The following is a 60,948-nucleotide window of genomic DNA, read 5'->3' as shown; positions in this document are numbered from 1 at the left end:
AAGTTACTGACAAACTGCCAATATAGGTGAAACTGTCTTTGATATTTCCTGCTTCATGGAAAAGTCTGCTGGATACTATGGGGGTCTGTAGGCTGAAGATCGATGCTCCAATGGTACAGAAGAACTTTGGGTAACTGTCCAGGCAGTGAGATGTCTCTGTTAACTGTATAGTTTTAGAAGTTGCTTACAATGTACTTTCTGTTAACTTATGTACTATTATATTTTTCTGGAGTCTTTGATGGAGTTGAAGAATAGTTATAGTTTTCCTTAGTTATAATAAAATATAAAGTAGATATAAATAATATAACTGTAATTCTTGCTTGATACCTGTTTTGTTATATGTACTTTTACTATGTTAAAGTTAAAACTTTGTTTTTTATTTAAAAAGAAAAGGGGAGGTGATGTGGGATTCCTCTCTGTATTCTGTGAATACCATTGGTTAATAAAGAAGCTGTTTTGGGCCTGTGATAGGGTAGAGCAGAACTAGGTAGGGAAAACTAAACTGAACACTGGAAAAAAGAAGGCAGAGCAGAGAGAAGACATGTAGCCTCGCTGGAGACAGATGTTGGAACTTTATTCAGTAAGCCATAGTCTTAAGTTGCTATGGGAGCTCCTTCCACTCCTTCAGCCAATAGTCTTTAAGATACCAGCCCACAGGGTCATGGTCTCTTATACCTTTAAAAAGCAGCAGCTCTCTCTCTCTCTCTCTCTCTCTCTCTCTCTCTCTCTCTCTCTCTTGCTTCCAGCTCTCATCCAGCGACTAGATATTCTGTTTCCTGTTTGCAATGAGAGGATTGTTGTTTGGGATGGTTATCTGTAAGTTTTTCCCCTTAAATAAATAACTGTTTTTTATTATCCATAATTCTTAACTGGTGTGGGATTGTTTTGTGGCTTCACATAGTGATACACAGATTAATGGAGATGGGTTAATTTAAGATATGAGCTAGTCAGAAATATGCTTAAGCTATTGGCCAAACAGTATTGCAAATAACATGGTTTCTGTGTGATTATTTCAGGGCTGAGCAGCTGAAAACAAACAAGCATCTCCTGCAGCAAATACTGATGGTGCCTGTCCCATTTCCACTCACCACACACTCTACTCTCAAAGCCTGCTTAGCAGTCATTTTCTTTAATGGAGAATAAATTTCTGCAAGGTGTGGTACATGTCTGTAATCCCAGTACTTGGGAGGGTCAGGCAGGGGGATTGTGAGTTCAAAGCCAGAGTGGAAAGAGGGAAAGAAGGAGGGGAGGGAGAGAGGAAGGGGGAGGGAATAAGGAAGGAAAGAAGCCAAGGAGGAGAGGAAGGAGGGAAGGAAGAGGCTCTAGGAGGACACAAAATGAATGATAAGTAAGTTTGTTGTGTTGATAGGCATCAATCACTGTTCCTGATGCTGGTGGGAAACTGATCCAGCCCCACCTGGCCTCCTTTAAGATGTGTGCCTTTAGCCCTACTGTGAATTCCAGGTAGACGGTAACAGAATTGAACTTCTGTTTACCTTGACCAACTTAACCCTAACTCACTCTCTGAGTCCAGTGCTTATCTATCCAGAAGTTACTTGGGCTGGTGAATCGGCTTAGCCATTAAAGGCATTGTTCATCCAGCCTGGAAACCTGAGCTTGAGTCCCAGAACCCTATTGATGGAAAAGAAAGAAGCTCCTCCAGGTTGACTTCTAATGGAAAGAAAATCATTATATCATGGTGTGTGTGTGTGTGTGTGTGTGTGTGTGTAGGTGTGTGTGTTTCCATGTGTGAATTCTAGCACACACATGGCACAGTATACCTGTGGAGGTCAAAGGCAACCTCTGGTATCAATTCTTGCCTTCCTCCTTGTTTGAGGGATTTGCCAGTTTGTACACCAGGCCCGCTGTCCTGAGAGTTTTCAGGGAGTCTCCACCTCCCATCTCACAGTAGGGAGGCTGGGATAACATGCTTCCATTTCCAGCTTTACATGGGTTCTTAGGATCCAAAATCAGGTCTTTTTGCTCATGTAGCAAGCACTGTGTTTACCGAGCCATGGCCCTAGCACCTCCTTTGACTTCTTAATACTTCAATGGAGACCACTGTGCCTGTCATAAAGCAGAGGAATGCAGGGATGAGATGCCTTGGGAGGTGAAGAAGAAGCAGGTTGGATTTTGCCCTCCCATGTGGTAAGAGTACTTGCCAGAGGGAGGATGCTGTCCCTCCACCAGGATGGTCAGGATATTCTGAGATGAGGGGAGCAAGCTGGAGAAAGATAACATGGGGAAAGCTGTTCTTTGGAAGGGATTTTGCACTAAGAAAAATAGAAAACAGGCAGAACTGGAGAGGGGGCGGTCTGGCAGACAGTCTGTATAGAGAGGGCGAGCATGTTGTGTGCTGAGGGAATGTTCTAGAAGGGAGGGGGTACTAGAGCTGCAGATGGGAGGTAACAGTGTGAGCCTAGTTGGAGAGGCAAAAAGGCAGGCATACAGGTGGGACAGGACCAGACTTCAAGGGGACCACGGACGGTCTCCACATTGTCATGGAAAGGCAAGGTTGCTGGTGGGGACGAGAATGAGTAGAGCCATTGGAAGCTGCCCATCTCCAGGCATCTGTGCACTTGTGTGCACAGCCCTGTGGCCCTCCCTGCACCTTCCAACTTGGTTTCTGAGGCTGCAGAGGAGATGAGTAGTATGGAGCACGGGTGCAGAGATTTCCAGGGCTGCACATGAGATTAGTGGCACATGCTAGAGTCAAAAGGAGACACTTCTGGTTCATCCACTTTATTTCCATTTAAGTACACATGAGAGATCGAAGATCCAAACTGCACCTAGAAACAAATAATGATCAAAGATGCTGAAGGCACAGCCAGTGTACTCATAAGGTTAATTCCTTAGGCTGAAACAAAAGAAAAGTACTCCAGAGAGAAAATAATTCCAAAAGATGATTGCCTACTGTTTGGATTTATAGTTACCAAGAACACCACACTGCTCACCCAAGGCTCACTGCCCCTGAAAGCCTTCCAAACTGTAGTGTTCTGTGGCTTTGCTCCAAAATATGAGTGAAACAAAAATTTCAAACATAAGCAAGACTCTTCAGTAATACTTTTCTAAGCATATAAAATCAAAGCCATATTTTTTTTTAAAAAAATCCAGACACAAACATCAATGAAAAAAAAAGATAGCCAAATTTAGATCATACAGATATGGATAACTTCAGAGGAACTGTAAGTTAAAACCACCCACATGCATTATGTTGCTTATAATTTAACTTTTATTAAAGATAAATATCATTATAACAAATAATAAATAGATACATCTGCCCCCAAACACATAGTGTCAGCCTGTAGAACCTCCTCAGTATACAGGCAAATGACAATTTCAAACACCATTCAATGACACAAACATTTAATTTTTTTATTCTTTAGAAAATCAGATTTGACCACAAATCTTTGTCCTCGGTTTCATATGAGTGGCTTCCAGTCATGGAGGGTATTTCTTGTCTTACATGGCCAGGTGAAATGAGTCTGCTCCCCACCTGTGATATTTCCTGAAGCAGAATGTAAGAAGAGTATCGCAGCTCTCTGGACTCACCTCTGTTCGAGACCGAGGGGTAGCACTGCTGATGACATCCGGGACATGGTGGGGTGAGAAGGGTCTGAGACCCCGTGTGGGTAACGCCCTGAGCATCTGTTTTAGCTTCATTTCTGTTACTGTGATAGACACCCTGACTAAAAGCAGCTCCAGAAATAGGGGTTTCATCGGATCGCAATGCCAGGTGTAGTCTGTTCTTGCAGGGAAGTCAAGGCAGGAACTTAAAGCAGTGGGGCACATCCATGGTCCCAACAGAGACAGGAAAACACATGGATCCTTGTTTGCCCTCAGCTGGCTTCCTCCTCTCATACTGCTCAGGACACCCTGCCTAGGGAACAGTGTCACCCACAGTGGGCTGAGTCTTCCTACACCAATGGATCCTAGAGAGATATTTCTCATTAAAACTCGCTGCAGCGTGATTGTAGGCTGTGTCAAGTTAACAGTCATAACCTCCCAACACAGCGTTTGAACTGCAGGCATCAGGAGCTGATCCCCATGACCGCTTCATGGAGGTAGTAGAATGCATGATGCCAAACACTCAGCAGGGGCTGGGAAGAGCTTGTGTGCAGTCATGGGCTCCATCCCCAGCACCAAAACCCCAAAATAATATGCACCAAAAAAAAAGACATTTGGCCACAGAATCCATTTTTCTACTTATATTTAAAATGACTATGCTTAGTTATTAGAGAATGCTGCTGGGGCACTTTCAATCTTCACCTCCAGGAACAATCTAAGGCCACCTGTGAGGATCTGTCTTTTCCTGAGAGTTAGGCTAAAAGGCAGGAGACACCTGAGGCAACGAATTTTCCCAACAAATTCTCAGCCAAACGAAAGCACCGTACAAAACATAGAGGTGTGAATGTTCACTTCACCTGTGCCAGTGTTCACGCACAGTTTACATCCTGGAGAGCCACAGAGAAATAAAAATAAGCAAAAAGCCTGGGAGGTCAGTGTTTGCAGGAGCCTTTGCAAAGATTATTTTTGTTTGCATTTCATTTATTATGTGTGTGCATGCACATGTGGGCAGGCCCACCATGGGCTTGTGAAGTTTTCAATTGTCTTCTTTCACCATGTGGGTCTCAAGGACTGAATTGCATTTGCTAGAGTAATTTGGCAGCAAACACCTTAACCCACCAATCCATCTTACCCAGGCCAGAAGGGACTCCCAGGCTAGCACCCTCAGAGAATGCAGCAGCTTGGCTGGCATCAGACACCTCCTTTGGGAAGTCCCCTCAGGACCTGTGGATAATTACAAGACTCTCCTCCCCCACTATACCAAGCCAAAGTCCCAGCCAGAGAGGAGGAAGCATCCTGTCTACCAGGAGACCCAGCCTAGAGAAGGCTCAGATGCCTTCTAATGTGATGAATACAGGAAATTAGTTCTTAATTTTAAAGCCATGGTATGAGAAAGAAAATGCTTCCAAAAGGAGGGATGGAAAAGATCTAAGCAACATCTCATCTATTTTTTAAGTGATGCCCAGCAGCTAACATATTAAATTCAGCTTGTGAATTATTCAGTCTGCCATGAGGCTGCAGACTCAGTGGGGAAACCAGACGATGTCTGAAGCCTGGCTTTGTTCTTTCAAAACAGCATCCTGAGTCCAGCGATGGACATTCTAGTGTGACCACTGTTGCAGCTGTGATGGTAAAAGCTATGCTCCCTCAGCAGGCTGGTGGGTGTGTTTCACTTCTGCCTGGAGTCTGGAGGTCAAGAACCCTCTGGGTGTGCAACTGTGAGCCACTCCTTTAGCTCATGTCCCCACCATAGCACACCTGGCCTCGTGACAAGCTTGCAGCTGATTGTGCAAGAGAGAGATCAAGGCAACCTCACACTCTAGAGAGAAGATCGTAGGCACTTGCTATATCTCATCCCAAGTAATAAAAGTAGCCTGGATCCTGCATGTAGACACCTGGATCTGTGTGTGCACATGTGAAATGCACATGACTTCATGATAAAGCTACTCTAAATGGGAGGTTTGTGAGAATTCCACGGAGGGCCCCAGGGCCACGTGAGTTTCAGGGAGAACTATGAAGAAGTAAAGCCACACTCTAGCCAACACCCAGGACAGAGGTGGCAGTGTGCGGGTAAAGGGAGATGCTGGTGACTCCTTGGGTAGCACCAGCCCCAGGCCTCTGAGAGAAGTAAGCATGCAGGAAGGTTGCTAATGCTGTGCAATGGAGAAGGCTGAGGGCTGGGTCTCCACTGAATCTCAGGCCCTGGGTGAGTCACCGAGTCACCTCAGTTGCCTCTGCAGTCAACCAGTTTGATTGTAAGAATGAAGTGCAGCTACCTGCAAAAAATGCCTCCATCTTCAATGCGAGAGCAAGTCTGGGCACAGGTAACCACACCTGCTTATGCTCCCGTGCACTGTGCATAGACCAAGAGAACCTGTCTCCGACCAGCTTCTCAGCACTGAGCTCACTCAGGTCTGCTGTCTGGAGACCCTCACCTTGACCTGCTCATGATGTGTGCGAATGCAGTGAGCAAACATGGCTAAAGAAGGAATGAATAAAGGGAAGGTCTGACCCAGAGAGGCTGCTGCCAAGTCCTGATATCAGCTCTTCCATCCTCTAGATGGCAAAGCCACCGTATTGTTACAAGCCTTGGCTTCCCTCTGTCAAGAGAAGACCTGGTTTGGTTTTGACGGTGTATGTAGTTTCTAGTACACACCCAGGAACAATCACCCTTTCTCTTTCCCTGGCTCAGATTTTCATATATTCTGAACTAACGGCCCAGAACATGGTGCTGTAAGATTTTGAAGAATGTCACAGACAGAAGAATTCCCCCCCCCCCCTTATGAGGTATGGGAGAGACAGGAACATGTGTAGAAATGAGGCCCTAAAGTATTCTGACTTAAGTAAGATTTCCTGAGTTCAGATGAGAGCATATTGCAACGTTTACAATCACACAGTCACATGAAGCCTTTGCTCCAAGCACACCGTAAAATCTAGTAAAATAAAAAGCAGGGGAAATCAATAATTTCAATGATACAGAGCAAGATTACATGACTGCTGGCAATGGCTGAAGGGCCATGAGCCCCTGTTTTTACCCAGTTTTGAAAACCATCAGGGGTAAATTCCAAACCAAAACACTCAGCAGATCTCTGACCATGTGATAAACCCAGTGTGAAGAGGTGGGGAAAGTTCACAGATGCAGGGAGAGCCCTTCCACTGGATCTACCACCATGATCTGCATCCCAGGAGCTTGGACCAGTCCAGGTTCCAGCAAAGTTCCTGGACACAAATACAGGCCATGCCTGTGCCTGGCTGCCCTTGAGTTTGAGATCTGAAGGGTTTTAGTGCTGCAGCTGGTTACCACCATCAATCCATCAAGACATCCGCAACAGAGACAAAGTGTCCCAAAAGGCTCAGAGGAGATGTCACCCTTGCTAGGATTTCAGCAGTGTATTTGGCCTATACAGAAAGACCCAGCTATGGTTTCTCAGCCTGATTTATATGGTCATACAACCCAGTTTCCTTCTAGCATGGAGGTGAGCTAGTGTCTGCAGACATGCATGTCTCATGTTGAAGATGCACTGGGTACCCAGTGGCTAACAGACTCAGTACCTAGCTACATCATTCAAGTGAGGGGAAAGTCCTGAGAAAGCTGGTTCATCCCAGACTTAGCATTTCCAAAGCAGGATGGGGAAGTGAGGGACAGGGGACCCTGAAAGGTCCTGAAGGATGCCAGTTAGCTTTAAGATACCCCCACATTAAGCTTCTTTCACCACTGGCCTCTCCCAAAGAATGAGACACTCAGTTGGGTGCCACCAACTGAATTATGATAGCACTTGATTCTCAATCCTGTTCTGTCTGCAGACTGGGAGTCTTTGGATACGTAAGTGGCCATGGCTACTGGCTCCTGACCTGTAAAATGGGAATGATCACATCCACAGCTTCATATGTATACTGAGCCCTGAAATGAGTAGATGAGGGCATGTCTCAAACCTTGAGAACATAGTGCAAAAGCCTGGTAGATGAGATCTGTTATTGCTCTGGGTGCCAAGTGGGAACAAGTATTGACCTTTGTGTGTGTACATCCACTCTAGTGTATGCAGGGCATTGAGAACAGCACTCTTGCCTTCCTCCTCCTTCTATCTCTACCCCTGACAGTTCCCAACAAGGCCATCCCAAATGTTCCCAAAGTATCACCAAAGGTTATTGGAAGTTTGCACCACAGGCTCCCCTCAGACAGCAGAACAATCCTGTTCCTGAGAGTTCTCTAGTGCCTGCCAGTAAGTGAGTAAGTCCTGGGGTGTCATGAAGTGGCAGGTCACAATTTTCTGAAAGCGGCACACAGAGAAGCGTAAGCCACCTGGGAAAAAGGTCTGTTTGGTGTGGAGTTCCTCAGGCTGGATCTTCAGCTTGGCCAGGCAGAGCCCAACAAACACATCCTCCAGCTTGAGGAATGGAACACTCTCAGAGACATTGTATACTTCGCTGGCCACATCACTAGAAAAGACATAACCTGTCCCAGAGCAAAATGGTGGGTATTTTTCCCAGGGATATTCAAATTTACTCACAAACCACTTGTTGAACTTCTGCCTGATGGGAAGATCATTGGACTTTATGTAGCCTGTGAAGAACCTGGAGGTTTTGTTTTTCTTCAGCAGCAGTTCAGTCAGATAGCCAACATTCACAAACATGTCTGAGTCTGTCTTCATCACAAAAGCTGCCTGCGGACAAAAGTGGTGGACCCATTCCATGCCCATCAATGTCTTTAGGGTCAAGTTGTAATAGTCATCCTTGAAATCCTTCTGGATGATGTCACGGTGCTGCTTGCCCTCCTGGGCTGTGGCATTCATCTCATCGGTGCTGTCTGAGGCCCCCAGGAGGAAGAGGGTCTTCACACGCTGTCCCTGCACCTCTGTTTCTCTACCCCATGTCTTGCGGATGGCCATGCGAGCTGCCAGCTGCTTGTGGGACGAAGTCACCAGCAGCACAAGGAAAGGGGGCTTCTGCTTGCAGTCTATATCTGGAAGCTGGAGAAACTTCCCGTGACCTTTCTTGAGAACAAATGGCATTTCCTTGAAAGGCTCCATGCTGAAGTACAAGCAAAGAACGCCCATCATCAGAATGAAAGCATAAACCAGCCTCATCTTCATGAAGGCCATCTGAAAGAACAAAGACAAACTGCCAGGTCTCCCAAGAGAGAGGGTGGAGTAACAGATATCCAAACACATGGAGATCAGTGGGCTCTGTTCTGGTGTTCTAAACCTCGTAGTAGGGCCAGAATTTATACTTTATGAGCTACTTACAGAGAAGTATTTGATAGTTCCCTGCACAAGGCTAGAGAGACTACTCAGTGGTTAGGAGCACTTCCTGCCAGCAACCACCTGTATCTGCTGTCCCAGAGGATCCAATGCCCTCTTCTGGCCTCTGTGGGCACTGAACATGTGGTGCACAGATAAACATGCAGACGAAATTTCCTTATACGTAAACTAAAAACTTTTAAATTTTGCCCAAAAAGTACCAAACAAAGGAAAAATAGATATTTAAGGAAATGGAACTGTGAATCTGTGTAAACAGTACACAGAATGTGTACTGCATTATACCAAACCCCACATATACACAATTTAAAAATAAACTTTTAAAAAATATGAGTTGATGTGCCAGGTAGGTGAGATAGATGAAGAAATCCATGGTTTAGAAAACTCTGGAGGGGCTGGAGAGATGGTTCAGAGGTTGAGAATATTGGCTGCTCTTCCAGACGTCCCAATTTCAAATCCCAGAAACCACATGGAGGCTCACAGCCATCTATAATGAGACCTGATGCCCTTCTCTGACATGCAGGCATGCATGCAGAGCACCCATACATAAAATATAAAGAAGAAAAAGAAAGAAAGAAAGAAAGAAAGAAAGAAAGAAAGAAAGAAAGAAAGAAAGAAAGAAAGAAAGAAAGAAAGAAAGAAAGATCTGGACTCCTTCAGCACATAGAAATGGAAGCCATTCCTCTACAGTGAAGCACACAGGAGAGCCTGCCATGCTGTCCCCCAATGCCAGACTGACAGCTTGGGATTCTAGATGTTGATCCCAGCTCTGGGAACTGCCAGCCCTTCACTGATGGGGTATTCAAACTCCTTGTCAGTAGATGGGACCAGATCTCCCAACAGATCCTCAGCTCTGATCTCCGGTGACTCATGACCAAGAATGTCACAATGCATCTAGACAGCCTGTAGGTCTGGAAGCAGTGCATTCTGGATACAAGCACAGATCTCGAAGCAGAGCATTCTGGGTGCAAGCACAGGTCTGGAAGCAGTGCATTCTAGGTGCAAGTACAGGTCTGGAAGCAGTGCATTCCGGGTGCAGGCAGAGATCTGAAAGCAGTGCATTCTGGGTACAAAAGCAGCACTTAGCCACAGTCTCCTCTGCTCTAATTAAGCATGCTCAAAATTCAACTCTTAACACATTGAGTTCCTGGCAGGCTCATGTGTTTGAACTCTTGGTCAGCTGCTGATGCTGCTGTTGGAAAAGGTTGTAGAATCCTTTATGAGATGGGGTCGAACTACAAGAAGTGACTCCTGGGGGATGAGTGCTGAGTTTATAGCACCGTCCACTGCATGTCCTCTGCCTCCTGATCCACAAGTTATGAGTAATAATCTCACACCCTGCTACCACAGCAACAAACTGCTCCCAGTGGTGTGTATGTGTTCCTGCTGCAAAGGAGAATCACCTCGAGTCAGGATTCAAAGTAAATACACACATAAGTCATTTCTCTTTAGGTATTTGGCCATAGAAATGAGAAAAGTAATGAACACAAAAGGAGCTCTGGTTTTCTGATTTGCACAATTACCTTGAAACTCTAGAAACATGGAAAGTGGTAAGTTTTAGATCACTGGTGTTAGTGTTGTAACAATGAGAAAGAAAGACACTCACTTTTGTTGAGCAAGAAATCAGCTCCCTCCAGAGGGCTAAGTCACAGGGTAGAGCCACGACGAAATGAATTCCTTGTGAGGAGCAGTGCTGACCGTGGCCAACGTTCCACCCTACCTTCTTAGACAATCTTCTGGACTTGGTTTGTCTACCAAAAATGAAGCTTGTATCTCTCAGGAATAACTGGGAGAGAAAATAATAGCATTCAAGTTGTTTTCATTTTACTTCACGCTTTGCCCTCTCCCTGTGTGACCTCGAGCAAGTGTGTGAGCTGCATTCCTGGACTCAGTTTTGTGACTTCTAACATAGGTACAACTGAGGCACAGTGTCAACCATATGATTCACCTGCCTACAACAACAAACCAGTATCTGAGAATCCTCTGATAGACGAAGATAGGCCCTGTGGTGGTTTGTGGGAGAATGGCCACTGTGGGTTTATATGTTTGACGACTTTGTCATCAGTGGGTGGAAGCCTTTGAGAAGGACTGGGGGTGTGGCTTTGGTGGAGGAGGTGTGTCACTGGGTGTGGGCTTTGAGGTTTTCAAAATCCACACCATTACCACTGTGCTCTTTCTTCCTCATGGCTGTGAATCAAGGTGTGAACTCTAAGCTGTTCCCGCCATTCATGTCTTTGCTGTCATCATGGACACTAACCCTCTGACACTACAAGACCAACTCTATGCTTTTATGAGATCCTTTGCTCATGGTGTTTCACCACAGCAAGGGAAAAGTAATTAACACGGAAGTTGGTACCAGGGAGTGGGATAGAGCTTGACAGGCCTGACCTTGTTGTGTTTTGGAGGAATGTAGAAGAAAGTGGGGCTTTGGATGAGGAAAATGGTGAAACACTGAGTGCTGAGATTAATGGGCCATCCTAGTAGGAGTGTGGCAGTAGTGCTGTGGACCATGGGAGTCACCTCAAGAGGTCTCAGAGGGGAGCAATATTAGTAACAGGGATAGAGACAATTCTTGTGATATTTTGACAAAGAATGGGGCTGCTTTCTGTCCTTGTATCAAGAATTTGCATGATGCTAAACTGAAGAGTAAGGGAGTTTGAATGTGGTAGTTTGAATGCAATTGACCCCCATAAGTGCTTAAGGAGTGACACTATTAGGATGTGACTTTCTTGGAGTAGGTGTGGCCTTGTTGGAGGTCATGCTGTCTCTTCCTAGCAATAGAAACACTAGGACAGTTGCTCTGGAAGAGCAATTTCAAGACAGGCTAATACTGACTTTACCATGTGGTTACTCATGATACCCTTATGCAAATATACAATAAAAAAGAGCATGTAGAACAGAAATTAATATAAAATGTTTGAAGAGAAAAAGAGCACCAGATGGATTTAATGTTGGAACCCAGGCTTGTGCTGAAAGAGATAAGGAGATTAAAGAAAGGCCTGATCCAAACTAGAATAAAGTGAGGGTGTCCTCAGGGCAAGACCCCACTCAGCTAATCTTCCATCTTGTAAGAGGGAGACCTAAGGAATTTTCTTTTCCTAAAGAGCAACAACAAAGGAAAGATCCTGCAAACAGGATTCAAGGAGGCATCCAGACTTGAAACTGTCACCCACAAGGTTCTGGGATAAGGGGTTGTGGAGTCTTTCTCTGTGGTTAAGGAGAGCTGAGGAGGCCAGATAGTAGTTTATGGTAAGAAAGACCCTGCAAGAGCTAGAAGCCCCGAGAGTTCATTGCATGAAACTGAAGCCTGGGTTGCTAATCCTGGAGACTCTAAGGTGTCAGACTTGCCAGAGTCATGGATGTTTGCCAAAAAGAGCTTCACAGAGGAGTGGAGCAAGAGAGGGATGTGTAGTGTGGGGAGCAAAGCTGGAAGGGAAGGGCCAGCTAAGCCCAGTGACACTGGGTATGGAGCCGTGTTTAGTTTCCATTTTGCTTTTGTCCAATATTTCTTCACTATGCTCCTTTTCCTCCACTTGGAATGATGATGTATGTTCCCTGCCATTGTGTGTTGAATGCATATAATATGTTTTTTGATTATGTTTTACAGGTGGTTACAGTAAAGAGACTGCCTTAGTCTTAAAAGGAGATTTTAGACTTTTAAACTGAGTTGACATTTGAAAGACAATGGGATTTCTGAAGGTGGACTAAATCCATTTTTGCAGTATAGTATAGCTACAAGTCTGTGGAGTCAGAGAGTGAACTGTGGTGGTTTGAATAAGAATGGCTCAGAGCAGTATTCTCAGAGAACCTGAATTCAGTTCCTAACACCCATGTCAAGCAGTTCACAACTACCTGCAACTGCAGTTCTAGGGAATCAACCACCTTCTTCTGGCCTCAGCAGGCAACTATATTCTATGTGACAGCCCACACAGAGAGACATAAGCACATAAAAATTTTTAAAGTAACTAAAACTTCATTTTTAAAAATCATTAGTGTGTATATGTGTATGTTTTGTGTGTGTTTACACTACAATGCAAGTGTGGAGTTCAGACAAAAACTTGCTGGAAGCCCAGTTTTCTCCTCTCACCTTGTGATTCCAGGTCTCATGTCATCAGGTCTTGGGGACAAAGTACCTTTACCTCCAAGGTCCCTTTACTCTGGACACATCACAGAGGTAAAGGTAACTTTTCTCTAGACACTTCACAGAGGTTAACCACTCCCCTTCTCCACTGCATCACCCTCTAGGTAAACACCAAATGGCAGTCCATGGCCAAAGTAGATGCCATACCAAATGCCAACACTCCCTGGATTTCCTGTTCCCATAAGGGTAGTGACATTTTTCCTATCTATAATAGAATTACCAAGAAACTGTCCAGAGTGACACCCTCAGTATTCTCATGTACACAGTAGGTATATGTGCCTTGAGTTGAAAGGGAACCTTCCTCTTAGTAGACTTGGGGAGACACTGGACCATCAAGAAATAGATTAGGACAGCATTTTTCTTGAAGGACATGATGTCACGGTGTATCCTCAGATTGCAGCCCCAAGCTCCTGGTAGGCAGGAACATTTGGTCACTGTATGTGGAGTCAACCAAATGTGGGCAGTGTGGCATACATGAGTGACTAAGCTTGGGGCTGGGGAACAATCTTTGTACACTGTAAACATGTACTGCTCTCATTGTTAATAAAAAGCTGATCAGCTGATAGCTAAACAGGAGGTATAGGCAGGACAGCCAGACTAAGAGGATGCTGGGAGGAAGAAGGGCAGAGTCAGGAGTTGCGAAAAGATGCAGAGAGAAGAAAGATGGGTGTGCTGTACTCAGGAAAGGTACCAAGCCATGTGGAATAAAATAGATAAGAAATATGGGTTAATTTAAATATAAGAGCTAATTAGTAATAAGCCCGAGTTATTGGTCAAGCATTTCTAATTAAGCTTTGGTGTGTTTATTTGGGAGCTGCTGGTGTGACAGAAACCTCTGACTACACCTTAGGTCATTTAATCTTTAAGCTATGGAACTGAAAAGATCCATTCTGATGAGTGTAGCAGAGAGGAAATAGCAGGTAGTGACTAAGGGTGATGCACAAGGAATGAACTCATAGGTCACCCACAGCTTGAAGCCAGAGAAGAGCAATGGTTCCTCCAGTGAATCCCATCCCAGTATTACCAGGCAAGACTAAGCCAGTCCTTCTCAGAGAAAGACCATTCCATGATTTGACAGGAAGACAAGCCTCAAGCCACATACTATTCTCTTCCTAAAAAAGAAAGACCTCCACCAAAATTATATAAGCTAGAGAAACCACATACTGAGGAAAAGTGTTTCCAAGAGTGAGATGGGGCAGACATCCTTCAAGCTTCCCACCAGTCATAGAATGGCAGGGCACAGTGAAATCTTTGGCAATGCCCAGATCCAAATGGGGCCATCAGCTTCAAGTTCCTAGCTGGAATTCAGCTCTTTTCCCATTGGGTGAGGGCCAGGCAGAGTAGCCCACACAGCTCCTGCAATGTGCTGGCTAATTTATATCAGCTTGACTGGCAATTGGGTACTCTCAGACACTTAGGTAAATATTATGTTGGATGTGTATGAGATAGTGTTTAGGAATGAAAATAGCATTCAAATGGGTGGACCTTCCATGACAGTAAAAACAGACCAAAAATTGGTCTGTTCAAAAGGACTGCTTCATTGAGATGACTGCCATTCCCTGTGTTCAGGTGAAACACCTTCATTTTGTGGTAACACCTTAAGTATAACTTTATAAATAATGATAGTGACCCTTAAAGAGGAAATGAAAAATTCCCTTAAAGAAATGGAGAAAAAGACAAAAACATGGAAAAAAACCAATAAATATCTTAAAGAAAGCCAAGAAAAAAAAAACAACCAAACAGGCAAAGCAAACAGTTCAAACAGTTCAAGACTTAAAAATTGAAATAGAGTCAATAAAGAAAACACAAACCAAAGGAATCCTGGAAATGGAAACTCTAGGTAAATGAACAGGAACTACAGATGCAAGCATAGCTAACAGATTGGAAGAGATGGAAGAGAGAAACTCAGAAGTTGAAGATACAATTGAGGAAATATATTCATTGGTCAAAGAAAATGTTAAATCCATCATATCCTTAATGCAAACATCCAGGAAATCTGGGACATCATGAAAAGACCAAACCTAAGAATAATAGGGATAGAAGAAGGAGAAGAACTCCAGCTCAAAGGCACAGAAAATATATTCAACAAATCATAGAAGAAAACTTTCCCAACCTAAAGAAGGACATGCCTATGAGGGCACAAGAAGCTTACAGAACTTACAGAAGCTTACAGACTGGACAAGAAGAAAAGTACCCTTGCCACATAATAATCAAAACACTAAACATACAGAATAAAGAAAGAATATTAAGAACACCCATATATGTGGAAAAAAACACTACTAAAGATTAAATCACACATCAAACCACACACTAATGGGGGAGACTTTAACACCCCACTCTCCCCAATGGACAGGTCAACCAGAAAGAAACTTAACAGAGAAATAAGAGAACTAACAAATGTCATGATGCAAATGGAATTAATATACACCTGAAGAATATTTCACCCAAACACAAAACAATATACCTTCTTCTCAGCATCTCATGGAACCTTCTCAAAAATTGACCACATCCTTGGTCACAAAGCAAACTTCAACAGATACAAAAAATTGGAATAATCCCTTATATTTTATCAGATCACCATGGCTTAAAGTTAGAGTTCAACAACAACACTAATTGTAGAAAGCCTAAAAATTCATGGAAATTAAACAATTTTCAACTGAATCACCCCTGGGTCAATGAAGAAATAAAGAAGGAAATTAAAGACTTCCCAGATTTCACTGAAAATGAATAAACAGCATACCCAAAACTATGGGACACAAGGAAAGCAGTGCTAAGAAGAAAGTTCACAGCACCAAGTGCCTACATAAGAAAGTGGAGAAATCTCACACTAGTGACTTAACAGCACACCTGAAAGCTCTAGAACAAAACAAAAAATCAGACTCACTCAGGAGAGTAGATGACAGGAAATAATCAAAATGACGGTTGTAATCAATAAAGCAGAAACAACAACAAAAAATGAAGAATCAATGAAACAAAGAATTGATTCCTTGAGAAAATCAACAACAAGATAGACAAACCCTATTCAAACTAACCAAAGGTCAGAGAGAGAACACCCAATTAAGCAAAGTCAGAAATGAAAAGGGGGAGATAACAACAGATGCTCAGGAAATCCAGAGAATCATTATGTCCTACTTTGAAAACCTGTACTCTACAAAATAGGAAAATCTAAAAGAAATGGACAATTTTCTATATAGGTACCACATACCCAAACTAAATCAAGCCAGATAAACAATTTAAATAGACCTATAAAGCCTAAGGAATACAAACAGTCATCAAAAGCCTCCCAACCAAAAAAGTTCCAGGGCTGGAAGACTTCAGCGTAGAATTCTACCAGAACTTCAAAGAAGAGCTAATACGCATACTCCTCAAATTTTTCCACACAATAGAAACAAAAGGAACATTGCCAAACCCTTTTTATAAGGTTACAGTTTCCCTGATAACCCAAACCACACATCGACTCAATTAAGAAAGAGAATTACATACTAATTTCCCTTATGAACATTGATGCAAAAATACTCAATAAAATCCTGGCAAACTGAATCAAAGAACACATCAGAAATATCATCCACCAGGTGGTGTGGGAGGTTCTTCAGTCTGTGTGTTGATTTTATTGGTTAATAAATAGAGAAAACTGTCTCGGCTTATAGCATGGGAGGAGGAAGGCAGAGTGAGGAGATGCCATGGAGCTGTCGCCAAAGATGTGCTGAAACTTTGCTGGTAGGCTACAACTTTGTGGTGATGCACAGATTAATGGAGATAGGTTAAATAAAGATGTAAGATTTAGCCATTAAGAAGCTAGAGCTAATGGGCCAAGCAGTGACTTAATTAATACAATTTCTGTGTAATTATTTTGGGTCTAAGCTAGCCAGGCAGCCAGGATGAACAAGTGACCCTTCCTCCTCCAACAACCAGGACCAAGTAGACTTCATCCCAGAGATGCAGGGATGATTCAACATATGAAAATCTGTCAATGTAATCCACCATTTAAATAAACTGAAAGAAAAAAAAGATCATCTCACTAGATGGTGAAAAAACCTTTGACAAAATCCAATATCCCTTCATGATAAAGGTCTTGGAGAAATCAGGGATACAAGAAATGTATCTAATGCTGAAAAAGCATTTGACAAAATACAATATCCCTTGGTCGTAAAGGTCTTGGAGAGAGCAGGGATACAAGGAACATACCTAAACATAATTAAGGCAATATACACCAAGCCAACAGCCTACATCAAACTAAATGGAGAGAAACTCCCAGCGATTCCATTGAAATCAGGAACAAGACAAGGTTTTCCACTCTCTCCATACCTATTCAATATAGTTCTTGAGGTCCTAGCTAGACACCAAAGGGAGATCAGGGGAATACAAGTTGGAAAAAAAGAAGTCAAACTATCACTGTTTGCCGATGATATGATACTTTACATAAGTGACCCTAAAAATTCTACCAAAAACTTCTACAACTCATAAGCACTTTCAGCAATGTAGCAGGACACAAGATTAACTCAAAAAAATCAGTAGCCTTCCTGTATACAGATAATAAAAGAGCTGTGGAAGATATCAGAGAATCAACAACCTTCACAATAGCCGCAAATAGCATAAAATATCTCAGAGTAACTCTAACCAAACAAGTGGAAGACTTGTATGACAGAAATTTAAATCTTTGAATAAATAAATTGAAGAAGACACCAAAAAGTGGAAAGACCTCCCATGCTCTTGGGTAGGCATAATTAATATAGTAAAAATGGCAATCTTACTGAAAACAATCTACAGATTCAATGCAATGCCAATCAAAATTCCAGCAAAATTCTTCAAAGAGTTGAAAGAACAGAACTCAACTTCATTTGGAAAAGCAAAAAGCCCAGGATAGCCAAAACAATTTTGGGCAATAAAGGAACTTCTGGAGGCATCACAATCCCTGACTTCAAACTTTACTACAGAGCCACAATACTGAAAACAGCCTAGTACTGGCATAAGAACAGACAGGAGGACCAATGGAACTGAATAGAAGACCTGGATATCAATCCACACATCTTCGAACATCTTCTTTGATAAAGAAGCAAAAAAAAAAATCAAATGGAAAAAAGAAAGCATATTTAACAAGTGGTGCTGGCATAACTGGATATCAACATGTAGAAAAATGGGAATAGACCCATATTTATCACCATGAACAAAACTCAACTCCAAATGGATCAAAGACCTCAACATAAAAACAACCACACTGAACCTCATAAAAGAGAAAGAGGGAAGTACACTTTGATTCATTGGCACAGGAGACCACTTCCTAAATAGAATCCCAAAAGCACAGACACTGAGAGAAACAATTAATAAATTAGACCTCCCGAAACTGAAAAGCTTCTGTAAAGCAAAGGACATGGTCAACAAGACAAAACAACAGCCTACAGAATGGGAAAATATCTTTACTAACCCCATATCAGACAGTGGTCTAATATCCAAAATATACAAAGAACTCAAGAAATTGGACCCCAAAAGATCACATAATACAATAAAAAATGGAGTACAGACCTAAACAGAGAACTCTCAACAGAGGAATCTGAAATTGCTGAAAGACACTTAAGGAAATGTTCAACATCCTTAGTCATCAGAGAAATGCAAATCAAAGCAACTCTGAGATTCCATCTTACACCTGTAAGAATGGTCAAGATCAAAAATACTGATGACAAATGCTGGAGAGGTTGTGGGGAAAAGGGAACACTTCTGAATTGCTGGTGGGAATACAAGCTGGTACAACCCCTTTGGTTGTCAGTGTGGTAATTTCTCAGAAAATTAGGAAACAACCTTCCTCAAGACCCAATAATTCCACTTTTAGGTATATATCCAAAGGATGCTGAATCATGCCACAAGGACATGTGCTCAACTATGTTCATAGCAGCATTGTTTGTCATAGGCAGAACCTGGGAACAACCTAAATGCCCCTAGATCAAAGAATGGATTTTAAAAAAATGTGGTACATTTTCACAATGGAGTACTACACAGCAGAAAAAAATAATGACATCTTGAATTTTGCAGAAAAAGGGATGGAACTAGAAAACATTATTTTGAGTAAGGTAACCCAGACACAGAAAGACAATTATCACATGTACTCACTCATAGGTGGTTTTTAAAGAAAGCAAAGAAAGCCAGCCTACAAACCACAATCCCAGAGAACTTAGACAGCAATATGGACACTAAGAGAGACTTACATAGATATAATCTATATGAGATATAGAAAGTATAAAAAGACAAGATCTCCTGAGTAAATTGGGAGCATGGGGCCTTGGGGGAGGATTGAAAGGGGGAAGGTTGAAAGGGGGAGGGGAGAGGCAGGAAGGAAAGGAGAGAAAAATGTAGAACTCAATAAATACCATGAAAAAAAGAAATGTATCTAAACATAATAAAAGCAATATACAGCATGCCAACAACCAACATGAAATTAAAAGGTGAGAATCCTAAAGCAATTCCACTAAAATCAGGAACAAGACAAAGTTGTTCACTCTCTACATATCTATTCAATATAGTACTTGAAGTTATAGCTAGAGAAATAAAACAACAAAAGGAGATAAGGGGATACAAATTGGAAAGGAAGAAGACAAACTTTTGCTATTTGCAGATGATATAATAGCATATATAAGTGACCCCAAAAATTCTACCAGGGTACTACTACAACCAATACACAGCTTCAAAACTGTGGCAGGAAAGAAGATCAACACACACACAAAAAATCAGTAGCTCTCCTATCGACAAATGCTTAAAGGTCTGAGAATAAAATCAAAGAAGCATCACCTTTACAATATCCAAAAATAACATAGAATATCTTAGGGTAACCTTAACCAATAAAGTGAAAAACTTGTACAAAAAGAACTTTAAGAAATTGAAGAAGATATCAAAAAAATGGAAAAATTTCCCTAGCTCTTGGATAGGTAGGATCAACATAATAAAAATGGCAATCATACCAAAAGCAATCTACAGATTATTCAATCCCCATCAAAATCCCAACACAATTCTTCACAGACCTTGAAAAAAAATACTTAGCTTCATATGCAGAAAAAAAAACAATAGCCAAAACAATGCTGTACAAGAAAGGAACCTGTTAGGAAAACTCTTCCCCCTACAAGCCTTCTCCAGCTTCACCCTCTGCTGACAAGTTTTAAGAACCGAACTATGAGGAGCCATGTTCAAAAGGTCCAGATCTATTTTCACAGCCTTTGAGAAAGGGCAAATTGGGAGCCCAGTAGGAATACACTGATACCTAAAACAGCTGCTGTCAGGAAATACGCATTAAGAGAAAGACAAACAAGTGAACTCCCACACAGCTGTGAAATACAAACAACATATGCACTGTGTGCTAACACAACAGACACTGTGTTGTAGAAAGGAACTACACAAGGATGGACACATTTATATGAAACAGGAAAAACCTTTCCACAGTAGAGGAAGACAGAACAGTGATTATCTTTGGTGAGGGATTATTAACTGGAAGGGACAAAAGGAACATTTTGGAGAGAGCTAAATACATTCTATTCTTGATCAGAATGGTGTCTAAAAGGGTATAATTTTACGTTAATATCCATTGAACCAGACAGCTAAGATCTGTGCCTTTTGTTCTAGGCACACACTATGTAATGTGGTTTGAATGAGAAATGTCCCCAAAGGCTCATGATCTTGAACACTTGGTCCCCAGTTGATGGTGACATTTGGGGAGGCTATGAAACCTTTAGGAGGTGGAGCTTTTTTAGGGACAGGCATTGGGGATTTATCTCCTACTCCAACCTCCTGCTCGTTCTCTCTCTCCCCCTCCCTCTCCCCCCCCTCTCTCACACACACACATTCACATGCGTGCGCGCGCGCGCGCACACACACACACACACACACACACACACACACACACACACACACACACACAGAAAGCTGTTCTCATTCCAGCTCAATCACAGCATGGTGTGTCATGCTCCACACCTCCGTCCTGAATCCCTCATCACATGGAGAACAGGGTAACTAACTTCTTCAAACTACAGTGTGGTAGCATCCACATAGGGTACTCAGGGATGCCAGCTTGGTTCTGCCCCTTGTGCCCCACCATTTCAAGAGCCTTTGTGGTACCAGCTTTCCTATTTATGAATGGAAATTTCCTCTCCATGGATAACTGGAGAGTCCAAAGAATAAGAACCTTGCTCCAAGCTCTTGCTAACATTCCAAGCCTTGTCTCTAGGACAAAGAGCACAGCCAGGGAAACACCCCTCAACGAATAATTTACATTGATAAAATTTTTGCTTCATTGATATAAATTTAAGGTCAATTTTGTTATATGTATATGTATATCTATTTCTGATATTGATTAAGGTATTGTGATTGTGTAGTTCATTTAAAAATGTAATGTATAATTAGAAAATGTAGGTTCTTAGTGAATAATCATCAATAATAGCCAAGCTTGTAGTCATGTTATATTTTCTAGATATATAGAGATATATTTCAGTTAGATAGACATTCTTCATATCTTTCAAAGACTGCAGAATATGGCATTTAATCTTTTAATAACTTAGGGTTTTCATGACAATAAGGCACATCTCCTCCTGGCAGCACCAGCTACTTCAAGAGGAAGATGGGCATTGAAGAGGCTCCTTATGTAATTTGATAGCCATTTGGGCAAGAAACTTCTTTTGCCTGGATTGTTGCATAAACTGGACACAGAGAACCCTAAGAGAGAGGACTGCTGAACTTGCCTAAAGGTGAGATGGTCTTTTGGGGTTCCTGATTCTTGAATAAGTCTGTGAGACATTCTGCAGGACACAGCAGATAGTGACTGAACTGTCTTTGAAATTTCCTGCTTCATGGAAATGTCTGCTGGATACTATGAACCTGAATGCTGAAGATGGATGCCCCAACGGTACAGAGGAACTTTGGGTGATTGTCCAGGCAGCAAGATGTCTCTGTCATTTCTAGAGTTTTGGAAGTTGCTTACTTCTTGTTTACTTATGTAATATTATATCCTTCTGGAGTCTTTGATGGAGTTGAAGAATAGATAGATAGTTATAGTTTTCCATTGTTATGATAAAAGATAAAACAGATATAAATATTGTAATTGCAATTCTTGCTTGATAACTGTTTTTGTTATATGTAATTTTACTATGTTAAAGTTAAACGTTTTCTTTTTTGTTTAAACAGAAAAAGGGGAAATGATGGAGGAGGGTCATCTGCCTATGTGTTACTCTCATTGATTAATAAAGAAATTGCCTTGGCTTTTTGATAGGGTAGGATTTAGATAGGTGGAGTAGACAGAACAGAATGCTGGGAGAAGGAAAGCATAGTTGGTCAGACGCCATGGAGTCATCTGCCAGGTGAGACATGCTGAATCTTTCCCGGTAAGCCACCACCTCGTGGTGCTACACAGATTATTAGAAAGGGGTTAATCAAGATGTGAGAGTTAACCAGTAAGAGGCTAGAGCTAATGAGCCAAGCAGTGTTTAAAAAAAATACAGTTTTTGTGTAATTATTTTGGGTAAAGCTATCCAGGTGGCAGGACACAACCTGCTGCTCCTTCTACAAAGGAGGTTAAGTCTTTTTTAAATTTGTTTTTAGAAAAAATAAGTTGGCGACTTCAATATACAAAAAAAAAATCAAAGCAACAGGGTTTTCTTCTTGGCAAAAATCAAACAAAACTACCTAAAAGCTCCAAAAATAATGTAAAGATCTGTAGAATGACATCAATTGCAATGTTGGGTATTTTGACCATCCAAGTTAGAAACTATGAGAATTTTGTATTAGATCCTTGGGCATGAAAGCCTGATGAAAAAAAGTAAAGAATATATTGTTGCATCTTTTGTACCCTGCAAAGGGTTGAATGAAAATGCCCCCACAGGCTCATATAGTTGAATACTGGGTTCTCAATTGATGGAACTCAACTGGGAAGGACTAGGAGGTGTGGCCTTGGAGAAGGTGTAACATTGTGTGGGCTTTGAGGCTCATCATCCTGTTTTCTCTCCCTACATCATATTTGTGGATCGGATGGAAGCTCTCAGCTATTGCTCCAGGGCCATGTCAGCCTGCCTGCTGCCATACTCTTCACCATGATGTCCATAATCTCATGCTCTGAAACTGTACACCCTAAATAAACTCTTTCTTCTAAAATTGCATTGGTCATGATGTCTTATCACAGTACTATGAAAGTAACTTTGACAAGTGGCAAGGGCTTCACCAAGTCCAATCCCCTGTTCTTGACCATGCAACCACTTAACGCTCATGGCTTTTCTTGGTGAGCAAATTCAGCACTTTGAAAGACATGGCTCCCATGGTCTGTATGCTGGTTTGTCTAGTCCTGGTGACTCCCCAGTGCCCAGCCCTCATGCCAGTTTTTGTGCCTTGGTCACCCCCACCCTGTGTGGCTCTTATGCCCCCCATGTTCAACACCCCTGTCTACTACCACATGTCTCCCTTTTCTGCCAGCTCCTCCATAGGCTACTCACATCACCAATGTGCTTTGTTGTGCAGGAAACCAGGGAGCTGGCCTGGCCTAGCTGCTTTAAGAGGCATCATAGATTTTTCATGCTAGAATCCATGGCTCCTGGTGCACCCTGTGCCTTCCAGTACCTGAAAGACCAAGGCACTCCCTCAGACAATGGAGCATTCAGACTACTTTGTGTTTCTCTGTATGTTCCCTCAGAAGTCAAGGAAACAGAGAAGCCTGAGAGGACAATTGTTCTCAGACATTGATCTTCTGTACCCTGTGTAGTTTGCAAACTTCACTGTATCCTGGAAACTGCAACTTTATTGATCCTGGCAACTGCTGCTACATTCTGTTTCTGATAAAGATCTCAAAAGTCTGTTTGCTCTCAGTAAAAATGCCACAGTCTTATTTGTATTGTGACCATCCAAATGGTGTGACTTAATTCCCCATGGCTACATTAGGTGACACTGGTGAGGTAATAAACTTGGGGACTTACAGCACTGTGTTATATGGATTTAATTACGAAGTTGTATAGCCCACCTTATCATTAGTTGACAACTCCAGAGAACCAGTTATCATCTATCTGTATTTTCTACTGTTGTAGACTCTGTTTGGACAGATGATTCAGCACATGGCCACCCAAATGAAAGTTTTGAGCCAATAGATGAGAATGGAAGAGATTCCTGTCTCCAAATTCCCACATTTGTTGATTCATTTTTCCCATTTTGAAGCAGACACTTGGTTTATGTGGCTTCTCAACTGCTGATTGAAATGTTGATTGAATCATGTATGTTTGCTCTCTGCATTTTTTCAAAGAAATTTTCATGATTTCTGAAAGGTGAGCCTGGTTTACTATATAAAAGAAGTGGTCAGGTATTTCACCCCTGCTGTTTATGAATGTGGCTTCAAGGCTAGTGGGTGGTTAGAGACCCAGTGTGCTTCTGGGGCAGGTTCAGCACTGGGGTGCTCTAGTGTCCCTGCTGCTAGCTTCCCCAAGCACTGGGAAGTCCTTATTACACAACTGTTTTCCCTTCTTTCTGTTGAAAATAGACTTTTAAAAAAGCACTGATGGCTGATTTTTCATAAGTGATTAGCTCCAAGAATGCAGGGAGGAAGAATAATTATGGCCATGTGTGTCCACCAGCTGCCAAAATCAACACTCAAGTCTAAAACTTCTCTGGGAAGTATTTCTTCCTTGGTGACTCTGCTGAACAATGAAAGGTGTAGGTGGACATGGAGTGCTTATTATTCTCCTTCCACTTTCACTACTGCCTGACCTGGCTCATGGCATTTCTCAAAGGCTGTCACCTAGGAAGAAATTTAGCCAGATCAGCTGTAATCAGTAACTAGCCATCTTTATTCAGAAGTCAAAAGTCCAATTTCCCCAGTTTTCCTTTGGCCAGCAGAGACTCTGAACAGAACCTCATCTAGGCATCATTGTTCACTGCCCCTTTATCCACATAAACATCCCTCACACCATGTGAAAATACAGAGATTCTACATGTATCTGATATAGAGCAGATGCTGGGACACACACCAAAGCAATGCCGGATATTCACATGGCTTGTGTCAAGAAAGCCATCCAATATTTGTGCATTCTGGTGTACGGCTAAGAAATCATCAAGAAGGAAGGGCATTATGATATGGGAAGTCCTTCTGTATATGTGACGTTTTTATTGGTTAATGAATAAAGAATCTGCTCTGGCCTGTGATAGGGCAGAATAGAGCTAGGCAGGAAAACTAAACTGAATGCTGGGAGGAAGAACACAGAGTCAGTGAGACACCATGGAGCTGCTGAAGCAGACAGATGCTGGAACTTTGCCCAGTAATCCACAGACTCATGGCTATATATATATATATATATATATATATATATATATATATATATATATATATATGGTCTGAGTGACCAGGGAACAAGGAGCCTCTGCCAACAATTTGGTACCAACATGGTCAAGTATATCCACATAAAACCCAAGAGAGCTTGGAAAGGAGTTCTAGACACATCAGAACAGAGTTATGCATGACTTCTTGGTAGCCAGCCCTTTGTTCATATGGGCTCTGTTTGCTGTCAGTGATCAGTGCCACAGCGGGATTGGGTCTGCTAGGAGTGTACAGGCAGGAGAGCATGGCACATTCCCTCTGCCATCCACAGAGATTTATCCAGGCCACACAGTGTGCTACATGACAGATTTAGCTTTTACTAAAATAAAAAAGGGTTTGTATGCTTCATGGTGCTACCCAGAGTTGTGGTGATGAGCATGACTCCCAACCAGCAGACCCAGAGCTGGCAGTTAGGTGGTGAACTTTACCTCTGCCATATTGAAAGGCAGAGAGAGGCAGAGCCAACATCCTTGGCTGCTGTAACCAGTTGTTTACCATGTTAAAAGTGCTCCTGGTCAGAAAATAATTACAGATACACATAATAAAGACAAATCCAGATGGAAAAGACCTCTAGATGGGTCACAGTGTTGGATAAATGTATATAGACTTGGAGAGAGAAGAAACTGTTATAAAAAAAGTAAATGATTTAAAAAATAGATAAAGTCTTTCAAGGGACAGAGTACAGACAGTCATTGATTAAAGGAGTAATAAAAATATGCCACATAAAGATGGAAAATACACAGTCTTAATTATGTATATTATTGTGTTTTCTTTGAAATTTTTTTACTGTAAATTGATGTAGGAGGGTCATCTGTCTATATGTTACTTTCATTGGTTAATAAAGAGACTGCCTTGGCCTTTTAATAGGGCAGAAAATTAGGTGGGTGGAGTAGACAGAACAGAATTCTGGGAAGAAGGCAATGAGACAGACGCTATAGCTCTCCTTTCCGCAGGTTATTATCTTCCTGGTAAGCCACCACCTCATGGTGCTACACAGATTATTAGAAATGGGTTAATTAAGATGTAAGAGTTAGCCAATAAGAGGCTAGAACTAATGGGCCAGGCAGTGTTTAAATGAGTACAGTTTCCATGTAATTATTTTGGGTAAAGCTAGCTGGTGGCCAGGAGCCGGGTGGTGGGAAGCGGCCCACAGCTCCTTATACAGTAAATGAGCTAAGTACAGAGAGATATTTCATTGTACAGATGGCTAAGATAAACCAACATATATATTTTAAAGGTATCTTGATGTCTGCTTTTGTTTCCACAGAGGAAGAGAGCCTATGGATTCCTTCCAGGCTAATGTTATTTGATGGACCAAGAACCCATGCAAGGTCTCCGTGAACCTTCCCCCTACCCCCCAAAAATTAATTTGACAAACAAAAAGCAGGAAGCAGTTTGGAGAGAACTATACCCAAATTCCAAATATTGCTTATAAATGTTTGTTTATATTTAAAGGGGGATATGTTATAGAGATGTGCATTGGTACGGATCTTGGTTTATTGATACAAATTTTAGGTCAGTTTTGTTATATGTATACCTCTGCTCTTGATTAAGGTGTTGTGTTTGTGCAACTCATTTTAAAATGTATAGTTAAAATATAGTTAATAGATAGTCATCTATAATAGCCAAACTTGTAGTCATGTTATTTAGGTTTACTAGATGTACAGAGATATATTTAAGATGGATAGTTTTCCTTCAAAACTTTCAATGACTAGCATAATATAGCATTTAAAATGTTTTTAGAACTTAGAACTTTTCATGACGAGACACATCTCCTGGCAGCACCAATGTATTTCAAGAGGATGATGGACATCAAAGAGGCTCATAATGGAGGTGGCTAGCCATTTGGGTAAAAACTTTTCTTACCAGGACTGCTTGATGGTTTGCTGTGAACTGGACATTCATGGCCTGGTATGGGACATGGTCTGTATTCTGTCAATTATATTTTAAATAAATACTGATTGGCCAGTATCCAGGCAGGAAGTATAGATGGGATAACCAGACAGGAAGTACAGGCAGGTCAAGGAGTATTATGGGAAGAGGACACAGTCCTGACCCAGCCACAGAGCAAGCAAGATATAACTGCCTCACTGAAAAAGGTACCAAGCCACGTGGCTAACATAGACAAGAATAATGGGCTAATGTAAGTTATAAGAGCTAATATGAAACCTGAGCTAATGGGCCAATCAGTTTATAACTAATGTAGACCTCTGTGTGATTTCTTTGGGGCCTAACGACTGTGGAAACTGGTCAGGACAGAAAACCTCACACAACAAAGGCCCACAAAAAAAATGACTGCTGAAGTTACATAAAGAAGGTGAGGCAGTCCTTCAGGGTTCCTGCTTCATGAAAGAACTTCCAGACATTCTGCAGGACACAGGAGAAAGTGGCTGATGGACTTTCATTTAAAAGGCAGAACAGAGCTTAGAACTTCCTGCTTCATGGAAAAGTCTAATGGATACTATGCGCCTGTAGGTTGAAGACTGAATACAACAATGTTACAAAAGAACTTTGGGTGATTGTCCAGACAGGAGATGTCTCTGTCAATTGTAGAGTTTTAGAAGTTGCTTACAATGTAATTCCTATTTACTTAGGTAATATTATACACTTCTGGAGTCTTTGATGGATTTTAAGAATAGTTACAGTTTTCCTGATTAAGATAAAATATGAAGTCGACATAAATATTATAACTGTGATTCTTGCTTGATAACTGTTTTGTTATATGTAATTTTACTATTTAAAGTTAAAACCTTCCTTTTTATTTGAACAGAAAAAGGGAGATGATGTGGAAAGTCCTTCTGTATATATGTTGCTTTTATTGGTTAATGAATAAAGAAGCTCCTTTGGTTTGTGGTAAGGCTGAGTAGAGATAGGTGGAAAAACTAAACTGAATACTAGGAGAAAGAAGGCAGAGTCAGTGAGACACTATGTAGCCACCAGAGCAGACAGACTCTGGAACTTTGCCTGGCAAGCCACAGCTACATGGAATATACAAATTAATAGAAATGGGTTAACTTAAGATATAAGAACTAGCTAGAAAGACGCTTAATCTACTGTTCAAACAGTATTGCAATTAATATAGTTTCTTTGTGGTTATTTTGGGTCTGAGCAGCCAGTAAACAAATGAGCAGTCTCTGCCTACAGCATGAATAAAAGAAGGACCTGCCTAAGGGTGAATCTGTGCTATATATACTGTATAATAACCAAGGAACAGATTCCCAAGAAAGTAAAGAAAATCAAAAGATGTCAGTCAATTAAATTGACTTTGTCATGTACCTGGGCCACATCATCACACAGCTGTCCTTTGGTGCCTGAGGGTCAGACTCTAGACACAATAGGGACAGTATCTTTCCCTGTGTGCAACATAGATTCCTCAGTTAGAGGTGGATTGATCATCTCAATGGAGACTTTCTCCATGACTTACAGAGTATAATTCTCATCAGTCATCCTGCCCTAGATCCTCTGGACCCTATGGTCACTTCTGACTGTGTAGTAATTTGGACCAATCATCTAACAAAGAAGGGAGATGTGAATTGCTCATCTTCTTATCTCATGGCTATTCGGGTAGAGAGAGCTAGTGGATCATAACCAGCTTCATGGGAATACTAGTTGGATATTTAAAATGATACAGAAATGTCTCTGTGCCTCAGAATTGTCCTTTACCTTCAATACAATGCAAGACACTCCCAGACACACAAACACTCTCACATATATACACATATGTAAAATAAATTTTGAAAATTGAGGGATGAAGTTGAGCAAGAAAAGGTTTTTTGTTAAGGTCACCCAAGAATGAGCTGGAGGAAGGAGAGCAAGTGATCTTGAGAAGAAGGCCAGCTGGAACTTGATCCCTACAAAACTCTATTGGTGACAGCCAACTCCAAAGGGAGGAGTTCTAGGTTTGTGGAATTCTGCTGATTATCAACCACAAGACCCTGGCTGTATCCTGTGGCCTGAAGAAGGGCAGTGATTTGGAGCATGTGCCAAGAGGGACTAGGAATGGTCTTGAACTCCATGGTGAAGGCATAGAGCCCATGTTCTTCTGTCTAAGACCTTCAAAAAGCTGTTAGACTTGATGAACCCAGATTCCTCATTCATTGGAAGGGAGTGACCCCCAGAGGCAACATACTTAGGGATGAAGATATTCTTAACCACACAAAAGGCTTTGACACACAACACGGGATTTACCATGAAGAGCTGTGGAAATTGTTTAACACTGCAAGGACAGATTCCCTCATGCATGGCTATGGTAAGCCTCCTGCAAGCTCTGCACCTTCAGGGCAGCTGTGAGGCCCACAGAAAGATGGAAATCTAGTAATAATATAGTTTCTATGTGATTATTCAATTCTAGGCAGCTGGGAAATGACTTTTTACATTTAGCTACTGCTATAGAACCATGCTTGCCTGCCTTTGCCTTACTTCCCACACTACGATGGTCATGAATTCTCCTGGGAAACTAAGCAAAAACTTGATTAAGTGCCTTTCTCAGGGTGCCTCTTAACAGCAGTAGAAAAGTAATCAAGATAGTCCTTTATTTTATTTGTCATTTTAGGACAGAGTGGGGGGAGAGGGAGGGAGGGAGGGAGGGAGAGAGAGAGAGAGAGAGAGAGAGAGAGAGAGAGAGAGAGAGAGAGAGAAGAGAATGTGTGTACAGGTACATTTAGTTACTCATGCACACATGAAAGCTAAAGGAAGCAGAAGGCTTCTTGATGCAATTCAAGGTCTGGCCTTGACAGTGGCCAGAAGATGTCACTCAGCAGAAAGAATCTGAAGAGAATTAGGAAGAGGGGGGAAAGTCTGAGCAGACTGAGCCGGTCAGCACAGACAACAACCAGTCAAGTCAACTGAAAGCAAGGGAAAGGAAGCAGAGTGGAGTTATATCCTCTACCATTCCACCCACTGCCCAGCTTTCCACATCTGTTGACCACAGGCCACATGAGCATCCCTTCCTTCCTGTCCAACTGTAGAGACATGCACATGTCTTTCTGTCTTTTCTCCATTGCCAGGCTTCCTCTACTTCACAAAGGAACAACTGAATACATGTTTTATTCAAACTGTATCATGGCCTATGTTTGTACCATGGGATCACCTTAATAGAACAGGATACTAAAAGGAAGATAGAATTGAGTAACTGAACTAGCAATCACAGGAATAGCAGAAGTAAGTGTTGTGTGAAGGATATTATATTTTCTGGGTAGATTTGTTGTTGTTGTTGTTTCTTTTGCTATAGTTTGTTTTTTTTTATGCTTGACACAAGCCAGGGTCATCTGGGAAGAAGGAAGCTTAGTGGGACACTATCTTGACGTGGGGAATCTCAAACCACTGTGGACGCTGCTACCCCATAGGCAGATGGTCCTGTATTATATAAGAAAACAAACCGAATAGGATACAGAGAATAAGCCACATACTACATTTCCCAATGGCCTTTGCTTCAGTTCTTGCCTCCAGGATCCTGCTATACTTGAGGTTCTACCTAGGTTTCCTCTGATGATAAACTGCAAAGTATAAGATAAAATAAACCCTTTCCTCCCCAAGTTGCTTATGGTCATGGTGTTCATCACAGCAATAGAAGGCAAACTAAGATTCTATGTGTGAACCAAGTCAGCTAGTGGCAGGGACTCACTATGGTTCAAGAAAGCTAGAAAAACAGTAGTATAATGACAACCCAAGGTAGTCACCCCATACAGAAGATTATAAAGCCTCTCCCAGTGCCTGAGGTTCTTCCAAATATCCCATACTGTTTGATTTTAAACAAGTTTCTTAAAACCTTGAGCCTCCGTGTCTTCAAGCTTAAAGTAAGAAATATGATAATGGATTACAAGAATGCATTCACAGAATAAAGCAAATATGCAGAAAGGGATTTATAAACTAAGAAGAACATTACAAATGTGAGTAGCTATCACCTTAATGCAAAGATCCTGCACATTTTGAAGTTTGTCTTTAGGATCACAAGCTTTGCTCTCTGCAAACAGCATGGTTAGTGTCATAATATGGAAAACACTGCCAGGTTCTTCATTCATGCACAAGAATGCAATGACTGTGTACAACAGGGCAATAGCCTGGCCGTGTAGTGCTTACCTGTCACACACAAGGCCCAGTGTTTGGTCTCTAGAGTTGAAATAATAAGACAGGATTGCAGAAAAGCTTAAAGTGAACCTTAAGTATGTCTTAAGACCATCTAAGAAAACAAACTATAATAGAATAGTCTGGAATCATATTTTGAAGTTGCATTTGTACACGGATACTATGTGGGTGACATCGATTTGTGCGAAGATCACAGTTCAAGATTGCTCAAGGTGCCCCATAGTAGTATCCTCTTAACTAGTTTGAACTGGTTTCAATAGAAACCAGGAAAGTCAGTGTCACAGTATAGCATGAGGTCACCCTTTTAAAATGACCTCTCCCCTTCATCTTGGGGGCTGCTTTATCACAGTGGGGACAAAGACTGTTGAGTCATCTCTGCTCTCATGGCTCCCTCAGTACCATGGGTCCTAAACACAGGAAATCTGGGCAGAGCAAACCCTTGTAGAGTCCAGTGTGAGGGAATGCCAGTCAATTCTATTCATTCTCTGACGAGTCAAGGTGACCATTCCCGTGCCCCCAACAGTCCATTACTCAGCCTTCTAATGTCAAAGCAGGGTAGCTGCGTTCCAGTGGCAATCCCTGGGTCAGGAAAATTGGTACAGATGGACATTTCTGTAGCATGCTGTTTTCAGGCCCTCTTAGTGAGATAGGCCTTCGGTGAAATTCTACCCACAGAACTATCACTCCGCCTTCTGTCCCTGTGTGCTTTTTCCTTTCCTCACTAGACCTTCATTTTCTTTAACCTTTATTTTATGTCTGTTTTTCCTGCATTATGTCTGTGTGCCATATGTGAGTAGTATCCACAGAGGCCAGAAGAAGTTGGGGGAACCCTGGGTCTGGAGTTTCAGATCATTGTGAATCACTGGGTATATACTGGGAATCAAACCCGGGTCCTCTGAAAGAGCAGCCAGTGTTATTAACAGCTGAGCCATCACTCAGGCCCTAGATCTTCATTTCTTTGAGGAGGCCATGCTGCGTATAGTGATGTTACCAGAAGACAGGTGGTCATAGAGGTCTAAAGACAGCAGGGACCTCTTTTCAGAACTGGATCCCACTCTTAAGCTGGTGTCTGCCTCATCTTACCTCTCTGAGTTTGAAATGGCAGGGAATCACTTGTCAAAGAGGGTTTAGACAAAACTCAAGATTCTGGGGCTGCCCACTCCAGCATCTGGGTTACTTTTGGAATCTGATTTTAGCTTCTCACACTCACATAACTCCAAGTCTGACTGCAAACACATGGCTTGCAGTGAAGATGACTTTGCCAGGAAGTCTACAGATGTTACTGTAAAATGATTCACAGCTAACACACAACACATTTTACAATCTTGTTAAAATTGTTAAACATTGATAGGTTTGTTAGAAATCCCTCCCGTTTGGTAGAAAGAGGGCTCCTAAGTTTTAACAGGTGTCTGTCTTTTCATGTTGGCTGTAATGGAACGGGCTGAAACTGTTTTCCCACGAAAACCCACAGTAGTAATTCTGTCTACAAATTTTATTGATAATATATATTTTACCTGTTTAAAAACCTGTTGAGTGAGGAACCAGGGAGGTAGCTCAGTGGATGAAGATCTTGCTGGAAAAGTGTGATCATCTGAGCTCAGATTTCTAAAACTTGGTAGGCGTAGTGACTCTCCTGTAGTCCCAACAAGGAAGAGGCAGAGACAGGGGATCCACCAGCTAGGGGCAGTGGATCCCCTGGGAATGAAGTTACAAATGATTGTGAATCACCATGTGTCTGTGTGGAGCCAAACTTGGGTCTACTGAAACAGCAGCCAAATCCTTAAGGTCTAAGTTCGATAAGAGATCATACCCCAGGAAAATAAAATGGAAAGCGATCGGAGGAAATTATCCTCTTCCGTTATCTGCATGCATCCACCCACATGTAAACACACACACGCACACACACACACACACACGTAAAAAATTCAGTTGAGGGAAAAAAACCCTTAATTTTATACTAAAATTAGTGACTTGTGCGTACGAGTTCCAGATTCTAGTTGCCTTCCTGTTAAACTAGCATTTTGGTCATTGTGTAAACATCTACACATCAGTACAACAACGCTGAATTTAAGCAGTGAGTTATCATCCTGGTCACAAGGCAAAAATTTACAGCAAACTTCATAAAGATCAAAACTTCGAAGTACTTAGAAAGAAAATTAGTATCAGGTGTAATCCAAGCATTCAGGCGACTAAAGAAGGGAGATGTTACATTTGAAATCAGCCTCACTAGATAGCAAAACTTTGTCTGAAGGAAGACAGGGAAAGGGGAAAAAAAATGAAGCGGTAGGGATTTGAAGTCATGTCAAATGCAAAACTAAATATGCAACAGTAGACTACTCAACAAATCAAGTAAGAATTTTAGAATCAATCTCTTAAGTGTATTTAAAATTACTTTCACAGATAAATCCATATATAGCCTTAGGAATTTCCATTATTAAGCCAGGCTTGGTGGCACATCCCGGCAATCCCAACAGCTTAGGAGCCTGAAGCAGGAGAGGCACAAATTCCCAACAGCCTTAACTACATAGTGAGATCTTATTGTGTTCTTCCAGTGCTGTAGGGGTAGAGACAGGAGGATCCCTACAGTTTGCTGGTCAGCCAGTCTAGATGAACCATCAAGTCCAGGCCAATGATAGACCCCATCCAAAAAATAAAAATAAATAAATAAAAACAAATCTCCTGAGGAACTACACCCAAGATTGACTTCTTGCTTCCAAGTACACACACACACATACACACACACACACACACACACACACACACAAATGGGACACTGAATGTCTCTTTGACCTATCTTTGTGTCAGATCATTTTAACAACTGCTGTTACTCTCAATATGAGGTAGAGCATGGAGCTTTTGTTTCTCTGCTGGTCACACTAAAATAAAAAGAAAGTTCAAGCCAAACGTTGATGTGAGATTCCCCTCTGTATTCTGTGAATAAGCTTTATTACCATTGGTTAATAAAGAAGCTGCTTTGCTCCTGTGGCAGTTAAGATTAGAGCAAGGTAGAAATTTTAAGCAGAGATAGAGGAGAAAAGAAGGTGGAATCAGAGAGACACCATGAAGCTGCCAAAGGAGACAGATGCTAGAACCTTTCCAGTAAACAATGAGCCTACTGGCAATACATAGAATAATAGAAACTGGTTAATTTAAGATGTAAGATTTAGTTAACAAAAAGCCTGAGCTAATAGGCTGAGTAGTGTTTAAATTCATACAGATTTTTGCATAATTATTTTGGGTCTGGGCAGTCGAGAAATGAACAAGCAGCCTCTGCTTACAAGGCATGGTGATTCATACATGAAACCACACTCTTAGGAGACTGAAGCAGGAGGATCATCATAAGTTCAAGACCTGCTGTAGAGTGAGCTCCAGACCCTGTCTCCAAAAGCAATCCCACAAACTTTAGAAAAGCCAAAAATATACAAAGGGCACCCAAAGAGACACAGCTCTAGGTAATTCTGTCACATTAGAGGTCAGAGGAGGGACAATGGAAGTATCAGATTTTTACATGTACCTTTTCAGCAAAAGGAAAGATGAAGCACTGAAAATTAAAGTCTCCCTAATAATCCCCAGGTTAGAGAAAAGGGAACATAGGCATTAAAGGGGAGATTCAAGGGAGATGATCTCTTGGCATGAACTAAGATGTCTGGCCTTGCCCCTCCACTAATTACAGAAGGCTGAGGCAGGAAGAAGAGCCATTTTCATTAGAAGTAACTGTCTCCATAGTAATCTGCAGAAGGCAGAGGGGCTGCTGAAGAGGATCAACCTGCTCTGATAAACACTGCTGATAAAAGGAATAGGGAGAACAGGAATAGATGTGATGAAAAGTTTGCTGATGACTATGCATAATTGAAAATGTGAGTCCTTAGATCAAAGCTGTACCCTAATTATCACCAGGACAGATTCATACTTCATTATAACAGTGAGACTGAAGAACTACTGGAGGAAAAGGCAAATTACTACAAAGAATTGATAATGAAGCTAATAGCAGTTTCCTATAATTAACAATATGAGCCAAAGTTATCCTCAAAATGCTGAAAAGAAATACTTTCCAGGCAAGAATTTTATACCCTGCTAAATTAACATCCAAAAGCAAAGCCATAATTGACACATCTTCAAACACATATGTATAAACTGTAGCATCCATGTAGCTTCTGTCATACAACATAGTTCATACTACAAAAAGGGAATGAAAGAATTCATTCTGATCCAAATATGAGTGATCATAGTCAAGGAAATCAAGAGTCACCTTGCCACAAATGACATGCACCACTATGGAAAGTAGTTGCATGTACTTTTTATAGTCACAGAACAAAATCCATCATAAGTGAGCACACTAAGCACATTGGCAGAGATGAGAGATTTGTAGCTCAGTGGGAAAACTTGACTATAGCTTCAGATGCTAGCTAATAACATAACTTGGAGTTGGTGGAAGCCAATGGTCTCTTAAGTTCATACATGACAAAGATTTTACCTGAGAGTCAAAGATTTTAGATCAGATACAGAGGTGGGTGATAAATTGCTATTAAAGGGACTAATGATGATGTAAGATCATTTTGGCTTTTGAGTTACAGCATTCCAACCCTACACAATCAGGAAGTCCTAAGCAGTCAGTCAGTGTGCAGGATTTCCCACATGGGTAGGTGTGTTTCTTTTCCAGGGAACAAGAGTTGACACAGCCTTATTCTAAGGATTATAAATGGATATATTTGGACAAGATACTGTATAAACCTGTGTACATGTCACAGAATATAGGACATCAAAAAGAACACAGAGCAAGAGGCTGTGGTAGTAGGAGATTCCATCCACTTTAATCCATTAGCAGAAATAACTATTTGCTACAGTGGGTGAGGTGGAGGGTCTTCTGTGTCAGGAGAAGAAGGCAAAGCAATATATTGAAGCCATGGAACAAATCAAGAAGAAGGCAGAGAAAACTACATCTGACAGCTGAAGGAAGAGACTTTCTACCTTTTACATACAAAAATAGGATTAAAGCTAGAGCCTGTTGGAGACTAGACGGAAGCATTGAACAGACAGAAAACAAAAAACAAACAAGAGAAAATAAAAAAACAAAAATGATTGAAGAAAATGGGCAAGGGGATGAGGTGGAGCTGAAGCTAGACTGGTTGCACCCTGGAAGTACAGCAATGCATCCATTCCAGCTGATACTGATGAATCTGAGGCTTTCCATAAAAAAATTTTAAAAAAGGAAAGAGAGGCACCATGGGTATCCAACGAACTGGGTGAATCTGTAGTAATAGGCTGGCTATAAAATGAATCTTGACTTCTTTGAAACCTGGGGCTCCTGGTGTTCACTGTTTGGGGATAAGATCCTGCCTCCCATTGTAAGACTTTAAGACAATCCTGAAGCCATTTTTGACAATTCTGAATCCTCTCAGCCTCTGCGCCATAGTGCTTCCCCTCCTCCCCTGGAAACCAAGGACCTAACAGCTACACTCGCACATACTCAGTTCCTGAACAATTACCCATATACGTATGTTTTGGTTCGGTCCCCTGGGAAATGGGGTCAAAATGACCTCTTACCTCATCTGATCTGGCAACAGCTCTCCAGTCAATTATTGGTAATAACCCTTTCGAATAAGCCAATCAGAATAGCCGAAGAACAACCCCACTTGCTTCTGTGGCCCCTTTAAAAGTAGACTGTACCCGCTATTCGAGGTCTCTCGGCTTCCTGAATGCTGAGGGACCCTGTCATGACAGAATTAATAAAATCCTCATGCTTTTGCATCGGCTGTGGTGTATGTGATGGTCTCTGGGGGTGACTCCTTCTCGGTGTTTGGACGCTAGAGTCCAACACCATCTCAGCCACCTTTGTTCTCCCTAAGTAGAAGAATAGCCTTGAAGCAATTGTATGTGAGGCAGCATACAATTAGTTCCTTGTTTCTTCTCTTCCGCTATTCCTACAACCCACCCTCCTTCTCCATCCAATAACTTCTGTTCCGTATGTGTAACAGCTTATGGAAGTTGTAGATGCAACAAATGAAACTAACTTACATTTAAAATGGCAAAGAAAAGTATAGGAACTGACCAAATACATGATTAAGTTCAGTTTATGTCCATTAAAATGGTTACAATTTCATATTTACTAAATTCTTGGCAATAAAGACAAGGCAAAGAGGTTTCTTGATGATTACATAATGGGAATGCAAATCTTCCATTATATATAGCTAAAATACAGGGCTCATAACCAAGACAAACAGCAAACAGATGGACACATGGTTTCTAGACAGCACAGCAGTGAAGGGAGGAAAAACCAGAGTGTGAGAAATACCCAACAGAAGAGAAAAAGTAGAGAAGAGAGATGAAGAAAATGTGGCAAAGAGGAAACACATAATGATTTACTCACATCCAATTGCCATAAGACATTTATTTAAAGGGCTGGAGAGATAACTCAAAGATGAAGAGCACTGGTTAATCTTCCAGGGGATGTGGGTTCAATTCCCAGTACCCACATGTTAGCATTAACTCCAGCTCCAGGAGATCCCACACCCTCACACAGGTACACATACAGGAAAAACATCAATGCACATAAAATAAAAATAACTAAAAAGGATAAAGACAAAAAATAAGATTTTCTAAAAGACAAATTTTTAAAAAATGAAATGATCAGATTGGGAGAAATTAGCTATATATGTTTAAGTGATATTCTCAAAGGAGATGTGGGGAACAAGTATGATGTGGGATGCCTTTGTTTATACTGTGAATATGTTTTATTATCACTGGTTAAGAAATAAACTGATTTAGTCAATAGTCAAGAAAGAAGAGAGCCAGGAGAGAAATCCAAGTAAAGATACAAGGGAAAAAGAAGAAGTCAGGGAGACACCAGCATCCACTGGAGAAGTAACATGTGAGGTAACAAGACACGAGACTCATGAAAGGCCTTACCATCTCTTTGGAGTGGATGTGGGATAGGGGGCCCGTGTGGGGTAGGAAGGAGGGGGAACAGTTATTGGTATGTAAAATGAATTAAAATATTTAAAGGAAGATGAAGAAAAACAAACATACACACAGAATACTATTATCAATTCTCTCCATAAATTCCAAATCTGAAATTATTTTATGGCAAATCATGAATTCATAAAGTTTGCTAAACAAGAAACAGAATTTGAATAAGCAGAGAATGATTAGGCAATAAGTCTATAATCAAATGTTGACCTGCCTCTATTCCAAAGTACAACCCAGAAAAGATTAAGGGACAAGGTTTACAAGGATTTTAAAGGAACAACAATGATTATATATATTTATATAATACATGAATGATTTCAAAGAAACAGAATGGCCAGGTGTGATGACACATACCTATAATCCCAGTATTTGGAAGGTAGTGGTTTGAATAGGTATGGCCCCATAGACTCATGTGTTTGAATGCTTGGTTCATAGGGAGTGGCACCATTAGGAGGTGTAGCCTTGGTGGAATATGTGTGGTTTTCTCAGAGCAAGTTTGTACTGTGGAGGAAGGCTTTGGGGTCTTATATGCTCAAGCTATGCGCAGTGTCGCACACAGTCAGCTGCTGCCTGCAGATCAAGATGTAGAGCTCTCAGCTCCTTCTCCAGCACCATGTCTGCCTGCATACTGCCATGCTTCTCACCGTGATGATAATAAACTAAACCTCTGAAAATGTAAGCCAGCCTCCATTAAATGTTTTCCTTTATATTAGTTGCCATGATCATAGTATCTCTTCAAAGCAATAAAACCCTAAGACAAGCTGTATCCTAAGTATTCATAATTAAAATATCTAATATAATTAATTGTATTAAAATGCTGAAGACAGGCGCTGGAGAGATGCCCTAGTGGTTGGGAGCACTTCCTGCTCTTTCAAAGGACTCCAGTTCAGTTCCCAGTTGCCATTTGGGCAGTCCACAATTTCCTATCATTCCTACTCTAAGGGATCCGACAACCTCTTTTGTCCGCCACGGTTGTATGTACACAAGGCATACATTCACAAGACACATATACATGCAAATAAAACATAGCAAAATGTATTTTTTAATATAAAGACATTCTTATGATGACATATGAACATTAGAACCAATAAAAATATAACAAAGTTATCATTCCTTTACAGTACCTCTCTTTCTGGGTTTTGATTTTTTAATTAGGGTTTTTCTGTGTAGCCCTGACTGTCCTGGAACTCACTCTGTAGACAAAGCTAGTCTCAAAGATATCCACCTGTTTTTATCTCCCAAGTGCTGGGAGACCAATGTCATGAACTAAATGGTGCCTCCCCTAACAGTCATGTCAGAGTTCTGACCCCAGTACGACAGAGCCTTCAAGCTGTAATTAAGGTTAGATGATGAGGTTCCAGGGTGGAGTCCTAATTCAATTGAATATCAGAAGAGAAAGAAAGCGAAATGCCAGGCCCTTCAAATGACAGAAAATGGAAATCTGCAACCAGAAGAGAGACCTCACCAGAAGCCAGCCACTCAGGGACTTTGACCTAAGACTTACTTGGGCTCTACAAGTTTCTCCTCTAAGACCTGGACTAAGATGTCTGCATAGCAGACATCACAGTGAAAATTAAGGCTCTAAGGGAATGGTGTTCACAGGTAAATGAAAACTCTAACAAGCCAATGCAACCACTAATAAAGAGGCATCAAAATGAAAAGTGAACAGAAGGTACAAACAGATCCCTCACAGAAGAGCAATGCCAAGGGGTAGGCAGATAGACAGACTTCCTTAATATGAATGTGAAATGTCCCCCATGGCTTGTGTGAATAAATTATTGCCCTTAACTTCTCACCAAGTTTTGGGGAGGCAATGAGCCCTTTGTGTGGAAGCATAACTGGATAAGGTGGAGGCAGCCCTTTAAGTATTGTAGCCTGGTCTCCTTCTTGCCTAAGCTCTATACTGCCTGGTTGGTGTGGTCTGACTAGTCACCTTATTTTCTCAGAGACAGGAGATGGTCCTCACTCCATGCTCTCCCTGATGTAATGGACTGTACCTTCTCCCCTGTGATCTCAGGGCAATCCTCCCTCTCAAGTTACTTCTGTCTTGATAAGTATTTGGTCAAAGTGACAAAGAGACAGACATAGATGATTGATGATTAGATAGATAGATAGATAGATAGATAGATAGATAGATAGATAGACAGATATAAATATAAATATAGATAGATACATACATATATGTGTGATAGATAATAGATTATAAATAGGTATATGGTAGGTGATAGAGAAATGATATGTGATTTTAAACCAAAGATAGACAGATGACAGATAGATAATAGGTATACCAAAAAGATATACAATAGAAGTTAGATAAATTATGTAGAGTATAAATAGAAGACAAATGGTAGACTGATGAAAACATACAATAGACTCTTGATAAGTGGTGTGGGACAATTCTATATTCTGTGAATTATATTTTAAATAAATGCTGATTGGCCAGTAGCCAGGCAGGAAGTATAGGCTGGAAAACCAGACAGGAAGTAGAGGTGGGGCAATGAGAACAGAAGTATTATGGGAAGAAAGAAGCTCTTTTCCCAGTCCTGCTTAGACACCGAAGAAGCAGGATGTGACCTACCCCGCTGAAAAAGGTACCGAGCCATGTGGCTAACATAGGTAAGAATAATGGGTTAATATAAATTATAAGAGCTAGTACAAAGCCTGAGCTAGTGGGCCAATCAGTTTATAACTTATGGAGATCTCTGTGTGATTTTCTTTGAGACCAAATGGCTGTGGGACCTGGTGGGAGAACAGAAACCCCAACAAGTGGCCCTCATGTTACAGATAAGTGATAGATATGGATAGATGATAGATAGATTACAAGCTGATTGATAGATACACCAGACAATATTAGATGATAGATAAGTGATATATATTATGAATAGAAAATGGACAAGTGATAGGTACATAGGTGATAGAAAACTGATAGGTGAGAGATGGATATATGATAGACAAGAAAATATAGATGATAAATACAAACACAGTTGAAAGATGGGTCAATCAATAGATGATGATGGCAGATTGATAAACAAGAGACAGACAAATCATAGGCCAATACCTATATGTAAATGAAAACACAACCAGCTATGCTAGAATCGGGTAAATGCATCTTCTTCCTTTTCCTCTTCTTTGGTTTTTTGAGACAGGGTTTCTCTGTGTAGCCTTGGATGTCCTGGGACTTGCTCTACAAACTAAGCTGGTCTTGAACTCACAGAGATCTAGCAACCTCTGATTCCTGAGTACTGGGATTAACGGTGTGCACCACCACCCGACTTCGGTAAAAGAATATTAAAACATGAGACGGAAGCTAAGTAAGAAGGTGAACCCAAAGACAAACACATAGTCATCCTCATGAATATTAACCTTCATCAGGTGATGAAAGGAGACAGAGACAGAGGAGCACGGGACAGAAATCTCAAGGTCCAAATCAGGAGCAGAAGGAGACGGAGCACGAGCAAGGACCTCAGGACCGCGAGGGGTGCACCCACACACTGAGACAATGGGGATGTTCTATCGGGAACTCACCAAGGCCAGCTGGCCTGGGTCTGAAAAAGCATGGGATAAATCCGGACTAGCTGAACATAGAGGACAATGAGGAATACTGAGAACTCAGGAACAATCGCAGTGGGTTTTTGATCCTACTGCACGTACTGGCTTTGGGGGAGCCTAGGCAGTTTGGATGCTCACCTTTGGAGACCTGGATAGAGGTGGGCAGTCCTTGGGCTTCCCACAGGTCAGGGAACCCTGATTGCTCTTCGAGCAGATGAGGGAGGGTGACTTGATCGGGGGAGGGGGAGGGAAATGGGAGGCGGTTGAGGGCAGGAGGCAGAAATCCTTAATATATAAATAAATAAATAAATAATTAATTAATTAAAAAAAACATGAGACGGAGTTACTACTTTTTCTATTAATACAAATGTAAAGGTCCAATGAATCTAAGTCTTGGCCAAGCTGTGGGGAACCAGACACTAAGTTATTGAACCATATGGTTGGTGGGAGTGTGATTTAGTGCAGCCCCTAACCTCTCAAGTAGAATCCTTCAGGATCTAGGACAGATTGAGACCTATCTAGAACAGCCCTGGAAGTCAATTACATTCTTATGGATAAATCCTTAATCTACAGGAAATCACACAGTTGTGCAAGAGGAGACAGACCAGGAATGCCTACCACTGTGTTTTATATAAAAGTGCAAAACATTTAGATACCCAACAATAGTGATGAAAAGGCAGAAATTAGCACTACAGCTTAATATTGGCAAATTTCAAAAGCATAATAGTAGTGACATGAGATACAGACTCACACGTAGAGATATGAACATGAACACAGGAAGGATGGAGGAAGGATCCAGAGCAGGGAGGAAGGGTAAAAGGCAGGGAGAGAAATGAAAGGCGACACTTTATGACCAACTCACTTTTTACTATTTCACCTTATAAGTCACAGCAGGTACCACCCATGTGACAGGGACATGCTCACACACAGCTTGTCTGAATTGGTTTACAATTTCAAAAAGTATAAATTTTATTCCTTCCTAACCTGAGTAGCCTTGAAAACCTGTTTTGGTAAAAATAACATAAATAGCAATCTGCCAAACATGACCATTCACATTGCCTGATTCCTCTCCCTATTTTTCATAACTTGGGACAACAAAGAAGTAGATTGTGATACAAAGGGTTACACTGAAGCTCTGAGAAGAATTTGAATAAAATCTAAATAAGAAAGAGGCAATAAGGAATGATCAAGGTAACTTGTACCCACAGAGGTAGCCAAGCAGGTGACCCTGCCCATGTTAAACAAGAATGACAGCCTGGCTAATCTGGAAGAAGGGACTCCCAGAAGTGGATTAAAGGGGAGCCTGATAAATGTACTGCTCCCCAGAAAAATTGGGAATGCTCAGTCAGCAAAACACAATGGACATAAGAAATTACAAGATACCCAGGAGATTAAAAGAGGAACTTGAAGAGCTAACATGTGGCAATTAAAACACCCCCAGGGAACAGAGAAATGAGGTCTTGCAAGAGAGAGAACAGACAGCCTTGAACAGTGACACTGGGAAGGGAGTTTAGACAGAGAAAACAAGCTACATGGAAGAGAACCCAAACCTGAGTCAGCACACTCGCCACTGTGTCCCAAAGTCTGTCCTCTATTCTGCCAGTCTACTGAGCCACAAAATACGTATCTTATACTAACTGGAAATTATTCTTAAGACCAATTATTTTATAATTTGAGAAGCTTTTTTATTTCTTTCAATAACCAAGCAGAATTCAACAGAGAACTTAGAAAATGATAGGTAATGTAATAATCATTGTCGCCGGTGTCACAAGGAAAGGTGTGACCATATTGTCCTCATGTTCACCCAGAGAAATAATAATATCAGCCTCTGTGGTGTCAATGGAGAGAACTGAGGCACAGGGTTGAATTAATGTGCCCAGTTCCTCTGTCTCCATGAGTACACAGGGAATGAGGAAGTGATCAACTACATTTTTAGCCCTGTTTGGTCCCAAATGACTTCTAGCTCTTACTGAGGATGTGGGATGATGTTCAAAATCAGATACAAAGAGTCTGGATGACAACTTTGCCAAGTGAGTATCATTACATAGCATTCTGAGCCCTTGATTCTGGTTTTTAACTCACTACCAGGCTGTTTTTATCAGGTCCAAGAGAAACTAGGAATAAATTCTCTGTGATGCCTATTAGCATCACAAAGCACAAACTGACCTCCAAGCTCACTCAGTTCCTGTGGCTCCTCTCAGCTCTACTAACCCTGCCCCTAATCCTCTCCAGCTCAGGGGATCCCCTCCCCACCTTCTCCTTCCTCTAAAACGCTGCCTTGTCATCCATGAGCCCCTCTTGGCCTCTTCTTTTTGTTCTTCTCTTCTCTTCTTTTCTCTTCTCTTCTCTTCTCTTCTCTTCTCTTCTCTTCTCTTCTCTTCTCTTCTCTTCTCTCATCTCTTCCCTTCCTTTCCCTTCCCTTCCTCTCTCACATTACTTTTCCATTCTCCTCTTCTCTCAAAGCTCAGTTCAGTCTACTACTGTCCAGCTCAGAACTCTTCCAGGTGCCTCTAATTGTTCACTCCTAATGCCTACAATAAGAACCTTCCCCTCAGCTATACCTTGAATCATCCATGTCCTCGCTTTATATAATTTTGTGTAAAGCTCGTTTATTGTATTACCATAGCTGGGTCTTCAGGTTCTTTCCCTACTCGGTACAGAATACAGATGGCTAACCAGTTCAGAGAGCCAGCTGGAAATTTGACTAGATGGCCAATGACAATCACAGTCAGCTTATATTCCAAAGGACCCTTCTTCTCTCCCAGAGCAAGTGTGCTCTCTGAACGGCCACTCATTCAGGCTGACTTATAAGGACTGTGACAAGCTCAGATCTTTCTCAGCATGGGATGGTGTGTTTTTATCTCTATATTGAGATTATAATGAGCCTGGGTTCATCTGATATGTCAACGTAGCATCTAGGCCACACAGATCTGGTCTGGAACATCACCACCCAACTTTCCTTTAGTTGGGTATAGGGAATAAAAACTAACAATAACTAGCAACCAAGGACTGTGGTTTCCAGAGTCCAGGCTTTAACCTATTCATGCCATACAACTAGCAGGACAGCTGGTCAGCAGTTATTTCAGATTCAGTCTGGGACACTTAATCTCATGATCCTGGCTTTAAACTGAGATTAGGTAACTTTACCAAAACCTCTATCATCCATCTTACCCACCCTTTCACTCTGCAGCTTCAGACATGGACTCAGATAATTCCCTCTTACCAGAAGATAAGGAAAGTGTCCAAACCCATGGGAGGCCAGTCACAAAGGCTGATGGAGCACAATCCCCAAGCCTGAGATCAGGAGAAGTGGAAAGATCCCTTGCCAGTCCTGTGCTTCCCTGATGGCAGGGAAGTGAGCAGAGACAAGCAATAGGGATCAGGAGAAAAGCCAACTGGGTACTGGAGGCCACTCCCCAACTCCCATCCCCACCCCCTCCCCCTCAACACCACCCCAACCTCTATATATACACCACACACACACACACACTCAGCTCACCCAACCCAGGGTAGGGCAATAACAATGCAGTGAGTTCCTGGTAGTTGATACTTAGAGTCAGGAAAAGGACACACTAGCACTGTCAGGTTCAAGAAAGGATCACATCCTGTTCAGTCAACTCACTTACTGGGGACAGAAGATACCACACAGCTATTCAAGACCACAGGAACCAAGAGTGACTCTCAGGACCAGAAAACCCAGGAGAAATAGAATCTGAAGCCCAGTTAAATGGGCAAACAGGACAGATGGCAGGTTCCTGAGCTCAGCGTCCAAGGCCCAAGTCAGGCTCAGGAGAGCAGAGACCACCTCTGGAAGTCCTTCTCAGGACTGACCAAACCTTTCCTGACCACTGTCTATAACCAGCAAGTGGGAACAGAAGGAGGAGATCCCAGCTGAAAGGAGACTCCCCAGCATGTCTGAACACCTGGCCTCATCTCATAAAGTCCAGTCTCAGAGAATCCCATTGTTTATTCAGAGCACCTGCCCACAAAAGGAGGAACATCTGGTGAGAGGAATGTTCATAAAGGAAGAACTGTCTGGGTCAAGCTGGGGTTGGGGAGGAGGGAGAAATATCTGCTTCCCCAACATCTCTTCTGGGACTTGGCACCAACAGCCTCACCCTGAGCTTTCCCCTCAAAATTAGACTTTCTTTTTAATTTTCATTTTGCATGAATGACTTGGAAAGAGAAGACAAAAACTGAAGGTAACAGGAAACAGAGCCATGCAGTCATTCCTTAAGACAAACATCTCTTAGAGGATAGATTGGCATATTGCTCAAACTGTATTTTTTAAAAGAAGAAACACTGAAAAAATGGGGCAGATAGATGGAACATATACAAGACTGATGGATGATTGACAGGCAGGTAAACAGACAGGTTTTTTTTTTTAAACAGACAGGTTTTTGCTTTCGTTTTCAGTAATGAAGATTGAGCTGTGGCCTCCCACATGCCAGGGATATCTTTACCGCTATGATATATTGCTTGTCCAAACTATAATTTAACTGAAAAGCTTCATTATACAAGAATAAGCAAGCCTGGTCATGGTGGTGGTGCACACTTTTAATTTCAGCACTTGGGAAGCTGAGGCAGAGGCAGAGGCACGCAGATCTCTATGAGTTTGAGGCCAGCCTGGTCTATGAGTAAATTGTAAGTTTCGTGGTGTCCAGGACTACAAGAGAAACCTTGTAACAGAAGATGGAGAAGAAGAAGAAGAAGAAGAAGAAGAAGAAGAAGAAGAAGAAGAAGAAGAAGAAGAAGAGGAGGAGGAGGAGGAGGAGGAGGAGGAGGAGGAGGAGGAGGAGGAGGAGGAGGAGGAGGAGGAGGAGGAGGAGGAGGAGGAGAATGAAGAGGAAGAGGAGAAGAGAGAAGAGAAGGAAGGAAGGGAGAGAAAGAGACAGAAACAGAGAGATCGAGAGAGAGAAGGGGTGAAGAGAGAGAGAGAAGAAAGAAACAAAGAAAAGAATGGGTATAGGCATATAAGTGTATATATAACTCAACCATGCAACTAAGAATTCCCTACATTCATAAAATGTGCAAAAGCCACCACTGGGCACCACAGCACTGACTGGAGCATGACCCTTCCCCAGACCCCATCTCATTAAAATCTAGTCCCTCATCCCCTTCACCCATGTCAGAAATAGTAAATGAAGGAGAAACAGACCCAGAGCAATGCTATAGAAACACACACACACACACACACACACACACACACACACACACAATGTTCTTTAAGTTGATTGAACAAATAGAAAAGTGAAAAAGAAATCTATAGCAGCTTTCTTCTAATTCAGTTTCCATTATTTGAAAGCTGACTCTGTCCCCTAAAATTAGAAACCTGTGAACTGAAACGGGATGAGGGGGCAGAGGAGTTCCTCAAGTGCTGTATTTTCTGTGTTTACCCTTGATGGGTGCACACAGGCACGCTCTCGTCGTCAACGTCATCATCATCATCGTACCACAGCTTTCACCTACCCCACCCCACCCAACCCCCCCAAAAGAGAAAATGCTGATTACCAAGCACAAGGCACTCCTGGGATGTAGAAATGACCAGGAGAACAGTCCCTGGGAAGTCAGCCCCTGGCTGTCACCCCTGGCTGAGGCTTTTTCCTTTCTTGTTCTCAACCCTGGGCCCACACACTGCAGGAGCTGCTGCAGCAGGATGCTTCCGAGTTGGTTTTAGAATTTGGTTTGATTGATGTTATTTTCTCTAGCTCGGGCTGTTCTTTTGAATCATGCACTGTGTCCATATGATGTGTAGCCCTCATGTATGTGTGTGTGTTGTTACCCACCCAGAAACACAACTTCCTTCAGCATGTGTATACAAGACTCTGTCAGTGAACCCAGGCTCGCACAAGCTCTGTGACATCTCTGCCTTAATTTTACAGGAAGAAGGAACACATGGATGCCAGCCTGCCCTGCGGTTCCCTCGCCCTGGGGTCCCGGCATTTCCTTACCTTCTTCAGGCTGGAGCTGAGACAGGGGTAGTGCCAGGGCTCAGGCGGCCCACAGGCGCTGTCCAGGCTGGGGCGGTCGCTGACAGGGCAGGCATTTGCAGGTGGGCGGAGCGCAGGGCAATGCTCTCAGGGTCTGTGATAGGTGCGCAGTGGAGGGAGGAGGCACACTGGACTCTCAGGGTGCACAGCAGCGGGTCAGTCAGTGCCTGGGCCCCAGGACCATAGACCTGCTAGCTGCTCTGCTGACAAGCAGCCTAACTGACTGCGAAGGTCCCGCCTCCAAAGTGCGCCGGCCAGAGCATCTTCCCTGGCACCAGCAATTGCGCAGATCCTCTGCGGAAACGCTGCTGGCTCTGCGCTCTGTCCTTCCCAGGGGACAGTCTCGAAGTTAACTTTGAAATTACTCCAATGCAAGCCAAGTTTGGGGTCCCGAGTTCACAGACACCGAGGTCCCCAAAGACCTTGATGCTCCCTCAAAGAGGGAGGGAGAGAGGGAGGGAGGGAAAAAGGCAGGGAGGAAGGAAGGAGGAGGAGGAGTAAAGGGAGGAGGATGAAGGGGAGGAGGAGGAGAAAGAAAGGGGGGAGGAGAGAGGGAGGGAGATAACATTTCTGCAAGGTTAAAGAACTTCATGGGGAAATGTGCCTGCATCCTAAGCACTGGGGCAATGATGAAGGTACGATTCATTTTTCTCATTTTGCAGATGTAGAAATTGAGGCACAGGAAAGTTAAGAGGCCAGTGCCACAGGCCAAGTGAAAACAGAATACAAATGTGTTGATAGAACAGAGGGAAAGAAGCTAGCTGGGGTGGCAGAAGACACCAGACCCTTCTCAGGACTGAAAAGTGTTCATTTAATTTTGTGTCCTTATGTGCAAAACTGCACAGCATTTTTGTCAATTGAACACAGCTCTAACTCAGTGCTTAACCTGAATCACACAGTGAAAATCTTTGGGAAGTTCCAAAGATGCCCAGTGCACAGTTCCTATCCCTAGCAAGTGCCTGTTGCTGTTTTCCCTTAAAGTCCTGTGTGTGGTGGTCTCAGACAGTGCAGGACCTTATCTGCCTACAGTTAGCATGCCATTGTTGTTACACAGAGACAAATGTGCTCCTGGGCTAGGGACCTAGGGCAAAATTTTAGGACAACTGGAGTTCACGGCCACACTGATGTGAAATCCTTTCAGGTATGAGAGCTGGGACCTGTGGGTTGCCGGGACCTGTGGGTTGCGGGAACTGCAGTCTCTGTGGGAGAGGAAAGGAGTTGAGTGAAGCACCGCCCTCACCCACAGTTATTAAACTCCCACGCTATTCTGTGCAGGGCTTCAAGCAGAAGCTCATTTTCCTGGGGTAAACAGGCCCTGATGCACAAGCAGAACCAGGTTGTACAGAGCCTCCTGCAGCCAGGGATTGGACCACCCACAGAGCGCAGGACTGTGTCCACTCCTTTCCACACCTGACCTCTCCAACCTGGACCCTCCCTGACCTCAGAGCAGCCCCTCTCCCCACCTATCTCATAGTTTCTCAGCCAAGGTCAGCTTGGCTCTGACAGTTAGTTCATGGACCTCAAACAATTGAGGGGTATGATCAGAGGCAAGAATGTTTCATTTCTTTGTTTCTGTGTTTGCTTAGCTTACAAAATTGTGGGTTCAATTATGACATTACTTTAGATTGCACTTTGCTGAGATTCTCTCTGGCCTGGGGTGAAAGCACTGGGGACCCCCTCCTAGGGTGTAGCCTAGAATGCAGGGGAGAAATCCTGTCCTGGGAAGAGTTGTGGTTGAGACCTGGATGATGAAGACACAGGGAAAGGATAAGGAGAGAGCATTCCAGGAAGGAGCTGGCCAGACTCAGTCCTGCAATGGGAACACACCTTCCTGGGACTCCATGTAGGAAGTGAGATAAAAGCAGACATAAGGTGAGGTAGGTCCATATGTTTACAATGCTGGTCACAGGAAAGCCCAGTGGGAAATGAGCTAGGCTGGGCCTTGAGGCTTGGAGGTGTCAGTTAAAATATGGTAGATGATTCCTGACCAAAGTTCAGACTCTAAAGTTCTGACACCATTCCAGGCTGTGAGCTGTGCTGTTTGTCATGAGCGTTGTTCTGTTATCTGTGAACTATGTAAACTATACCACTTTCCGTGTGCCCGGTCCACACGCAAACAATCTCCAGAGCCTAGTACCAGAGACTGCCAGTCTTAGCATTCACTTTTGGGGGTCAAAGCAGCACACCCTTCCTCAGCTGTAGAGACTGTTGTCGGGTCTGACCATTCTTTGTTGTAGTAAAATGTTTAGCAATATCCCTGGTACCAATCCACTCCTGCCAGTGCCATGCCTGCCTGTGCGTGCGCGCGCACACACACACACACACACACACACACACACACACACACACACACACACACATACACACACACACACCAGTAATATTATCTCTGGAACAGCAAATGTGCCATGGAAAGAATAGTTGTCTACAATTGAGAGCTACCACTCTGGGAGAAAAGGACCCAGCCTGTCATGTGGACGAGGAAAAAGAAATACTTTCTGGACCAATGTAATGAAATCCTAACTGGTCTTACTAAATAAAAACCCAGAGTCAGATATTAGGGTGTGAAACCTGAAATATCAGAGAAGCAAAGCAGCAGTCACTAGTTCTTACCTCTAAAAAAAAATCCTCAGACCAAATGGGCTGAGCTCCTGTCTCAGAATGAATGCCATCTCTATGAAACCTCAGACTGCATCCTGTCCTTCTGTCTATTCTGGCCTTATATTCCTCTCTCCACCGAGTCATATCTCTTCCCATCTCCACCTTCCTATGCCTGGGATTAAATGTGTGGACCACCACTGCCGTGCTCTGTGTCTCTTTTACACTGATTCAACTTCATACAGCTTGGGGTGGCCTTGAACTCACAGAGATCAGTCTGCCTCTGTCTCCCATGTGCTGGGATTGAAGGAGTGTGCCACCACTGCCTCGCAGAGATCCGTCTGCCTCTTCTCCCATGTGCTGGGATTGAAGGTGTGTGCCACCACTGCCTGGTAGAGATGTGTCTGCCTCTGTCTCCCATGTGTTGGGAGTGAAATTGTATGCCACCACTGCCTGACCTCTATGGAAACTATTGTGGCTAGCTCTGCACTCTGATCTTCAGGCAAACTTTATTTGTTAAAGCACAAACAAAATATCACCACAGGACCAGTCAATGAGATGAGGAGTGATGCTGTCTGGTGTCTGTGGACAGCAGCTGGGGATGGAGAAAGGGGTGCCTTCTTCCACAGTGTGGGTAGCCTGACACAGGGACAGACCAATGCCTTCTTCCACAGTGTGGGCAGCCTGACAGGGACAGACCAATGCCTTCTTCCACAGTGTGGGCAGCCTGACAGGACAGACCAATGCCTTCTTCCACAGTGTGGGCAGCCTGACAGGACAGACCAATGCCTTCTTCCACAGTGTGGGCAGCCTGACAGGGACAGACCAATGCCTTCTTCCACAGTGTGGGCAGCCTGACAGGACAGACCAATGCCTTCTGCCACTGCTGACCTGGCTTGGTCAAGGGACACAGAGGAACTGTAGCTCAGCTGTCTCTCACTATTTTCAGAGCCTCAAGCCATTGCCAGTAAGTTATCTCTGGCTCCTGAGTCAAGAACCTGGGTAGGGGCAGCCTCTGGCTGAAAGATCCAGAGACTTTCCGTGAGGTTCTATGAGGCCTGGAAGATGGTTCTCCCAGAGAAGCCCCTATCCTGATCACAATGACTCTGCTGGGAAGGCTTTTCAGACTCACCGCAGTTTTCTGATCCATTAAACACAACTGTCTAGTGGACCACGAGAAGGGTCCCTGGGACAGAGAGCTGGAGGATAAATCAGCTGCAGCTCAGAGTGTGAGCACTGGGAGCAGAGAGCCATGGACAGTGAGACCACTACCCCAGGGCCCTTGTGATCTGCATTCCCTTCCACCAGGAGATACCCCCTGCCTATGTGTGCCAGGCTGTCCTTTTCTTACCTGGGCGGGAGCCCTCAGTGGGTGGCAGAGTAGAACAGGGTTTTATGCCCTCCCCTGGTCCACATTGGTTGCAACCTGTCCCTATGCATGGTAGAGAGGCAAGGCCGAGGCCAGTCATATCATATGTGTTGGCATGTGAGTAGCCCTCATTCCTGTAAGCAGCTGGATCTCAGTGACCAGGTGATGGCGTCCACCCTCTGGAAAGCTGAAGAACGGACCACACTGGAGGAATGGAGGGTCAGGTTAGTGGAGAATGGCTGCCTTTGGAGGCCTTTTTTACCTCTGAAGTGCAGAACCTACCAGTACTGCTGCCACAGGGAGAGGATGGGGCTCTGGATGTGGAGTGCCCAGCCAGAGGTCATGTCTAAAGACTTGTTGGAGAAGCAATTGGATCCCGGGCTCTCTGACCTCCTAAGTGTCCCTTGGTGGATTTGTACTTGATGGTGCTGATGGAAGATGAAACACAGTTGAAGAAAATGGATGACAGGTGGTGTGTCCTGGAAAGTGTGTGTGTGTGTGTGTGTGTGTGTGTGTGTGTGTGTGTGTGTGTGTATGTGTGTGTGTGTGTGTGTGTGTGAGAGAGAGAGAGAGAGAGAGAGAGAGAGAGAGAGAGAGAGAGAGAGAGTTAAGTGAGATTCCTGATAGGCAGCAGATAGGGAGAGAAGTCTCTGATAAAACTGACACATGTAGCTTCTTCCTTCCCCCTTTTACCCAAAACTGTAACATGAAGTGTAATTGGTCTTAATAAATAAAACCTGGAGTCAGATATTAGGAGCTGAAAGCTGAAGGATCAGAGAAGCAGAGCAGCCACTAAAGAGACATTTTAACTCTACCAATGCTCAAACCAAAGGGCTGATCCTGTCCTTAGACTGCACTAAGCTATTGTCTCCTCCTGCCTTATATTCCTCTCGCTGCCCAGCCATATCACTCCTGTATCCTCCTGCCTAATGCAGGGCTTAAAGGTGTGAGTTCCCAAGTACTGTGATCACCTTTGTGTGAGCTCCATTACTCTTTTAGACAGATTCAATCTTATATAGCCAGGGTGGCCTTGAACTAATGGAAATCTTTATGCCTCTTTCTCCTGAGTCCTGGGATTAAAGGTGTGTGCCACCACTCCCTGGCCTCCAGTGGCTTAGCTCTGCGCTTTAATCTTTAGGAAAACTTTATCTGTGAAAACACAAACAAAATATCACTACATTTTCCTTATTTTGTCTAAAATAAAGAAGGGTACAACTAATATAAGAATAACTATATACAATATATACAGGCGATATGTACATCAACAATGTATAGTCCATTTGCATTTGAGTAATTCAGAGTAAATACTCTGATGTGTAATTCCCCCCTTGTATGTTGTGAATACCATTGGTTAATAAAGAAGCTGCTTTGAGCCTATTGCAGCACAGAATAGGGCAAGGCAGGAATTCAAAGGAGATAGAGGAGGAGAGAGTAGGCAGAGTCAAAGAGAAACCATGTAACTACCAAAGGAGACAGATGCTCCGGAACCTTAATGGTAAACCATGAGCCTTGTGGTAAAATATAAAATAATAGAAATTGGTTAATTTAAGATGCAAGAGCTATCTAACAATACTCTTAATCTACTGGCCAAGCACAGGCAGGAGAGCATGGTGAATTCCCATCATCATACAAAGAGGTATTTCCAGGCCACACAGAGCATTGCATGGCAGATTTAGTTTTTACTCAGATGAAAAAGGTTTATATGCTGCACGGTGCTTTCCAGAGTGGAAGTGGTGAAGACGGCTCCCACCGGCAGTCTCAGAGGCAGTGAACATGCCTCCGCCATGTTGGAATGGGCAGAGCAAGTAGGCAGGGCCTAGGTGGTCCTTGCCACACCTGCTTATCATTTAACAAAAGGGTCAGAAAAACAATTACAGATACATATGCAATAAAACAAATTCAGATATCAAAGACCTCTAAATGGGTCACAGTTTTGAATAAATGTACGTAGGCTTGAGAGAGAGAGGAAAAAGAACATAGAGAGTTATAAAAAGAAGTAAATTCTTTAAAAAAAATAAAACTAAGTCTTTAAGGAGACAGAGTACAGACAGTTATAGATTAAAAGAGTAAAGAAAAATAAGCCATGTAAAGATGGAATATACACAAAAAGTCTGGATTATGTGTAGTATTGTATTTTCTTTGAATTCTTTGACTGTGAAGGAGCTAAGTACAGATAGACATTTCATTGTACAAGCGGCTAAGCTAAACCAACGTATATACTTTAAATGTTTAATTTTTGCATTATGTGTTTTATTTGTACAGGTATACCTATAATTATGGCCAAAACTTCCAGCAAATGTGTGATTACCAAATCAATTGAAAACCTGAATAAGTACAAATGGTGTGGTGTACGTATTTTAGTTTTCCAAATTCTACAAAATGGAACACATTCATCTGCCAGATCTCATTCCTTTGAGTACCCTTTGAGTTACTTCCTCCAGGTAGTGGTGCTTTGTTGTATAAAGAACAAGTAGTACATTTCCTTATAATTTCCTTGGTTTGTTGCCATGCGACTGAAAAGCCTTTTTTTAAACCTGTGTTATTAACATGATTTTTATGAAATTCTGAGGCCTCCAGCACTTTCCAATCAATAGCTGATAAATTTCTGCCCTACTTTTGCTAGAGAACCTGGCAGACCCATAGGGATCAGATAGATGTTATGTATATGGGATGATTCATATTCCTGATTATTTCTTGTAACTGAATAAAAAATAAAGTGGATTCTGTATCATGTAGTATAAATCCAGCAGTTTCAATATGCAAAACAATGCATATTGTGAGTTAGTAACTATGCTGAAAGGTTCTATAAAATCCTTTAGTACCATGATAATAGCATGTAATTCTGACTTTTGGACAGATTCATAAGGTCTTAGATCTACTTTATTAATATTTTCTTGGTGCTGGACAAATCTGTATTCTGTCAATTATGTTTTAAATAAATGCTGATTGACCAGTAGCCAGACAGGAAGTATAAGCAGGACAACCAGACAGGAAGTAGAGGTGGGTCAAGGAGCACAGAAGAATTCTGGGAAGGAGGAAACCCAATCCTCTCCAGTCCTGTCCAGACACCGAGGAAGGAAGATGTGACCTGCCCTGCTGAAAAAGATACTGAGCCATGTGGCTAACATATACTAGAATAATGGCTAATATAAGTTATGAGTTAATAATTTGCCTGAGCTAATGGGCCAATCAATTTATAACTTATAAACACCTCTATGTGATTTTCTTCAGGGCTAAATGGCTGTGGGACCTGGTGGGAGGACAGAAACGAGGAAGGACAGAAACCCCGACAACATTTTCTAACTTGTATCCTGCCTTTTCTGATTTATTTGCATCAGTATAGAATGTAGGGGCTCCAGATATTGGTGATTCCTGTATAATGTGAGGAAGTATGCAATTAATTCTCTTTATAAGTAGAATGTTTTTGCTTTGGGGACATTTATTGCTAATCTCCCCCCCCCCAATTACTATAAGCTCCTTGTCAGGGTTCACTTTCTTCTCATAGTTTGCCCATCTCTTCACTATTAAACAGTCCTACAACTTCTGGATTTATTTCTGCTAATTGATGAAGTTTCAATTTTTTTCTTTTAGGATTAACTTTTTTTTCACATAAGTTTTTAAGTTTTTACTCGGTTTATAGAGTAAAAAGATCCATTCTGAGATGCTACCTTCCCTCTTCATTAAAACTCCTGTAGAGGAATGCTTCGAGGGTAATATGACCAGAATGCAGCTAAGCTTCAGATTCTCATGATTCACAGAACCATTCTGTAATTCCTCTGCCACCAAAGCTTTTTCTGATAATTTCCTGGGACTATTTAAGTCCTTTTCACCTTCTAAGGTTTTGAACAAATTATTCAGTTCACTTTTTTCTATTCCAATAGTGGGCCCTAGATAGGAAATGTCTTCTAGAGATCTTTGAAAGTCACTAAGAGTCAGTGATCGAGCTCTCCTATTTTGAACAGTTTGTGGTCTAATTTTCTGGAGAAAATTTATGTTTTTATTCTAAATAATTAATATAATCTCTTTCTAAATTTTTTTTCAGGAGCAATTTGTAATTCCCACTAAGGAAAATATTTCCTTACTTATTCAAACATTTCTTTCTAAAGTATCTACATTTGGATCCTTAAGTAAAATATCATCCATATAATGGTAAACTATAAATTAAGGAAAGTGCTTACATATTATTTCCAAGGGCTGACTTCTTATATAATATTCGTACAGGGTGGGGCTATTTAACATTCCCTCTGGGAAATTATTCCACTGAAGTCTCCTAAAAGGACGACAATTACTGTAAGCAGGCACTGTGAAGGCAAAGTTTTCTCTGTCTTTTTCTTATAAAGTTATGTTGAAGAAATAATCTTTTAAATCAATAGCTGTAAGAGGTCATCCTTTAGGCAATAAAGAAGACAAAAGAATGTCAAACTGTAAAAAGCCCATTGACTAAATTACCTTATTATCAGCTCTTATATCTGTCACCATTCTCCATTCTCCAAATTTCTTTTTAACAACAAACACAAGAGAATTCCAAGGGCTGGTTGATTCTTCAATATGCTGAGAATCTATGCTCCTGTACCAGCTGTTCTAAAGCTTGCAGTTTCTCTGTCTTTAAAGGTTTAAAGGTCATTTCACAGCCCATACAGGTTTGTCTGTCAACCACTTTAAAGGTAGGGCTGTTGGTTCCTTTGAAAGATCAGCAGATGCTGTGCACTGTTCTTGTATCTGAATGGTTAGTGACTGTTCTTCATAATACTTTCTAATATTTTTTCCCAGAAAAATTTGTTAATTTATTTGTTTCTGAGATTGGGGGAATATTAATCTAGTATTCCATTGCTGTAACAAATCACATCCCCACAAATTCATTGCTATGTTAATCACATATGGCTTTAATTTTCCTCTCTGCCCTTCTAGTCATATATATATCATGCTCTGCTTTACTTGAGATAAAGTTCCAATCCCCAAAATCTGAACATTTACCTCCTGAAGAGGCTAGTTTGTATGTCAAGATTCTGATGCAATTATTGTAGACATGCACCTATGTCTACCAAACCTTCAATGACAATATCATTTATTTATATTTTTAATTTCGGTCCTTTTTTATTTATAGAAGATTGCCAAAATAATCACTTTATGGTTTTTCCTTAATTTCCCTTTTCTTTCATATAGCTGTTCTGTCACCCAGATCAGTGTGGTTTCTTGCAATAGGCCTTAGGTTTTTTAATTGCTCTGGGAAGGAGTTTTCTCCATAATGGCAGGAAATGACAGAAGCCCGTGAGAGGCCCCTCAAAGGGTTTCCCAGTCCCAATGTCCCTTCTTGATCTACATTCATTAGTTCAATATTTGCCTTTGCCACACCTTCTGCATATTCCAGAAGAGAGGGGTATTGTGTTTGTATTATGCTTAGAAAAAATATTGCTTCTAGTAATGCCCTGTTTAGAGCCCCTTTTAAGTGACCTTGTGTGCCACAATTAAAACACTTGACATTTTGATTTTTCCTCAAACCTCTGGAAATCAGCTCTCCTATCCAAGTATCATCATGGTCATGAGATTCAATATTGATTGTATCTCAGATCCATTCCTCCAAAGACACTTATCTTGCCTTTGAAGGCCTAGTTGTCCTTTTGCATTGAGAATTAGCATTTTCAAAAGCCAGAGATTTAATTATTATTTGTCTAGTTTCTGAATTTGTTATCATTCTACTTACTGATGTCAGTCTTTGTAAGAAATCTATGAAGGTTTCTTTTGAGCCCTGCATGACTTTAGTAAATAACCCGATCTTCTTTCCTACTTCAGTACTGTCCCGAGCATTCAAAGCTGCTGTGTGGCATAAAGTCAGGATGTGGTCATCATATAAGGATTGCCTTTCTCTATTACTATAATCTCCTTCTCTAGGAAGTTGATCTTGGGAGACTTCCATACCTCTAGCTCTACTTTGTTGTTCAATGCTCTTAGCCTCTTCTTTCAACCAGGTCCTCCATTGTAAGTATGGACCAACATCCAAGAATGCTGTAAGCAAGTGGTAGGGGAGGTCCTTCTGTCTATGTGTTGCTTTGAGCCTATGGCAGGGAAGAACAGAACTAGGCTGGAAAACTAGGCTGTATGCTGGGAGAAAGAAGGGCAGAGTCAGAGAGGAGCCATGGAGCTGCCACCAGAGTCAGACATGCTGACACTTTGCTGGTAAGCCACTGTCATGTGGCAATAAACATAATAGAAATGTGTTAAATTAATATGTAAGCGTTAGCCAATAAGAAGCTGGAACTAATGGGTTAAGCAGTGATTTAAATAATACAGTTTCTACGTGGTTATTTCAGTGCTAAGTGGCTGGGAACCAACAAGCAGCCTCCTGCTACATGAGAACAATGAGTTGGTATATGGATAGTAGTGCTTGGAAGTCTTTCTCTATGCTTGTACAACTCAGGATCCCCTGCTCGAGGAGCAGTGCCACCCACAGTAGGTGGGTCTTCCCATCTCAATTACCTGACAACTCCCTCCCCCCCCCCAGTAACTACCACAGACCAGCCTGATCTGAAAAATCCTTCATTGAGGAACTCCTCCTGTAGTAGAAACTGCAGGCCTGCTTTTCTTCCTGCCCGGCTCCCACACGGCTAGCTTTACACCAGAAATAACAACACACAAATTGTATTCTTTTAAACACTGCCTGGCCCATTAGTTTCAGCCTCTTAACCCATTTCTAATAATCTATGTAGCACCATGAGGTGCGCTTACCAGGAAAGATTCAGCATGTCTGATCTGGTGGCTGGCTGCATCGCCATCTGCCTCATAGAGCAGAGCTATAGCGTCTGCCTGGGAAAGGGGAGCATGGCGTCTCTGAGCTCACTTCCTCTTCCCCCCAGCATTCTGTTCTGTTTACTCCACCCACCTATGTTCTAACCAATAAAATGGGCCAAGGCAGTTTCTTTATTTTTTAACCAATGACCTTCCTCCATCATCCTCCCACATGATTCTAGATTGTTTCAAGTTGACAAAGTTCCATTACACTTAGACATGGGACATCTATTTTAGGCAGTGGGCTAGCTAACCATACAAAGCACCACCGTTGGCCTGGGCTACTCTGTGACAGGCATCTCCAGCAGGTTCTGGAAAGTCCAACCCTAAGATGAGTCAAAAGGTCTTCAAGACTAAAATCCACCTGGAATCATAGGACAGAAGTTCTAAGCCAGAGAGAAGATGTATTGGTGGGATATGGAGTGCTCGGCCAACTGTCTATAACCTCCCTATGTTCTGGAAGTTGGCTCTACCCCTCCATTTCTTCATTTAAAGACCAGGTACCAGCTCCAGGTCACTGCAGGGACTGTAGAATAACCATGCAAGCAGAAGCTCGTAGTCTCTTGGGAGCCTCGCACTTGGCATTGTTAGCAAATATAACATTTGTTTGCTTTTATTTCTGCCTTGTTTACCAGGTGACAGTCTATGGGAAAGAACCGGCACTATCTTACTGGTGTTACTTCCCCAGCTGCTGTTTTAGTGCAGGGCCTGAAGTGATGGGTATTATAAATTGTCAACTTGACGTAACCTAGAGTTTCCTGGAAAGAGAGTGCCAGTGAGAGACTGTCTCAGTCAGGGGGCCTGTTGCACACCTGTGGAGAATTAGCTTGACTATGTTGACTGAGTTGAGATGATGGAAACACTATGGGTGAAAGCATTCTCTAGACATGAGATTCTGAACTGAATGGGAGTGGAGGAAGAACTTACAAGATGGCTTAGCTAGTAAAGGTGCTTGTCTGAGCTGGAGCTGCGTGGAAGAATGAGATAACTCCCAAAAGTTGTCCTTCGACATACACACACACACACACTGTGTGTCCATGTGACCATCACATACACATGCACACTCATACACAACCAGTGTAATTTTTAAACAGTGAAGAGAAAAAGCTATTGCTCCTTGCTTTCACTGTGGATGCAATGTGACCTCCTGCTCTGAGTTTCTATGACTTGGAACTGTAAGTCAAATAATCCATCTCTCCATTAAGTCGCCTTTCTCTGGATATTTTATCACAGCAACAGGAACAGAAGGGACTGTGTGAGCACTCAGACGAGTGGCAGAAGGATAGACAAAGAAATACAGTACCAAATGCATTTAAAAATGAGCAGAGGAGTAAAACGATCACAGAGGCCAGAAGGTCGCGAGCATGCCATGCACTGTCTGCTCCATTTGTCATCTTCAGGGCTCATCATTTCATCCTTTGCTTTTGGAACAACGGGCCTTCTGTTAAGAAAGTTGCTCAAGACAAAGATGACACCATCGGTGGCATTTTGGGGGAAGGACAACCACAGGAGTTCTCTTCCTGTGCACAAGCAAACAGAAGACACTTTCCATTGGTCCTTTCTATATCTCTTTCAGAAAAGAGGATGGAAACAATGTGGACCATGGCTGGGTAAAGCACTTGCTATGTAAGCATGAGGTATCGAGCTAGGATCCTCAGCGTCCATGTAAAACCTGGGTGTCATGGCACTTAGGAGCCACAGACAGGCCGATCCCTGAAGCTCATTGGCTGGCCTGCCTCACCCACTTGATGAGTCAGGTTTACTGAGAGACCTTCTCTCACAAAATAAGATGGAAAGTAACCGAGGAAGGCATCCAACATCAACATCCCTCTGGCCTCTACATACATGAGCACGTATAAGCTAGAGAACACACACATATGTAAACATGTACCTAGCCATTAGCCAAGCATGCATATCACATGTATACACACACACACACACACACACACACACACACACACACACACACACACACTGAGAACTATCTTTCTCTCTGACACTAACAATGGTACATGCACATACAGAGAACCAGAGCTTGGAGAGAAGAGATAGCTCTGGCTGTCAATTAGATTCAAGAATGCCTGGACTTTCATTTTTTTAATTTTTTTAGATTTACTTATTTATTATGTGTTCTGCATGCATGTATACCTGCATGGCAGAAGAGGGTACCAAATCTCATTATAGTTGTTTGTGAGCCACCATATGGTTGCTGGTAATTGAACACAGGACCTCTGAAAGAGTAACCAGTGTTCTTAATCTCTGAGCCATTGTTTAACCTGCCTGGACTTTCTAAAGTACCATCTAGAAGCAGAGTTGAACAGCCTATA

General features: G+C 42.3%; 1 protein-coding gene across 1 annotated transcript; it reads right to left on the bottom strand.

Moving 5' to 3' along the window:
- Window positions 1-2,732: 2,732 nt before the first annotated feature.
- On the bottom strand, window positions 2,733-48,132 carry LOC142843620 (beta-1,3-galactosyltransferase 5). The gene is made up of 3 exons (XM_075961260.1): window positions 47,833-48,132; window positions 10,429-10,608; window positions 2,733-8,666 (listed from the first exon to the last, which is right to left on the bottom strand). Exon 3 carries the CDS (start codon window positions 8,664-8,666, stop codon window positions 7,740-7,742), a length of 927 nt encoding a protein of 308 aa, XP_075817375.1. The 5' UTR covers window positions 10,429-10,608; window positions 47,833-48,132; the 3' UTR covers window positions 2,733-7,739.
- Window positions 48,133-60,948: the final 12,816 nt, after the last annotated feature.

This window comes from Microtus pennsylvanicus, chromosome 1 (assembly GCF_037038515.1).
Source record: "Microtus pennsylvanicus isolate mMicPen1 chromosome 1, mMicPen1.hap1, whole genome shotgun sequence".
Taxonomy (NCBI): Eukaryota; Metazoa; Chordata; class Mammalia; order Rodentia; family Cricetidae; genus Microtus; species Microtus pennsylvanicus.
Note: the sequence above shows the minus strand (reverse complement) of the source record. Positions and strands in the feature narration are given on the sequence as shown.

Coding starts and splice junctions, on each gene's coding strand:
- LOC142843620 (XM_075961260.1), bottom strand. CDS start 8,666: ATGGCCTTCATGAAGATGAGGCTGGTTTATGCTTTCATTCTGATGATG.